Genomic DNA, 72,089 nt, shown 5'->3' with positions numbered 1-72,089 from the left:
GGTGGCATTTTCTCTAGGAACAAGAAAGCTCATTTACAGCATGGGCTGAAGGAAACAGCTGGACGTTTTGCTTCAGGACTAACTTCTGTGTTCATTTTCGATCATCTTGTTGGCTATTTTAAAATTAACCTTGCACAATTTCAAAGAAGAAGGAGGGAAAAAAGGTTTAATTGCATGACTAATGAACACTAGGGATACAGGCAGGATCTGCACACCTGCTGTGTTACATACCATTTCTGGAGTTTAGTATAATTATTATATTATTGCTATCATTTGTATTATGTTAAGATACAGGAGTTCTCCTCATGTACCAAAATCCTGCTGTGCCAGGCAAGATACTAATGTACAACAGAAAGATCATCTGCAATCCGAAAGGCAGAGTGGCTTTCCTGTACCTACATTTGCTTGCTTGAAAACTGAGCACCTAATCTCCTCTAGGAAACCTGGCTCTCTCTATTGCCAGGGGAGACAGAGAGGATCTTCTAGAGGGTGACTGATCCTGCCTAAATTGGACAAGAATCTTGGAATCAAGGAGGTTCCTCCTTCCCTATTCCTTCATTACCAAATAGGGAAGCTTGAATGAGCAGGTTAGATCAGGTGACTAACATTTAAACAGCTAAGTTAGGGAAGATAAGTTTCTCTCTCCCTTTACAGTCTAAGGAATGTTACGGTCACTGTTAGAGCACCTAATTTGTATCTTTGACATGTGTATATACCATATTCAAGCAACAAGATGGACAAAATGATGGAGAAAGAAAGCATTCCTAGCTAGGTAAGGAGCCAAAATACAGGCATCTGCAGTCAGTCGAGATAGAGAAACGTTTCTAGAGGGTGATTCAGATAAGGTGATTGGCAGGCTCAACTGATCTCCAGAGCTGTCCGTCAGTTAAATGCCTAAAGCTTCATTGGATCAATGTCCATCTGGTGAACCTGTTCCTGGAGTTAGGTGGAATTCGTAAGACTTAAAGTAGATACAGTTGATCTAACCATTGTAGTATCTCTCTGGGTAAGCGTACCCCAGTGTAGATGGGGACAGTAGAATCAAGGACGTGGTTCATCTTGTTCTAAAGTCTATGTCTGAAAGAGGTCAGATGAATCTCTTCCTCTAAGTGCTCATTTCTTTCCACTGTCTGTAAATGGACCCCAAGGTGGCTAGATATTTACACTGTTCATATCTGATGTCAGGTGAGGTGACTCCTTGCCACTCAAGATGCTAAATCCAAAATTAGTTTCTCAAAACTCTTCTCCAACTCTTTCCTAAATTCCCACAGCACCAAAACCTCCATCAGTAAGGTTCTCCAGAGGCCCGCATTCATGGTGTTGGCATGCATACAACTGGAAAACCCAAATAGCATCAAACCTCCTGAGGTCCTCCCCCAGCGCCAAAAAAGTAGGCATTCCTTCTGCCTGTAAGGTTTACCGAATATCTGATTTTTCCCTACAGATTGTCTAATAAGGTTAGGTGTAAGGTACAAACAGTAGAGGGGCACGTAACCCCAGGACCACGTACACAGTCTGTGGCAGGAAACAGACTCCTCATGAGTTCAAGGGCAAAGGGAATGCTGGAATCTGCAATGAGAAATATTCCAGTCATTTTGCAATGCATTCCAAGGGCACTCGGGGAGCACACACCTGTGCTGGAGTTAGAGCGTCCCAGCACGTTAAAAAAGTTGAACATTTAAGAATGAGAAGATGGGATGCACCTGCTGTTGACTTTTCCAGCTATGTCCCAGCTACATCTGCTACCCTGGTAAATGTCGCAGCAATTTGGTAACAGCCAATTGATTCAAGCATTTTACAGAGTCAAGGGAGATGCATGGAGACAAGATGCAACTTTGCTGACTTTATTCATCACTTCTAATTGCTAAGTGAACAATGAGTGAAAAAATATCCTCAACTATTTGTTCTCTCCTGTGAGCAATGACTTACTAAAGTTACAGATTTAGGAGGGGCAGGAAGGAGGAATGACCCAAATTTAGGGAACCATTAAGGCTGGAACATTTTTATAGCCTGCTGTCAATGCTGAAAAGGTATCACTAAAGCTCATATAGTCAAGCCAGAGCTAGTTTTGGACTAGTCATGTCAGCTTTCAATAACAGCATAGCAAGGGTTCTCCAGAGTGAACCCAATTTTTTCTAATTACCAGAAAGTCTCCACATTTTGCAGCTTGTACTAAAATCTGGATTAGTATAATTACGTTGTCATTAATTTTCAGTGCTTGCATGCTCAGATACCTGATAGATTTTTTGATTAGAGACATTGCACCACGTTGCTAGAGTTGCAGAGTTTTATCCTACACCCTGGTTATCCCACTTGATCATATTTTGAGGCAAAGCCTGCTATATCATTCTCTGGTGTGTCTTTACCATGCAACTCAAATTAGCTGTGAGGGCTTGGACTAGGTCTTTAACTAGACCAGACTGAGAACAAGGCAGACGCCTATTGCTATGTTAAGTAAACAAGCACAGAAAAGAAAACCTCACTCATATTAAAAGCACATAAAAAGAAGCATTACAGAAGATCCTTCCTGAGTTACTAGCAAAGGTCTGGAGCTTTGAGCATCAGGGTTATTGCAGGAACCAAAAAAAAAAGTGCTGTCATTAGCAAAAAGGCATAGAAAGCTTTCCTCTGTGTATGCACCTGCTGCGTGAAGAGGAGAAAGACCTACGGTACTTGACCACATGTTTTCCCCAGAAATTAAGTGGAATATTTAGAAGCCATCAAAATATGTACAGCTGGCTCTTTCCATCACACAGCAGGTTTGGATGGGGGCTTTCTAGCATGCTTGATTTCACCCCGGTGCCTGAGGAAGCTGATCATCCCTGCAAGCCCACTATCAGGTACAAGCCCACCAGTCTCCAAAACCAAAGCGTGAGTGCAGTTTGATGTTGAAAGCAAGTCACGCTTTAATTAACCATTTCTAATTATATTACAAATTGTTCTAAAATTGCAAGTAATAATTTAAAAAAACAAAACAACTATATGCTTTCAGTTGCTGAATTTTTGAGCATCTGGTGCCTTTTGAAAGATGATTAACGGTACCATTTTCTCCTGATCACCTCCTTATTACATATAGGGCCTTTCAAGCCTGTACTTGTTAATATTTATAGTGGAGTTTTGTGTTAACTGAGTAAGAAAAAGATGAATGAAATTAGTCTTGTAAGATAGAAAATGATTCTGAATGCTTCTACTGAGGGTATCTTCTACATGGCTGCATCCACTAAATGCTATATAATATTTTTTAGCAATTCATCCTAGGAAACAGTAAGTCCACCGACTTTGCAAATACCTCCTGAATTCACCTGAAAACCTGCCTAGATTTTTTATATCTACTCTGCAATATTCATTCTGGTACAACTGCGGGTAATTCAATGGTAATTTCCTTTCCTTTCCATGCCTCTCAGAAGTAACAGCTCATGGATTTTCCTTGCATTCCTGTTGCAAGATTAAGTACATACGAACAACAGAGGAGGCTTCAGATGTATCTGACTTCATGGCACGATATTGCATTGAAATAACAGATGAAAAGGGAGCAGGAAGAAGGATATAGCCGAGATCTGACTAAGCTAAGACTTTTGGTACCTGATCTCTACTCCTTAGCTTCTCATTGTCCTGTTACACAATCTGGGGCAAACCTGCATGTCTCTCTCCCCTTAAACTCTTCATTTACTGGTGTGTGATTGCTCAGGGATGAAGTCTATCTTATGTTGTGGGTAGAGCAGGCGATCAGCTTTCCATTAACTAAAAAAATGCTTTTTTCCATAAATTGGTCAGGGTGGGAAATTACAGCCCAACGGAAGTTCTCGAGGATTTACCTTGCAGGAAATCTAAGATAAGCAGCAGGTTATGAGAGATCAGATTGTAGGACAGTTGTGTGCAGAGAGGCATGGCCGAAAGGGCAGAACATATAGCAAACTGGACACAAGACACCTTAACAGAGCCTCAGAGAGCCTCAGCAAGGGCTTAATCAGCCCCATCCCAAATATCTGGTACGTCTGGGAGAGGGTTCAGCCAACACCGTGCAGGGAAGCAGCTCATCTGGTCACCACCCCTCAGTTACTCATTCCCAGCTGAGTTCAGTTGTGGGGTGGCTTTTGGCAGATGCCCAGATCATGGCTTAACTGTCCACCTCTAGTTACTGCAAAACCCTGTAGCCACTGCCTCCCCTCATCCCGCTATCAGTGTGCATGTGTGAGTGTGTACATCTGCACACGTGTACACATGAACCATCCCCAATAATGAGACAAACTCTCTTTGCAGCACCCTGGCAGCCAGCCACAGAGGGTCCTTCTCCAAGGCTGCCCAGTGGCAGTGTGCGGATGTCATATTTCACGACAACACCTGGCTTTGCTTCTCAGTCTCTTGGTGAATTCTGCAGATGTGCCACTCTCCTCTGCAGAGTGGGCAGCACTAGAGCCTTTCTCTGGGTCTCACCGAGAGCCTCAAACGATACAGATCAGCAGGGCAAGTGTGATGAAGAGCAATGGGTCAGCTACTTCGACCCGGGGAAGGAGGAAGGACGCTGCCCTTGATACATCCATCTGTTCCTTCACTGAGAAGGAGGCGGGGAGGAAATACTAGCTTGAAAGATTTTGTTGATTTTACTATTTTTTGGGTGACCTTTGGAAAGTGCGCTATTCGCTTCATATTTTTACAGAGCAATTAAATGGGAGGAAACATGAGTCTTTCACAGCTCACTGACCTCAGGAACCATTTCCTATCTGAGTTGTCAGGAGACACATCGTTCTCACTGCCCTATTCTGCTGTGTTTAAGAGAAGATATTTAATAGCATTTTTACATTTCATATGGAGCAGTCTCTTCAGAGCTGGTTGCTGTTTTGGTTGCCAGATTGCATTGGCCACATCCCTTCCGTAACTACATGCACCTCTGAGATTTTTATTCAGATTATTTAAACTTGAGACAGGTAGCAAACCGTATAATGCTCAGAAGGGGTGGGTTATTTTATGATCCTGAGAAAAATACATTTTCCTGTAGTACTAGAGCCCTACCCTTCTGCTGCTGTGTTTGAGTGGAAGTGCCTTCACCCTACAGGTAATCAGGTTTCAGTGTTAACTTGTCATTAGGATAAATGGGGATGTTCACACCTCTCCGAACTATTTTTCAAGCTGTCCACCCAGCCAGGCACAACTCTGCCTATGACATAGGGATCAGGTTGTAAACATCCCCTTTGCAACCAGGAAAAATAGGAAAATCTATAAATTTATAATGAAAAATGACTTGATCTCGTATTTTTATAGAAGCAGTTTTAGGCATAAGCCTAATTTGCCAGGGAATACTGCCAGTCTTTCACACTTTTTTTTTTTTTTTTTGAGGCACACTGCTTCTGGGTCTCATCTGATATTGAGCTGATTGAAGGATGAAGCCTCATCATCCCAACTATATAATATTGCACAGTTAAGGACACCCCTCCTTTTCCCTAAGATCTCCACTGTACATTAAATTCATAGAAAAAATAAATCCATTCACTGAAAATAGAAAGTCACTGGCCTATTCCTAATTGGCCAAAGCCGAACTAAAGACAAATCACTGCTCATTTGACCCTCATATTCATAAACAGTGGTAAAGAGAGAAGGTGCTTTCAACCTTAGAAATTAGATTGAAGAGGAGAGTTTTACCCTCTCACAGTTCTGTGAAATATTCACTGCTAGATCAGCAAACCTTGCAAGAAGAAGCTTTTGCATCTCTTATTAGATTTTGCACAGAAAGTACTGTGAGGTTTCTCACATTTTCTTTGGCTAAAGGAGGATTCTTTTCAAGCCAGCTCTCTCAAGTCCAGCTAAAATATCCTACTCATTTAAGTCCGCTGAAGTGAGTCCTTCATCTCCCATGTGATTTCTGCCATTCTGGGATCTAACTGTACCGTCAGAGAAAACATCCCATATCACAGTACTTCAACTATTTCCAGGACTTAGACCTGAAACTCCCACTGGAACTGAAAGCTCTGTAAAGTGGCATAAGCTTTTCATAAAGTCCCTCTGCTCTCCTCCCATCAAATTGCATCTTCTGAGGTGGACATCTCTGAACATAAAGGGCAGGAGGAACAGCTCCTTACCGCTAGCAAGTACATGTAAGGCACTGAGTTCTTCAGGTGAAACCTGCTCCTCTCTTGACTCTTTCTTCGTCACTCAGTTTTCGTTGTCGCCACCAAAATATGTCAAATCCCCTGACAACAATCTAATCTTATTCCCGGAAGCATCAACTCAAGTAGTCTCTCTTCTGCAGAAGAATGTTTCTTCCCAGAAAAAGTAATTTCATTTCTGCTGCTGTATCAAGCCCCTGCCTCTGATATTAGTACTGAACTTCTCAGGAACTTTCTCAGCTAGAATATTTCCGTTCTGGCAGATCATATCAGAGAAGTAGGAAAATGTGATACCTATGTCTTGGTTAACATGAATGAAGACAGAGATATGGAGAAAAAGAAACGGAGAACACAAGATAGAGGTATAAACAAATAGAATATATAGCAATGTGCTACGGTTTCTGGGAAAGCGCCAGATACAGAAGAGATGTCTCTCTACTCCACAGAGGCCAGGGCAGTCCACTATTCCCCTTTCTTTTCTTTTTCCCTTGAGTGAGTGATACATTTTCGAGTCAGCCAGGGACGTGTCTGCTTTATGGTGAATAAGACGATTCAGGAGAGTAAATGGTAAATTGTAAAGAGACGGGGGAAGAGACTGAGCAAAATGCAGAAGGGAGTCGAAAACCTAAGGGGAGGGAAGCCAGTGACAGAAATTCTTGCCTGTTAAACATAATCAATGACCTGTTGGTATCAATCACTGCTGAGCTCTGTGTGCTGACTGCTGATTCCTTCCTGTCTATAGCAAAGATAAATGGGAACAAGCGGCGAAAGACTTGGCTACCACACAGGAGCCAAAGCAGGCTCCTCAAGGCGGGGAGAATCAAAGCACAACTGCTCTGAGATGTCTCATGAGGTTGAGACATCTTTTATTAGACACTTTCTTAATTAATTTTCTGAAAATAAACAGATTATTGCTGGAAAAAAGCTGATTTGTCAAAAACATCCCTCTTTTGCGGGAACATACCTATTTCAGGGAAAGCTCCACGCTGAACACTTGCTTAGATTTGGGAAGGATTTTGATTGATCCAACACCTGATGCCAGGTTCCCTAATAGCCCTGTGACAGCATTTTCCCCAGGAGTAACAGTGGTCCAGGTGGAAAACCTTCTGTTATTTCTCATGAAGACTCCCTCAGCAAGGATATGGGGTGTATCCTGGGACAAGTTATCTAAACGCTATGTATCGGAAGTGTGTCATTTTGTATTGAAAAATACATTTTCATCAGTATGTGTTTGAATCCAAAGCTATAGAGCAAGTAAACACTCTTGCTTGATCACTTAAAAAAAAAAAACCAAAACCATGAACAACCTTCTCACATCCAAAAATGAAAAAAAAAAGAAAATTCTTACTTTCTGTTTTTTTGTTCTCTCTGATTTATCTGAGCTTATGATGACAGATGGGTACCTATGCATCGAATGAATCAGAACCTGATGTAAAGGATAGTTTTCTTGCTCTTAGTTTGTTGTGGGATCCTGGTTCATGTCCTATTTCTTCCAGGTCAGATAAATTCCTAATGACTAGAGCCACAGGGACTTCTCAGCAAATCCTGCCTCTAGGATTTAGGGTCTCACTTAGCACAAGTAGGAGCTAATTTCTCTCCCTCAGACTGAAATCCCTCAATGTTTTCTTGAAGGTGAATTTCTAACCTTCTCTAAGACATTCTTTCCTGAAGACAAACAGCCATGATAGGATGGGGGCGCCTGTTAAAGAGGGTTTAGTATGAGTAGAGTTGGGTTTTGAAGGACAAAAAAATTTAGACTTTGGTGTCCATACGCCTTTGTCACTGTAATGTCTCTTTGTGGCTCTAACTCAGTCTCTTGGAGCCCTACTTCCATCTCAGGGCTAACAGCTCCCTGAAAGATTTGAAGGATAAATTCCTAGTAATAGACAACGAGAAGGATGTCTGTGAGGTGACCAAACAGAAGAACGATTGAGGTTAGATAAGAATTTAGATTCCACCATGATGTAATATCCAGAGCTCAAATAAATGGCTGGGAAGAAAAGAGAAATCCAAAGGTCTGCAATGAATAAGACAAACAAATCTAGTATAATTTGGCCTAATCACTTCAGAGTGAGCAGGTCTGACTGCAAAAGCTTCTCCACTAAAATGCCAAGGCTGGCTGGCCCTGGCTGCTGACAGCCCATCAACACGGCCGCTTCTGAACTGGTGGGAATGGCCAGTTGGATTGGGAAGGCTGGGGGAATGGATGTATGGAAGAGGAAACCAGAGAGGAAACACTGTCCCACAGCTCCCTTCTGTGGCACAGAACAGTAAAGGAAGCAGCACTGAGTCAACTGAAACCACAGTTTTCCCCCCACAAATCCACTATTTGCTAAATAAATTTTGCCGTGCTCCTAAGTGGAGTCACAGAAGAGATAACAGCATCTATATTGATGGAGAGAGGCATCAGGCTGGAAAAGCCCCAACGGAAATCCTGTTCCTTCAGCTCAGCCATACAGCAGCTTGCTGAAGAGATGTCCTTGCCGACTACCTCACCTCTGAGCCTCATATCCCGTGTGCCCAGCAAGTGAAACTCCCTTTGATTTTCTCTTTGTCCTGCTGCTTCTACAACACTGTCTAGCCACCACCTCTCCCATGGGGGTCACACTGCTTTATGAATTAACAACTGCGATCGTAGTCCATTACCCTGCTGAAACATTCCTAGACCTTCAGAAACTGTCACTTCTGTGGACTCCACCTGAGGATGACTGACATTTAACAATTTTCTCTCAGAGGAAAATTGCCCGTTCTTCCCCAGAATGAACCTGCAATATTTTCAAAGCTGAGGCCACATAGTTCAGATGCTTCGATTCAGAAGTGAGGACAAAATTGTTTACTCTGCACTGAAGAAGTAGAGCATAGCAGAAGATGCTCTGATGACAGGCTGTCCCTTTTGCAATAGAGGTTATAACTTGTTTTTAATCAGTTCTTGCCCTATGTTCTTCTTCTTTTCTTGTACCATTTCTAGCTGCTCAGGGCAAAAGCTAAAGTCAATTTACTGTACATATAGATTACCTGCTGTTTTAGTGCTGCACAGGATAACCTGATAGGAAAGGTCTCAGGTGGTGATGAAAGGAGATGGCAAGGGGGATCACCAGTAAGAGCGACTTGCACCAGGTCACAGAGCAGACATGGGAGCTTCCCTGTAAGAGCTGGAGTGCTGGGTATCAGAAAGTCTATCATTTGAAAGGCACATGGTAAACGTTGCACAAGGTTTTTCATTCCCCACAAATTCTGGGACTCAATCAAGACACTTCACATGTGTGATGGGACACTAGGGTGAGCACCTGGGCAGGGACTCACCTGACTCTCTCAATCAAGACCTCTGCCAAATTGCTGGAAATGTTCTCATGTGTTTTCAGCGATAAAAGCTTGGGAATCTCCCATAGCTCGTAGGTCAACAGAAGGCAGGATCTCGTTTTGTGGAGCCAATCTGGGTATACCCCCAAATTTCTCTGCTTGTTCAACATCCTTCCAGGGAACTCCTCTGTCCTTCACCGGACATCTGGACATACTGCAGCAGGTCAATGCTGTGACCACAATTATGGACGTTCAACCAAACTCCAACTGATTATGCTTATACCACAGGAAGGCAACTGTAACAATGATCCCCAGCAACACACACAAATACTAGAGCAACAAGAACCCGATTAATCTGATCCTGTACCCAATTTGTGGCTGGCCAGAAGGATTGCATTTAGTAGCAAACTGATCTTTTCTGTGTCCTTTAAAGCAATTAGACATCACATTCTCTTGCGTTCCCCTCTCCACATGGGTTGTAATGGGGCAGGCCCTTTCCCTTGGCTGCAGGGCAAAAGTGCAATCCCTTCAGAGGAGCCACATGAGAGTTGCTGAGATGCCTGCATGCTATGATACTGCACACTACGGCACTGCTGCTGGGTTTGCTGTAGGCAGTCCGCTGTTCCCAGCAAAGTTTGACTTGCCAGAGAAAGGCTTCTACAGGTCTGGAGAAACAAAGGGGCTCTGAAATCCCTGTGAGCTGCTTTTGTTCAAAAGCTTTCAGAGCAAAAAAGAACAAACACGAACTCAGTGTCTCCTTTGTTGAATGCACCCACCTCTGCTACGGTTTTCAGCCTTTCGCAAATTGCAGCTTACTGAATGCTTTCCAGCAGAAGTGCTGGGTGCTGGATTTTAGCCTCCAAGCCTGCCTTTCCTATGCTTAGAAATGGCCCTGGGAACCCTAAGGACCCGCTGACTCCTTCTCCCGTGGCACTCCTGTATGATACACGAGCTCTCTGCAAAGCTGCACTAGGTACGCAGGGTCTGAAGCTGCGGGCTGCTCCCCATGGCACTGCAGTGCGGATGAGCTCTCCTAGACTGAGACACTCCAGATGATAAATAGGGACGCACAGACGGATGGTGGGGGCAGAAGGTCCTTGGAACAGACTGCGGCAAGTCCACCCAGGCTGATTTTTAACAGAAATTAATAGGGAGCCGGTGGAATAGCGTGAGAGGGAGAGCAACGTGCCTGTGCTGCTTCTTTAGTGCTGCAAGAAGCCAGCGAGCAGGCTCCTGCCCATCTTGCTGCCTGGAGAATGGGCCCCATGGGAGACTAGGGAGCAGCTATTTGTAACAGACCAGGTGGGAGGAGATCGAGGTTTTTCAGAGCAGCGTGTGCAAACAACAGCAACAGCTTCTCTCTTCCTTCCTCATTTCTCCTAGATTTATCCAGGATCCTGTGAGACACTCCTGTCCCCTTGCTACCCCTGCCCCTGCATACCTGCAAAGGAGCTAAACAGCACAAAGCCCGCTCCCCAGCGCCCAGACAGGAACCTGAGCTAATCAGCCACTCGGTCCACCCATGTTCTCCTTTCCCTTTCATTTTTAAACATTTCTTTGCATTTTTTCTCCTTTTTGACTGCTGTTATAGTTTTATCACTTAAATCACCTCAGCCAATGGTATTTTCCTTTTTCTCTTTCTCACCGCCACCGTCCTTGTCATTTAAGTAAGTTCTTAGTGCTGGAGCCTCAGCTGGCACCAAATCACTGAAGTCAGTGGAACAGAGCCAGTTTGCACCTGTGATGATGACAGGCACTTCAGCACCCCATCCACAGCAAAGCATCAAGGGGACGAGTCGGGGATGAACGAGTCCCTCAGCTGAATTTGCAAACACCCTACTTTCGCCCTCCTTGATGACATGTATCTGACAAATTTTGCACATCTGTCCAAGCACCCCACTCTGGCTCCCTGATTGCTCCCTAGCTTTTGCGTTTCTCTCTCTGTTGTCAGTTCAACTGTCATTCCCCATAGTCATTAGGGCTGGAAGGAGCTGGTGGGAGATGCTAATACTGGTGCTTCAGCTTGCAAGATGCTGCAGTGCCATCTTCAGACAGGAGGGCAGCAACCGCAATTTCCAATTATTTTTTTAAGTACAATTAGCAAGGGAAAAACAAATAACAATCAAAACCCACCCAAATCTAAAACTTTATAGGGAGAACTTGCATCCTGGGGCTAGGAAAACATCTGCAGTTGGAATCACGGAAATCAAACAGGAGAGCTTGTCATGTATTCCTGCCATCTACAGATCTCAAAGCACGAGGCAAAGAATAACTGATTAACCTTTATGCATCCCTAGGAAGACTGAAACTCTTTACTCTGCAGTAAAGCTTGGAGATTATGGGATTCAACTGTATTAAACAACTAAGAGGTTTTATAAAAAGGGAAAACAGATTTTCTCTCCCCTTTATGAATCTGCATGCCAGGGTGGAATACTGTCATGTACATGCTAATGCCTTCTTCCCCTACCTCCCTTCCAGCAAACGGAATAACATGTTTTATCTTAATGCCTTATTTCAATTATCATGGGCCTTTTCAGATAGTTTTTAGTAATTTTAGTAATTTTGGCCACTGCTGACATAAGCCTCCTCTGAATCTAAGAGGGAGCAGCCCAGCCTGCACCGCAAAGCTTTAGAGAAATAAAAGCAAATCAACCTCAGGATTTCACTAGGATGCTAAGATTTATCCCACCTGGCTTCCACCGAGGAATCTATCCATCAAAGCCTCTGAGTAAAACTGCACACTACAAAACGCAGCTGAAGACAGAGGATTTAGTGAGCTAAGGAAGGGATTTCTGCAACAGCTGTGAAAAGCGGAGTGGTTTTCCAACAGCAAAGCCACAAATGCTAGATCCTCCTGGAAAGGCATTCACCTTTGCCAAATTTGGGTGTTTTAAAGTTTAATTTTTAGGACTGAACTAACTCCCCTTACCTCTCTCTGTCCTTAACGTAGAGAAATACGAACGGCTAGAGAGCTTGACCTGTCATTAACACTTGTCTTAGCATGAGAGCAATAGCCCTCCGGAGAGGCCTGTCTTTCTCCATTGAGCATGAAGAGAGCCTAGGATGACTACTTTAAGCTCGGAAGTCTAACTTTTCAACAGATCTCATGCTGGATTGATGGCAGTCTGCTCTCTGAGCACATTGCCCTGCTGTATCCACTGTGCACAGACCAGGCTGCAGCTCCCCGCAGCCCACCCCAGCCTGGCTGCCCTCCTCGCTTCAAGCTGTTTCAGCTCACTAAGCCAGCAAAAACCATCCGTCCATTTGCCAGGCTAATTTCCTGATAATTCAGTGAGCTGAAATTGCTTGGGACAAAAATTTTGTGTCAAGAGGAAACGTGTCAACAGGGCCAGGGTGGGATGACAGCAGGCAGAAGTTAGATTAGCTTAGACTCGCGTGGAGACACAGCCTCAGGAATTACTGACTGGCAGGCTGGGAAACTTGTCCAGGACCAGCTAGACAATCAATTGCAGGTCTAAGGCTTGACCCTGTTTTGCCCAATTACCCTGACTGCAAAGCCAGACTGTCTCGTAACGCAGAGAAAAACTCAAGAGGAGCTTACAAGTCAGTACTGAAGCCAATTTGCTGAATTCCCAGTTTGGTGGGGAAGGCATTACACAACAAGAAATTGGATCTTTGAGTTACATATAATCAAATGTCCAGAATTAGCCAGAACCATCTCAAATATCAGGTTAGCCCTACATCCATCACCCCCTGAGCAAGGTTAAACACCTAAAACTATTCCTTCAGAAGATCCTTGGTGAATAATTTTGTCTCTTTTTCCTTGCCTTGAAGACAGTTTGGATAGAAGCTGGAAATAAAATAACACAAAAATAAATAAATAATAGATAGACAGATAAATGGAAAAGCCAGGTTGCAGTTCTATGCTCATCTATGCTGCTTCAGGGTGAGTACACAAGAAGCAGTGTGAGTACATCCATCTCGAGGGCCTGTCTCACCAATGTCCGCAGCCTCAAGAAGCACTATAAAGCCATGCATATACATACGAGTGGCTCACCGTTTTGTTGCAATGGATATAAAACTGTCCCAGCTCTTGCAAATGACAGTAGCAAAAAAGCAATCCCAGGTATTAGACTGCAAAAACAACTCATTTTCCCAAACTAACTTTATTCTGCCACCATGGCAATTTTTAACAGCCTTAATTGCTTCCTATTTTAACACCTGGGAAAGAAAACCTTTGTGATCTCCTCAGCTTCTCTCACTTTGTTTTTATTAACACTCATTAAGACAAAAATAAAATGCCAACAAGCACAATTTTATGCGTGTGTATTTTTCCAGCTTGCGTTTGATTTGTAATTCCTGCATATAGATCTCTGCTACTCTTCCAGCAACTGTCAGAAGGCTGTAAGAAATACATGCACGTTTGCTTGCTCATGGCTCTACCCTTTCTAGGAGCTCTCATTATAGGTCAAACTGGAATAAACGGCTCTCTAGATCGCATGCAAGGCAGCAAGGAACAGCTGACACTGTCCTCTGAAGTTTCTCTCTCTCGGCACAGAGATTAGCATGCAAGATTGGAAATTGGACTGTAGAGGATTGTTCAAACATCCACATGCACACCCACACGAGTGTTAACGCACACTGGGTACCACGGTACACAGTTTGTCCCTGATTCAGTCATGCCCATCATGGTGCTGTTGCCAACAGGCGGTGGCAAAATCCTTCCCGTTTACAATGGCAGTTGGGATCTAGAGGACCAAACTGGTGCGGTCTTCACAAGAGGTCATGCCCAGTGAGAAAGGCTGGTCTTATTTTGCCCCGTCTGACACACAACCTGGAGATGTTGTGCTTCACAGTGATGGCAACCGAGGGGTGCAACCTGCACGAAACTTGCTGAGACACTCAGTGGAGTGGGTTGAGGTTATCATCATCAGGACAGCTCAGGTGGGAAATCAGTGGGGCTGCACAAGGAGCAAAATAGGCCCAAGGTGTTCTGAAGGTCAAGTTAATCCTCATGGCACCTCCCCTGCAACAAAACAATGAACCTCCAGGCTGGAGCAGACCTGCCTCCTTTCCTCCTTTTCCTTGACAGCAGCTCATTTCTGAATCTTGGCAACTTACTTTTCTCTTCCCCGGGAACATAGAGCAATAAAAACAGTGACCTCCTTGCTGCAAAACTCTCATTTGCATGAATAACAATAAAAATATACAATATTTTACAATCTGTTCCCTATTCATTAGGACTTGCTGAATCTAATAAAGCTGCCACTGGACCAGCAACTCTTGCAGCTCTCAACTCATGCTGAAAAATATAATTATATTGCAACTATGTTTGTAAACAGCCCCAGCCTTGTTTATTACAAGCCTCTCTCTTTAAAATCCAATCAGATTAATTTTACATGCGACCTAAACTGCTGCTGCTGCTGCTGCTAATTTTAGGTAATGTGCTTGAAACATATTTTTTCTGTGCCTGCATGAAATAAATGTAGAAAGGCAAAATTCAGGATGGGGCTGGTGTCTGAGCCTCTGAACACACTGACCCCCCTGTTTGAAGGCTTAGAGGGAGAGGGTGAAAGGCAAATGATCAGGGCTCCGTTCCCCATATCACTACTGGCTGTGAACCAGAGCCTGTCACCTAAGGATGCAGCCCGTTCCCTAGTGAGCCTCGTGTAAGTGCAGTGCTCCTTACGAGTTACATCTTCAGCTGCTGTGCAAAGACCTGGGATGCCCCGTTCCAAGCCCAGCTTAACGCCTAGGGGTTGCTGCCTTGAGGCTGGCGATCCAGAGAGCGAAGCAGCAAGGCAGCACGAGGGAAGGGTCATGTGCACCTAAGGCGTGTAGACAGAGCTGCAAAATCAATTTATCTAAGATCATATCAGAAGAAATCACACGTTTCTCAAACCTCGGGGCTTCGCCTTAACTGCAAAACTTTGCTTTATTGTCCCCCAGAGTCTCAAGTCCTCTGCTGCTCTCTTTGGTTTCCAGAAAGGATGGCACTGCACACAGATAAGACTCCATTCAATTGGAAACTCTGTTCAAGTTTCACCCTGCCATAAGTTTGCTGCTGATTTTGCTGTGGTGAGTGGGAGTCTTCAGTCTGATTCAACCCTGTTATTTTTGCACCTGTAGTTGATATCTGACCCTGCCCCTGCCTCTTAAATCAGACCCAATTCAGGATCACAGGATGCAAAAGCGATTGCAATAAGCAACAGGAAGGCGGATGCTGAATACATAAATGAATTTATATTTTTTCCTAAACATAAGACTTATTTTTTTAAAAAGCAAGGGGGAAAAAAAGGAAGATTAAGTGAATTTAGCAAGGAGCTGGTCAATCCTTTAATACCAGAAGGTCAGAGCCATCCCACATGGATAATCAGTTTGCTTTCAATTTCTCCTTGGTGGGTTGCTGCTTTGAAAATCTCATTTCAAGACACAAAGAGTCAGGTCAGGGAAGTCACAGCTCCTAATTATGTGAAATGAAGTGGGACATAGCAGATTCAAAGCAATCTTGGCTGCAAGCATCTGTGAGAAAGTTTACCAAAGCTGCCTCTTAAGTGGGGATTGGACTGTAGATAACCTAAGGGGGCTCAAGGCTGGCTGCAAGATGAAACAGCTCTCAAAGAGGAACCCTCTTCCACCCCAGGGCAAAACCTGCTCCAGCCTTTATACATCTGTCTTAGGGAAGCAGTAATTCAAGGACCCCGTTTTGTAGCATGACATAGCTCTCAGCTGTATGCCAGATTCCCATGGGCCAGCATTTCCCAGATTTTTGGAAAGAAAGATTTCCTTCTGGTCTAATCTGCCTTCATATAATTCCCTAAGTCTGCAGCAGTTTGCTTCCTCAGGGGGAGAAGGGCGAGAACAGGCAACCTGTAACCACTGGCTGCCATGTAAAATTGCATTTCTCCACCACTACCAGCGCAGACAATCTCTCCCAGGACTCAGGAGAAACCGTGCTTACTACTATTGCTTTTCTAACTCTAGTTGTGACCATGGTGCAAGCCATACTTGTGGGTGCCAGAGCCAGGCTTGTGGTGATTGCAGATCTGCTTTTTCAGGACTCGTTGGACCTTTGCTGGGTGGAGAACATGGATCAGGTGTGTGGGATACAGATAGACCCTAGCACTGATGCATGTGGCATTTCCAGAGCTCCCTGGCCCTGAAGGGCTGCCCTGATGGTGCCCCCCGTGCCCTGAGATTCAGGCAGAGCCACGATACAGTGGTGCTCACCTAAAATTTGACTGCATGGTCTACTTCTAGGGATGGAAGACCTCACAGCATCTCAGCTGCAACACCTATGGCTTCAGTTGCACCTTCAGCTCCCTGATGTGCAAGGATCTGGATGCCTCAGCTCAGATTGTGGCCAAACTCCAGTAATAGTGAATCTAGTGGGCAGAAATGGCAGAGTTTCCCTGGAGAACCTGGCAGTAGGTGGATTTCTTCCCTCATCTTCCTGAATCACCCTTATAAATCAGCTACTCATCCACCCCAGGTCACATCTTTGGTCACAACTGATAGCTCGGACACTGCCCTTCCCGTTAAACTCATTTAACAAAGTGGTGCCATGCATGTAATACTTGGAAATTGTGATCTACCTCAGAAGGCCCTTCCCACCTCCAAACGTGAAGATCTTTTGGCGTCTCCACTTGCTGCTGGGGAGCACCATGAAAATAGCCTTCCCAACAGCTTCATGTCACGTCAGATGTGCAGTCATGGATAGGACAAACTGAAGGCCTTGAACTGGCAATCTGCTTTAATGAAAACCATGCATTACTCCAGCTTCTGTGGTTGCTAACAGAAACTCTGGCACTCATCAAACCCTCTGTCTGAAGGAAGCTACAGATCACACAAAAGATGACATTAACTTCTTAATGACTCTGCCCTAGCAGAACAATGCTAATACAAGGAAGGTGCTTAGGCAGGAAGAATCCCACTGTCAGAAGGATATGAAGCAGCTGAATATCCCCAGAACTGAAGGAAGGAACCAGGTATTAGAATCAGTTTTAAAAACACACTCAAGTGGAGAGGGGAGGGAAAGGGGCAGTTTGATGGAGCAGCTGAAAAACCTTTATTATGGGTGCAACTATCAGAAACCACAGGCACTGCACTGCTGAAATTGCAGGGACAGAAGAGAAGGCTGTCCTGGAGTAGCCTGATCGCACAAAAGCACAGGATCAGAATCACCCAAATTGCTGAAGAGTCCTGAGGAAATTGGGACAGATATTGTGATGCAGAAGGTTTTCACTTTGGCCAAAACTTGTATTGTTCTTCAGTTCCCTAAAGTCAAGAGCAATTGCACTTGAAACTCCATGCAAGCCCTACTCCTAGGGCCAAGGCAGGCAGGCTGGGAAGTCCCTTATCCTGGAGGAGGAAGAGTGCCGTAACTTTGAAGTGCATCTACAGCTCTAAAGCTCACAGGACCAACTGAACAAAAGCAGAACTGAGTTCAGACTCAGCAGAGTAGTAAAGACCTAGATAAGAGAGGCTGTAGGTGAGAAAGAGCTGGAAAAGAAGTATTTCTCAGTCTTCAGAAAGATTCTGTTCAGCTTTGCAGCATGCTAGTCTAGGACCAGGGAAAAGGAGAATGATTTTCTAGAGATGCTCTTTTGCTTAATTCTCTGGGTCACTGCTTGAAATGAAGATTATACCCCTTCTCAAGAGACTTCCTAGAGAAGCAGCTGGGGAAGGAGGCAGCGAGTCAACTGGTCAAAAGAAAAAAAGAGGGCTTTAAGGAGAGACAGAGGAAGGGCTTTTAGAAAAATTTTAGTCTTCTTTCCCCTCACATTTAGCATTTGGCTTTAGAACAAGTGTCCTTGTTTCTGCAGTAAATTAGAATACGGCATTTTTAAATAGAACAGCCCCTCCAGAAAGAGAACATTGGAAAAGAGAGATCATCAGCTGGTCCTGGCAGACAGATCTGCTAGAAAATGGAAAGAAAAGGGAGAGCTTTCAGCTCTGGAGAAGAGACTGATTTTGGATCTGAACAGTTTGCCAGGGCAAAGGAAATAGAAAAGAAAGTCTTACCTGCCTGGACAGCTTGAGCAAAACAGCAGAAAACAACTTCTGTGCTTGGGCTCTGCAATTTATAGCTGTTGTTTTCAAAGGTGCCCAGGTGCACCTCCTTTGAGGTGCTCAGCCCAGGATATTGCTGCCTTGTGTGGCTTTGCCAGGGTTTCCTTGCTAATAGGATGTTTTTCTCCATCAGCAGCGAGACACAATAGTTTGAGGGGGAAGAATACATGGGAGAACTCACAGTTACTGAGAGAAAGGTGTCCATGCTTGCTGTATATCTTGATACCTAAGAAACTACAGCCCAGCAGCTTGCTAATGGTCTACATAAGTAGCTTTTCCTTATTCGAATATGCAGGCTGAGATTCCATATGCTGGTAAATGGTTGTCTTTTAAATGCAACGAACTTTTTTAGATGTTTCATAGCTAGAACTTAGGTGCAGATGCAGGTGGAATAGTGTTAGGACATGGGAAATTACAGCCTTTGTATTTTGTTTGGGAGTGGAAGTAGGAGCTGTAGCATGTCGCATTGCCAGAAGTTCCCCTGAGTTATCTCCAAAGAGATATCACCCAGTCTGGGATGATCCTTGGTTTTTGGTGGATGTTGCCCACTGAGCAGAATCCGGCCATATCACTGATTAGGTGGGAAGCTTCTGTGGACAAAGAGAAGGCTGTGAAAAGTTTATGAAGAGTTAAAAATGGAGATTTTCCTAGCCCTTTAGGTGCATGGAAATATCAGAAGCTTCAGCTTTATGAGCGAGGAAAAAAGCACAATATAGTGACCTCTGTGCGTTCAGAAAACATGGTAATGTCCTTTGCACTCAACAAATTAAGTCAGATTACAATATTTAAAAAAAGGAGGGATCCTTTTCATGTGCCTTCTGCTTTTAGAGCCTTTACAGCACATTCTTATGTGTTTGTGTGCATGTGTGTGTGTATATATATATATGCATACACCCTAAATATAAAGAGATTTAAAATAAAACTGACCAGATAAATAGATTTAAAACAACCAACATTTATCCAACCTTTCCTATCCAACCTGTATCCTACCTTTTCTCCATCAGATAAGGCATTCCAGATGAGGAAAGTATTCATAAGCGATGTGCAGACAGGCTTTTAAGCACCTTAAAAATTAATATGAATTTAAGGTGAGAATTTAAAGTGGTTACTCAAACTGCATTAAGCCCTCGCATAGGCACTTTCCTGTTCAGAATGAGAACAGCACTAATTTGATTTAGTTTAATTCATGCTGGATGCAAAGTAAGATGCATTGAATTAGACCACTCTGAAGAGGACAGTGCCTATACTGGGATTTAATGCAATCTGACCTGATTCCAAAGCAGGTAATTCAGGCCATGCCTAATGGGCTTGCCTTGAGCCATGGAGCTGGGATGCCAAAACCTGAAGGTAGCTTCATCTGAAGAGTGTCATGCAAACAAACGCTCCTGTGAACCTAAACTCCTCAGATAAATGCAGCTGAAAATGTTACCCTCGGTCAGCCTTGCTGTTTGAGCAGGCTCAAGCTCGCTGACAAATTTAATCTGATGTTCACCAAGATCTCACACATCTCTGGCATTTCTGTATTTCTTACTCTTCTGCCAGCGTTTCAGTTGCAATTCTCTTCTGTGCTTCCCAGCTGCCAAAGCCTTCTTTAGCTCACGTCAAATGCACCGTCCTGCTGCTTTCTGAGCAAGCCTCGCTTAAAATGAGCAGTTTGCAGTAAAATTGCTCAGCAGTTCCTAGCAAGGAATGAGTAGATTAGCTCTGTTGTTGCAGAGTATGGCCATGGGCAGATCTTGCATGAGACAACACCATTCTATACCCAAGTTCATCCTGCACCTGATTACAGCATTTGTCTTCCCTTCTGGAGGGCAGGAAAAAGGTCTCTGTGTATAGTGTGCTGAAAGAAGGGCAGGGTTGTAGAGCAGCGCCAGCTATTTTTAATCTTAATAAGAAACATCATGAAAACGCCAAAGGTTTTTCCTTACGAGGTTTACGGTAGATGTTTTGAGGACAGGAGGGTTGCACTCACTTTCAAAGCTGGGCCACACCAGAGGATGAAAATGCGGTATCTTCTTTCCCCTTTAGCCACAACAACACAATGTTGGGTCAAAGATACCAGTATAAGTTAGGTGTAAGATCCTAATTGACAAAACATTGATGTTAAAAGATCAAAGGTAATTACCAAGTTCCAGCAGCAAGAAAAAAGCCAAGTGAAATTTCTTTTAACACTACTATGGAGACACCTCCCACTTGCCTCAGCCCTTGGTGCTCGTCTCTGCCCACCTGGCGGAAGGCAGCTGGTTGCAACTCCTCATTCCAACTCCAGTGAACTACAGAAGAGCACAGAGGTTATCCCTGTATAAAGACATTCTCATCCCAAATGCTACAGAGCCTTTACCAACATGCTGCCCCAAAAAGTTTAATCAGTCAAAAGAGGCAGTTTGGGGAGTAGTTCTCTTTGCATTAGGTAAAGCCACGGAAGAGAGGAAATCCAAGCCCTTTGGCAAGACCATGCTGGGAGCTGCATTTAGACAGCATAACAAATTATAGTTCAGACACGAGAAGAGCAGTTACCAGCTAGTATGAAAAACAACCAAGCTAACTAAAAGCTTCATTTTTTTTTTTTTTTTTTTTTTAAACTTTGCTTGCTACAGCAGCAAAGCATCATAAAGTTGCATTTAAATTATAACAATTCTCCAGCCTGGGGAACAAAGGCACAACAGAGCCATCCATTTCCAAGAGAAAGGGGGCAGAAAATCCAACTAAGATTTATACAGTTATTCCTTTGTAATTATCCAAAGGAGAGAGAGAGCCCATGGGTCAGTGGTATCGCATTCATTATCACACACAGCTAGCTTTCTAGTTTTTAATTTTGTTTTATATTTTTGCAATCCTTTGCCTATGTCCAGATTAACAGTGATGTGCTGGGAAAATTAAAGCCTGTTGCTGATAATCGGGTGAAATACAGCCCTCCACGGTCCCCCTATCACCCATGTGGCAACAACGAGGACAGGTGCTGAAGCATGATTGTCATTTGCTGATAGATGACCACGCTGCAATCTGATGTAAGGAAATTAAGAATGAAATGAAAAGTAATTCAAGAGGGGAAAAAATAAGGAGCCCTTGGAGCTCTAATACATTTCATTTGCCTTTTTTAAAAAAAAAAAAAAAATTGCTTTAGTCCTTCTTTTATTTTGCTCCTCTGAAAAGCTTCCTGGCCCATCAGTGCTACTTTTATTCCTGGTAGAAAAAAAGACAGAGGAGACGCAGCTTGCTCAAGGCCCTGCTGTTGGTAGCTGTCAGCCATCTAGGTAAAGGGATAAGGCCAGGGCAGCCCCCCGATTTCAGCAGAACGAAGCCGATTTAATCGCCCGATCGTGGCGTCCCGCACCCAGTGAGGATATGCCCTGTTTAGCTTCCAGGGGGATTCATCCCCCTGCCTGGGAACGAACAGCAAAGGATGCCAGAGGGTGGCAAAACAGGGCGAGAGGAGCGCGAGACCTGCCGAATCTCGGTCCCATGTCCCTGGCGGCCTTGGATGATAAAAGCTTTGAGGTATCCACTCCAGGCTGAATTTGATGGAGAACTGAAAGAAAATTAAACGGGGGGAAGTCTGTGGAGAAAAGACACTGCTTTGAGGTGGAGGAGAACAATATATTTGATTAATTACTACCAAAGTGCTCCTGAGAGGAGCAAAGGAACAGCTGCAGAGATTCATGCCTGGCAGGGACCATTGCCTACAACTGTCCCTCAAGCACTAGAGGTGTTTTGGCCTTGAACCTGCTGTTAATGTTCCCACCAGGGGCCTGAGCTGGGGCTTAGAGAGAAGCCGTTGCTGCTCTCTTCATCTGAAATAACGCTGGGAGGTTTCCCGACACTATGAAAGCGCTGCAAAACTTGGAGGTACTATTATGAACGAGGTAATAACTGATTTCCCATGCCCAGGGTAGATATAAGAATAATGTGCTGACACTGCAGGAAGAAAATCAGCTTAGACATTGGAAACAGCTTTCTAAAGGCCAGGGACAGCGAGGTGCTGAAATCCATTTCCTGGAGTCAGGAGCAGGTTTTCAGGACTGGGGGTCTGAAAGAGCTGGGGGTGCAGAGCCTGCTGGGGTAGGAGACTAGGTGACCCCCAAACCCCCCCCCCCCACCACCACCTTACTGCATTTCTGAGAAGAAAAGCTTTTTTACAATCATCTTTAAAGGCCTTTAAAAGGTCTAATGGAATAGGCTTTTAAAATTTGTTTTTGTGACTCAGACTTTCTAGGATACCCTCAGCTGTGCAGCTGAACCTCAGGTAAAACAGGTACATATAGGAATAGAGTTTTACAGTCATGATTTTCTGCTTAAAGATCCTCCTCTTGAATTACTGCAACTCAATCTGGGTGCACAGGACTTCAGCTTGCACCAGCTGAGGACACAGCCATAAGCAGATCTAAAAAGTGACACTAATTTAGGGCCTAGGTAACTTTTTTCCTTGGAAGAAAAAAAGTCGGAGCTGACATCCTTGTGCCTGCAGCTGGGTTTCTACAGACACTGACTGACAGCTCCCATATGTGCAAATAGGACTTTCATTATATTGTTTTTAAAATCCCCAAACATTGCAAGGAACTGCTATTTTTCCCTGAAGTGCTATAGGGAAACAAATCACAGCAGAGGTGCCAAGCCTCATGGACTGAGGGACCACACTGACAGCAAAGTTGGCTCAAACAGCCCAGCAGTCCAGTTGGAATGAAGTTCACACAAGAATCCACTATAGATTATTATTTTTAATATTCTTTAAGCTTAATCTCCAGATGGAAAACTTGTTCCTAGAGTCATTAATCATACTATAAAATAAAAATAAAGCAGCTCTATGTTCTGAATTTTGAAGAGGTAATTCTAAGCCCTTTAATGGAAGCCAGTGAAACATCTTTGGAGTCATTTCACAGGGATCTACAGTTCTCACTTCATAAAGACACTGGAATGGTTCAGAAGAGTTTTTGTTATAACTGAGATGTGACTGTACTGCACCACACTGGCTGTTCTCTAGTGGGAAACATTTAAGCAGAGAACTCTGGATGTTAAAGATTATGGATTATGTTGTATGAACAGTATTCTATTTAAAGTTAATCCATACAGGCCCCCTCCCCCAAAAAAGGGCTTTGACTCTAGTTCTTGTTTAGGACAAGACTATTTTACACTAAGTATGCAGGTAGTTCATGATCATGTCAGGACTGCTTCACATTCCCAGTGTAGTGTGCAGTAGTGTTATTATAAACTAAAACACCTGAGTTGCTGGATTTTGGTACAACAGTTCACTTGCAAAGAACGAGGCTTAGAAGGCTTCAAAAATTAACTTTCTCTGTTTCTTAATGACAGATTCAGATCTCAAATTTAAATTAGAAGTTACACATTTAATATGGAACTTGGAGGTAGGGAAAGAGACATTGTAGGAGCATACAGAGAGGTAGACGGAATTCCAGCCAGATCTTATGTTCATTAAGAGTTAACTAGACCTAGATTTCTTAAAATTATTTAACTAACCAATATTTAGCTTCCCCCCCCCCCAAAAAAAAAGCATTTCAGAACACTTTAAACATTTCTGCAATAACAGTGCAAATTTTCACTGCAGGCATTCAAGCCCATGAGATTTTTATAGAACAGTGACAAAACTTAATAGTCCTTCTAATGTTAGAGTTGAAAAAGTAGCAGGAGGAAAGAGGTGAGTATTGTCCTCTTTAGAGGATCTAACAACTTGCAGGCATTCTCTGTAGGTCAGGTAGGTGAACACACAGGGACCAGAATGAAAAGGCTCATTCATTATACATATTTTCTTAGGGTTGATTGAATATTGGCATCTAGGAAGGTGTGAACTTCAGTTCAGATTTTTCCCTGTAGTTGGAGATATAGATGGAATTCACGCAGAGCTTCAGGTGTGTGAGTGAGCTTACAACAAACCCTTTTCTTAGCTAGAAAAGTAGTAAGATCTCTCTTCTCAGTTGTCTACTGCCATGGAGCTTATAGGAATCTCATTACCATGGGAAATAAGATGCACAGTTCAAGAGTTCCTGGGTGGGACAGAGACATGATACGATTTCTGAAGCTGAGAAGTCAGATCACACACAGCAAAAACTCCTAATATCAGCATGTGTTTTGCAGGCCCTCAGAGAGAAGAGCTTGAAAGTGTGATCCCTTGATATGAGGGCAGATTGAGAAACGCTGACCATTCAGATCAACGTAGTTGTAGGTACTTGGACTTCTCATAGAAAACATCAGCAGCACTAGTAATAAATTTGGCTGATGTGCAGAGGGACCAAGCCCCTGACCCTGCAATCTCTGCCTCTCTGCTGCCACCTTTGCACTTGACCTCTCTGTATAACTACTATTTCTGCAAAGCACTCTTTGGCATCAGAACCCATTTCTAGGATTTTAAGTGACTTAAGTGCCAGGTCCTCCAATTTAGCAAAGGACAGGTGGGTTTCAATTTCCTGGGGAACATTCAATTTCCTCCACAGTCACTGTTTCAGTAGGGTCATAAGGCACAGGTGTGACTCACATGCAACAAGAGGTAACCCCTTGCTCAGAAGGCTGTGATGAACAGTTTGCTATTCTTGTGTTGGTAAAGACCATCCTGGAAATAAAACCACTATGCATTAGAGATAGTATTCATTCCTGTTCAGAGGCAGTGTCATCACTTTAATGTCCAAAGTTCATCCTGAATTAGAGGCATGGACTAGCTCTGTCCTGCGTGGAGATGAACAGCAAATGTATTAGATCTTGCTTTGGGTAAGTGGTAGGACCTTGTAAGTGCTGGCAGTCTGGACTGGTAGCTGCAGCTCCCACCACCTGGTGCAGCAGGGAATAGTGACCACATTCCCACTCAGAGCTTCTCACTACTTCAAGATGAAGACTGAGAGGACATTATTTGGGCACAGTTCTTATCTTATCCATCCTGTCAAGATGAGTGCCAAAGAGGAAGGAGACAATGCAAACTGTCTTCTGTGATGCAGACATACAGCCACCAAGAAAAGGCCCCAAACATGATATGAGGAGTAGACATCATGGGACCATTTTTATTCACCATCAACCTGAACAGGATTCCAGTTTGATAAGGAAATTGGAGTTTAGGCGCTTATTTACCATCCACGAAACTATTTGGCTCCACTTGACTTCATCCTTAACAAGGAGGTCTAAAGACATGAATCCCTTTGCAGAGACCATCAAAAAGCCCATGCATCATTATCTACCTTGCCAAGGAGGAGAAATTTCTTCAGTGGAGAGATGCTAGAAACAAAGTTACTGAACTGTTTGTGTCCTTTTCTCACAGTCAATCTCCCTCATGGGAGACAATATAAGATGCACAACTTAGTGGAAAAGTTAAAAGCAGACAAAGGAGTATTGTTACTGTTGAACTTAGTTCTATTGATTCCTGGAATGTCTCATCTCACTGACAGCATGGAGCAAGTGTCCTGATTAAATAATAATAAACCTTGCTGCATTTAATCATTGAGTTTTATAGTTAATAAGGTTAAAACCTCCAGGCTGTCACTTATAAAAAGAGGACAGAAGATGTGAAATAGTAATATGCTTCATCTGAGGAATATCATTCCTTTCTCCAGAGGACCAAACAAGCTCAAAGTGATCAAGGACTGTCAAGGACAACACAAATTGAGGACAAGAGCAAAGCTCATTTTATTTCTATCTGAAAAAAGACTGCTGAGTCCAGGAATACAGCCATGGCCTCCCAAGGCACAGAAGGTTGAATCCTCCAAAGGCATTGGATCCTCAAGTGGGAATTTAGGCTTCCTCAACCCACTTGGACACCTTGGGAACACTGGGTAAGAAACAGACCTAAAGAAACACCTAAAGTAATAAAGAATCCTTTCTACTAAGGTGTCCATGACACTAAACACTTTAGATCCAAAACTGTAGTCTTTCCCACACAAAGAATGTTCTCAGGGCTTTTACCTAAATCTAAATGAGGGCTTATGAAATAAATTTTCTGCTTTGTTTTGTTGTTTAATATTTTCCAGTTCCCCCCATGTTTTCTGGCTTATGTATTTCTATACAATTGTGCTTTTTATCTCGATCTGAAATCCCCTTCCAGCACTCAGACTAAAACTTTACACCTTTAAAAATAAAAAATTAAAAATTGGAGCAGGCAGAAATAATCTTTATGAATGGCCAAATAAAGAGGTGCCCAATTTACTTGCCTTGCAACTTGGAAGTATAGGGGGTTAAAAGGACCTTCTGTGCTACAGAATGGTCAAAAATTAAGCTTGACATTCAACTTTTCATATCAAGTTGGTATTTCAGAGCCTCCAGCAGATATTGTCCTGCTGTGACACACAGCAAATGGATCCCTAAGTGTCCCAAACGCCAATTTACCATTCATCCCAGTTTGAAAAGACAAATGTTTCAAATTGCACCACATGAAAGAGGTGATCTGTATTTTGCCATCTGTTGAGAGAAAAGGTCATAGTGTACAAAATATTTCTCAGGAAAATACAAACTCTATTATTGACTCATGCAAAGCTACATCTGTAATCAGGCTTCTCTACAGGAACTTGCAGTAGTTTAGTAACTGAAGTAAAGCCTGAAGTTTTTCTTCTTTCCTCTTGAAAGAGAGGAAAAGCTTTTAAATCCACTACAAAAGGCACTGCTTGGATGCCATTTGCCTGAACTGGGTTTAGTTCAAGTTGACTGAGAGTTAACTTACAACACAACTTTCCTATGTCCAAGGCTGGGCAAGAAAAATGCTGTAAGGGTGCTATTTAGTCACAGAATCCAGAACACCCAAGGCTGGAAGGGACCTCAGGAGATCTAGTTTAATCCCCCTGCTCAAGCAGGGTCATCTAGAGCATGTTGCACAGGATCACATCCAGGTCAGTTTTGAATATCCCCAGGGAAAGAGACTCCATGACCTCTGGGCAACCTGCTCCAGTGCTCCGTCACCCTCACAGGAAAGAAGTTTTTCCCCATGTTCAGATAGAACTTCCTATATTTCAGTTTGTGACCCCGGACAAAAGTAGAGTCCGGAGTCAGATGCCAGGTTTTAGCTTCAGCCTATTTCAGCTTCTCTATAAAGGCTTAAAAAAGGTTGGATGTTAGATATCACATGGGCCCAAGGGAAGAATTTCAGAATCCAAATCCCGACGTGTTATTTCTAATTATCTCCACCCAAATGAAGCTACATCCTAGATACAGTCACGCCTCAGCAAACAGCAGCTTTCTGACACATCTTAAGTAACTTCACAAGAGAGGTTGATGACCATATGCTCAGAAAACATTGTCTTGAGGAGTACAATAGGCAGATGCAAGCAGTTAGACCAAACTGTTTAAGTATCATAAAAAAACTCAATCAACAAATGCCCTCACCAGCCTGCTTCTCACCAGGGTTTTACTCTATCCAGGTTAAAAAAGTTGAAGAGCAGTGGTGTCTGTATGTGTGCAATGGCTATTCTCAGAAAGACACAAACTCTAGCTTTAGTTGTTTTCTCATCCCTTTCTAAAAAAATAGGAATATAAATATCTCCAAGCTTGGTCAGTCCAAATGGTACCTAATTTGGATAGCAGTAGCAATAGACATGTCAAGAATGAGACTGAAAAGACGGTAGAGCTGTACCTCTCCTTGGCCATCTCCCAGCTTTTGTTGGTCTGCCATTGAGGCATTCTTGAGCTGAAGGATGCAGCTGGACCATCTCAAGGAATAATTCACAAGGAATTTTCCTCCAGAATTCTATATCTGATATTTAATTGCTGCACTTGTATTTATTTTACTGGGTTTGTAAACACATTTATACATTTGACCTCAGTCCTATGGCAATAAGAGCCAAAGTTTAATTCTGAACTCTATGGAAAAAATATTTTTGTTTTAAACTTGGAGCCTCAGTTACATCTGTTGTTATGAGAAACAGTAAGCAACTATTCCCTGCTCACCTTCTCCAGGAGAGTGTTTTTTTATATTATCATCATCTACCCCCAAGTCTTTTTTCCTCCCCCCCCCCCCCCCCCCCCCAGTGATGAGTCCTAATCTGCTTAGAAGTAAAATAATGGGGGAGGAAGAAAGCAACTCTGAACACTGAAATTCATTTGATATTTTCTCCTATCATTCAGTATCAGGAAATCTTCCATGATTCTCAGTTTGAGTTTTGACCAACTTGTGAATAATTTTTGAGCATTCCTTCCAACTATTTTCTCTCCCATAACTTTGAGGGGCATGGTTGTACCTCCACTTCTAAAACCATCCACTACTCTGCTACTTAACCGCACTGCCATTTTCTCTCTAAAGGATTTTAGCTATGGCTTTGATAAGCAGTAAAGCCTTTTCTCCAAAACACTCAATGTCTCTAAACAGTCTCCAAGCCTCCTGCAAACCTTTTACCCTTTAGCCCCTCCTTCTCATTGCCTTTTAACAAGCTTTCTTAACTTCAAAAAGGAAAACAGCCTAGAGAGTGTTACCTTAATGGATTTTTTGGCTGTTTCACTACTGCAAAATATTGCATTTGAGTACATTCGGTCTCTATAACTGAATGGCTGTTTGATGGTTACTTCTTGAGCTAGGCCCTGCATGCCGCTTACAGCTAGCAGAGTTACATGTCCCTTGTGGGTTTTCTGCCTGGCTGCTCAAAGGAGCTGTCAATCCTGGAGCCTAAACACATTTAACAAACTGTCATGACATTTAATCAGTCTACATGGAGTGAACCGAAATCTCCTGTTATTTCTGAGAGCAATTTCAAGGTAAAAGCTTGATGAATCCATAGCCATGACCTCCTCTCCCAGCCAGCTCTCCATCAGGCCTCCCCCAGCTAAGGGCCTTCTCTCCTATTAAAGATGGACTCATACTTCCACTTGCTTCTCTTGCCATGTTACTGTAAGTAAGCAAAACATCTGGAGAGAGAACCCCCAGTTCTTTCTCTTCCTCCTTTCTACCTCCATGTGACAGGAATGCTTTCCAATTACAGCAGGCCTACTGCACTGCTCTTAAAGTACAGCAAGAGAAGACATGTTTGTTAACAGGCCCCTACAAACTTCCTGCTCACATCTTCCTAGCTGTTTTCTGATCTAATTAGTGGTGCAGAGAATTAAACCTCAGCCTTCAAGACCAACAACTCCCCAGGAGAGCGATCCAGCTATAATACTATTTAAATATGAAACAGCTCCTGTCCTTAGCTAGAGTTGAGGCAGCATAAACCAGAGAAAGTTGTAATTACTAGCAGTGATTAAGAATTGCAAGTTATTGTCAGCAATACAGAGCTGCTTTCTGTAATCCTCAGGAGACAGAAAGCACATCTCCACTGTTAAAGTGGGGAGCTGGTTCTGGAAAATGTCATTCAGCAGCCTAACAAAGCTGTGCACCAAGGGTCCCATGACAGGCGTGGGAACAACCTAAGAGCCCATAGGGCACCTCTGGGTTAGACAGAGCAGATCCCAGCCTTGTCAAAATCAAATTCATGCATGATCCATACTGCAGCCCTCAAGTCAAGGCTGAGGTATGAACTCTGGGCTACAGATCCAAACCTCTCTGGGCTAAGTGGATCCAAAAGGGATCTCCTTCCAAGTATTTGCCCAGTTGCCCTTTAGCCTGGGTACAGTTTTTGCGTGTACAATACCTTTTGACAAGGAGCTACACAGGTCTTGGCTGAGCAAGGAACCCTCTAACCTCGTCTGTTTTGAACTTGGCTCCTACTCACTTCATTTGATGGCCTCTAGTTCTTGTGATGGAGGAGAACAGCTGATTTCCATCCAACATCTCAAGACCTCTCTTGGCTCTGTAGACCATTACCACAGACCTCTACAGAAATGAATCCCTCCCCCCATCTCTTTTCCAAGCTGACTCCAAGCTCAGTCAGTTGTTCCTTGTAAAAAGGAAACCATAGTCATCCTTATCTTTTCCAATATCCCCATTTAGACGCAGTGAAATAGCAACTTCAGTGTTCAAGGTGTGAGCAAATTCCACATTTGTACAGTGGCAAAAAATCTTCTCTCCTTTACTCATTTTCCAACACTTAACATTTGATTGCTATTCTATTTTCCTGAACGCTGAGCTGATATTACACATATAATCCCAAATCTCACTACAGGGTGGTAACAGTCAGTTCAGGACTCATTTTATATGTGAACTTGGAAGCGTTTTTCTCCAAGCACACCACTCTACATTTACTTTCATTGAATTTCAGCTGTCATTTTACTGCCCTGTCGTTCTTTCAAGTCTTTCTGCAATTCTTTACCCTCATAAGGCTGAGGGCAGACTACAGAACATTGTATAATCAGTGAATTTTGTCACCTAGGTGCTCCCCGACCCTTTCAGATCTCTTCCAAATACGCTCAGCAGCACAGGTCACAAAACAGACCCCATCAAACCTTGAGTACCCTTATGCCATGCTAGGAAATAACAGGCTGAGGGCTCCCTTCTCATAGTAACACAACAGCTCCTGCACGGGGCAGTACACTGAATTGATTTCATGGGAGGAGCCCCTCCCTCATTGCTTCTCCTATAGCATCTCACCTTACAGCAAGAGATTTACATGGGAGTACAGTATGCAATGTCACTACAGAGCAGGGCCCAGCACATTCCTTCCTGAAATTCTCACTGATCCATTGCTTCTCTGAACCCTTCTTCCTTTCTCTTTTCCAGTGTTTGAACTCAACCTCTTTCTCATATCCCTCTCCTTTCTGTACTCTGACATGCATGTTGGGTCTCTGTCTCCATTAGTCCCTTTCCTATCCCTACTTCTCCTACTACATAGACTTTTTCCTTAGGGTCAGATCTTTTCCTAACTTCTCTTGAACCTTCTCTAACACAAAGAATCAAAATACTTTCAGGTCCCTGTGTTGTAAAGTGGACAACTCGCTATCTAAAAGGGGTTGAGCATCTGGCTTGTTCTTGCCTCTTATTAATTAGAATTATTCCTTGCCCTCAGAGAAGCTAGGTTATAGCCATGAAAAATGTAGCAACCACATAAATCAAACATCAGTCCAAACGCTTTGAAGTGTAAGGCTCAGGTCTTCCTGGATTAGAAGATAAACAATCATTTGATGAAGACAATGGAACTGGACTTGCATCTCCAGTCCCCAACTTTGCTTCTGCCTCTGGCTTTATGACTGTGTCAACACTCATGCACATGTAGTTCCAGGTAGTCTGGGAACTGCTGGATGGTGTAAAACAGAGCTGCAGGTGAGCTAGCTATTCTTCAAGCTATTCTGCAGCTCATGCTGAATTTCTTCCTGGCATAGCTCCATTGCTAGCAGTGCAGAACTACGTGAGCAAGTATTCACCTAACAATCCTGAAGCTGCAGAACAACCTCAGGCAAGCTGCTGGCTTGCTTTGTCCCAGATTTCCACCTGCAAATCAAGGTTAATTCCCCCAGATTTAGTTAGATTACAGCCTCCTGAGGCTGAACAATTGCTTACAACACATACAGAGACTACTACCACAGGTTTTCCCTGCAGGTGTTGCAATAAAGTAAAAGACAATCCCCAGCAAAGATGGGAGCCTGAACTGAATTTCTAGTCTGGGTCTGAACTGGATCTAAACCCCAGAAACTGCTGTGGATTTGTGTGCATTCAAGGAACTGTAAAAAGAAAGTGACAATTCTGGATGCTTTTTCATATCTTAAGTCAGAAGAGATTTGTAAGAGCCAGGAAAGAAAGAACATGTTTGTATCACACTCCCCTCCCCTACTCCCCCCACTGAGAGCCAACAGAATACATGTGGATTCTGAAGGATTTGCATCTTTTAGGTGACTCAGCCAGTAAACGCAATTTAATGCAGACAAGTGTAAAATGCTTAGTCCAGAGGGACAAATACTAGACCAGAAAGCACAGCTTAAATTGAGCAGTCATGCAGCATGGTAGGGGCCAGGGAAGGGATTTATGGTTCAGCATAGAAAAATGCCTGCAGTTGACACCCTCTCCTCATTATAGTTAGAATGGTAGTGGAGAAGTAAAGCATGAACAGAGCAAGGCAGCTACCCCTCCACTCCTGCAGAGCTATACAGAGCTGTTTACAGCTCCTCCAGAAAGTGATTTTTCCCTCATGGAAACTTCTTCTCAATGAAGTTTAACACTCCACTAGACAGACTACAAACCAGCAAGGGAAATTGGGTTTGTTTGTAACCTGGGAAGTGAACCGCCTACAGTCACCCACAGTCCCTAAAATATAGCCACATGGGAAGGGGGAGATAAGCACTAGAGGGAGGAATTCTCAGAGCTAGTCATCAAGTTGAATTTTAGCCCCATCTGTCTGAAAACCCGATGCTGAGACCCAGCACAGGAAAACTCTCCTTTCCACAGCAAATTACAGTTCATCTGTCTGCCTCTATGTAGTTCAGGTATTTAGACCATATTTACTCCCTGATCATTTGAAAAGCCAACTCAAGTATCAGTGAGACCAGTGAGGCTGCATTTTAAGATGGAATCACTGGAATTACTGTTATAGCTAAATAGCTTTGAGTCCAATCAGTCTTATGCTTAGAAAGAGGATTGCAGGTATCAGGAGTATTTCTCCAGGCAGCCAGTGCAAATAAGCACACCAATGGGACAAGGATTGCTCAATGGACACAAAGAGGCCTTGCATATTCTACTGTCAGTACTCCCCACCGCATAGGCAGGGGTTAACACCTCTGTCTGGAGAGGAAAACAGTTTTATTGCCAACAATTTATCATCAGTTGACAGAGGAACTGTTTGTAAAGGGGGGGGGGGGGGGAAGGAGCACCTGCCCTTCAGATTTTGCCTCACAGCATTTGATATCCTCAGTGATTTCTAAAGACAGGTTTTAAGCCATGGCCTGGTCATAGGCCTTACCACAACATGTGATAGTAGTTTCCACTCAGCTGAAACATTGAAGAGTGGACTCTCTGGGAATTTCTCCCCCCACCTCCTGTGATCATGAATAAGGCTCCTCATGCATTCAGAGAAGAGCCACATCAACTGCTTTCCTGTCACTTCACCATCTGAAGCAGCACTTGAAACTTAAGCTTTAATAATGCATTCCCCTTAAAGGCCTTTTGACACGTGATATCTTGAGAAACCTTCAATTAATAAATTAACAACCCAACCACAATAAAGCTACTCTAGGCTAACTTTTTTACCTTTGCCTTAACAAAAAGGCCCAAGTTGCTCTAAAAAGCTTCTTTTCTCCACCTAACCAGGGTTTCACAGCTTTGACTCTGCAACACAAAACACCTTGAGACTTCCCAGTCTGAGTCACTTGAACATCTACCTTGCACAGAGTCAGGATGTCCTGAATCAGCAGTGCCACTTCTCTGTACATGATTCACATCTCTCCTTTCTGCTGCCAGGCTGGAAGGGTCCACCTGAGTCTCAACATACAAATCCTCCAAAGCAGGGACTCAGTGGTAGCTAGGGCAAGTTGTACCCTGCTCTGCATCACAAGAATGTAAAATAAGGGAAGGTGAGGGAACATCTTGTATATGGTGCTGGTGGGGTCCCAGTGGAATCATTACCCCTCCCCACGCTCCCCTGGGAGAGGTTCAGCAGCAGCCTGAGTCCCACAGCCTCGTGGCGGGTTCCCACTTTTCTGGGTCAAGGGAAGAGCTTGTGGACACTGTGTCAGCCCTGAGACACCCTAAAGCTCCAAATGGGAAAAATTTCTGTGTTAAAGGAATCCCTGCATCCTCCTGGATAATTATGCCCCAGAAAACATCTTACTCTTTGATATTAGAGAGAGAACAGGTGTAAGCAAGAGCCAGTCTTGTGCTCCCGAGCTACACAGGCTATCTGAAGAGCTTGCCTTGAGCAGATTGATACTACAGTAAAATAGGACAAAATACAGCTGCATACAGGCAATAGGGATTAAAAGCAGTATTATCCATTCAAAGCTTTTATATGGGATCAGTACTGTGCGAGCAAGGAATATCTTTCTAGTGACCTTTCCAGCTTGATCAAGGACAGTAATACCATTTTTCAGACCCTGTTCTCTAACTTTAGGAGCCAAAGTCGTTAATGTCAACAGCAGCTTCACTCATGCTGCTTTGCACCACTAACACATCAAGCAGTATCATGTAGAGCTGACTAGAAGATGCATCCTCTTGGCCTGCAGCGTGAACTGAAAGTCTTAAAAGTGCTTTCCAGGGAAATTAAGTGCAAACCCGGGGCTTAACAAGAGGAATTCAAACCTGTCACAGATACTACGCCCAAAGTTATTGCTACATCTGATACTCTGCTTTCTAGTTAGGAAGCCAACAGGTAGAGATAAACTTAAGTCTACCTTATCTGGACAGAAGTGCAAAGGGAAACGGAGTTGACAGCCCTGCACTGTACAAATCCAGCAATTTTTTCTCCTCCTTCTGCATAGAGGACAGTGACAGACAACAGTATGCCGTTCTCAGGCACAACTCCATAGGCTAAAAAGACTCCAAATCCTACAAAAGCATTCAAGTGTTTCTGCTTAGAGCAGGCCTCTTTTGTCAAATTGCCAGTTACCTTCATACAATAATGTTACCCACTGACTTGCTGTTTGCTATAGTAGCTGCAGGAAATACTACAAGTATTGTAGTAAGCAGGAGTGTTTCACTAAGGCTAAATTGGCATGGTTATTGCAGCACTGCAATCTGAAGCCAAAGGATGGCTTGATGTCCAAGCACTTTATTACAAGAATAGCGTTAGAGCTGCTAATTCCCAACTCTACACTTGCAGAGTATGCAGTGCACCATATGAATGCTATTATCACTTTCCCATAACCTACCTGTAGGTCTCCAAAACCATTCAAGTAATACAAAGATTCAGATATTACACTGAGTTACTGTAGCTTAACAAGTTACCATGTATCAACTGAGCTTAAAAAAGGCTTTCTGCATGCTAATAGCCCAGAATAAAAACAAGGTAAAACATATTCAGCAAAGAGAGCTTTATGCTAATGCATTTTTCCCATGTTTGCTGCAGGCTAAGTGCATTCATTGGCAGTGGGACCCCTCTGAAGCAAGGCTCCCCAGGAGTTCAGGATTTGCAAGATGATTTTTACTGGGGGCAGGTGACTTCACATTTCACACCACCAGAAAAACAGATGTCTCCATCACTACAGTACTCACAAAACCCAGAGGAGAGCTGTACAGCAACTGTGAAAATGCCAGGGGTACCCAAGGGGCAATGCCCCCAGATTTCAAAAGCCCATGAGATCCAGTTGAAGCCTTTTTGGACCTTTGCTCTCCACATATATACCATCTCCTTTTCCCTCAGGAAGGTTAAGTGGAAACCACATAAAAGGGAGGATTGCAAGGGGACACAGCAGCCCACACTACTGCATTCACCCAAGCACCACTACATGGATGGGGGGGCTACCTTTTGCTATTCCACTAGGAGCTGGTGCTTCCTGGAACTATCTTTCTCCCTTGAGAACACTTCTAGCTGGGAGACCAGAAGAAGTTTCAGATACAATACTGTATGCCAGGCTCAGTATTTATTTCTGCCCCCTCACCATCTGCTGCAGTTATTTTCAACTCTTAAGCAATTGTAACTGGAAGTGGCAAGCAACTGCCCCCTCCCAACTTCTCTAATCAAGCTTCCTCTGACACAGCTCCTTTATGAAGCTGTGCCAGAGCTATTGGCCTTCCTAACAGAACCAAGGCCCACCCAATACTACAATTTGTCCCAGCTACACACATCATCAAGAAGTTTCCTTAAAGCCTGAAGCCAAAGGACTAAACATCCAAGCCAAAGGCTCAGCACACACAGTGACAGGCTTGCAGCTCTGTCCTTACCTTGGATATCTGCAGCAGGTTTTGACTCCTTGCTTTGCAGGAGGGTTGCAATAAAATCAATCAGACTAAAACTCCTGGATTCCTTAAAGAGGAGTGTTGCAACATGCCGTTTCTAAGGAGCCCACCTCCAGAGCAGAGCCCTGAAGAAGAGAGGAGGAAGGGGGAAAGAAAAAAAAGAAAAAAAAAAAAAAAAAGAAAAAAAACCCCCACCCCCCTCCCCAACTCAGAACACTGAGATAACCTGGGTGGAGACACTTATATCCTCTGCTCTGAGAAATAGCACTCACTTGATTATTGGTAACAGCTGAAGCTGTCCCATTGTAATTCTCTGGTTATACCAGAGGCAAGAGAGAAAATTTCATTCACTAGCGCTTCCAGAAAAAGCTTCGGCTGCTTATTTCTTATTGTTCACCTGTCCTTATCCTCCATTTATTATTATGTGCAGCTCAGCTTTTCAAGGCAAGTTTAATTTACCTGCAGATCATATTACCTAGCACATATTTTTAGATTTATAGCTGAAATGGTTTCTTCTTGCATTGCATGATTATCTGAATGGAACATGCCGCTATGATGGACGGACCTCAAACTGTTTGGATAAGAGAATCACCAAAAAGGCACATGTTTTGTGACTTCTGTGCAATTGCCCAAACCCACAAAAGTCTACAGGCCCTGGCTAGAAACATCAGATACAAGAATGATTAACTCAAATACTCTTCAGTCAGCTCCTAGAAAAAAGTATTTTTCTCTTTGACTACAGATAGAGAAAGCCCAGCTTTCTACTCTAGGTGGTGTCAACAAGTCTCACAGCAGGGAACACAGCCATGATATTAAACTTCTTATATTGGCCTATTTCCTTCATTTTTGCAAGATTCAGAAGAGTGTGTCAGTCCGAATATTTTTTTTAAGAGAGCGGAAGGTGGAAATGCAAACTAATTCCTTATTTTATTGGTAGAGGATGTTATTTAAGTTATCCCAATCCCATTCGCTCAGCATGTCCCCGCACGACATTTATCCCGTAGCTCACACAAGACTCATACACTGCAGTCCCACTTATATTGTAAATGAATTCTGATGTTCTTTGCTCAAAGAGGAACTCTGTGTCTCTACCATGAACTGACGGGCTTCTTACGGTGTTAGTGAGCTTCAGGACAGGCCTGCCAAGGGCAGAGAGGTTATTTTACAGATTTTAGAGAGACAAATTCAAAATAGCACAGGCTTCAGACAGAATGAATTTCAGCTACAAATGCTCACGCCCTATTATGGTGTTGCTCATTAGCTCAGAGTTATCCCCAGAGAGATTTAATCTTCAAGATAAGATCTCCATTGAAGCAGGCGCTGGTGGGAAAGGAAGGCCAAAGCCAGCCCTGCCATCACCCTGCTGTGTGATCCAGAGACCATCACGTTACCTCCACTTTGCCTTTGCTCTGTCTTGCTAATCAAAGTCCAAGCTCCTGAAGGCAGTAGCTCCCTCCTACAGTAAGCGCACTCTATGCCCAGCACTCTAGGACCACTAATGTTAAGATAATATTGGTAAAATAATGCATTACATTTGGATGAATCCTGCCCCACTGCAATGGTGCGTAGAAGTTGATGCCGCCAGGCTGGACCACCAGTTTTACGTTCAAGAGGACTCCTCCAGCCTGTTGTATTGGCTGCAAAATCAGCTTCCAGTATTGCCCTGCAAAGCACTCATTTTCCCCTCTGCCTACCCGGGGCCTGGAAGTTGGACTCCATCCAAGCCATGCCCGAAGGGGAGCCTTTAAACAGGTATCTGGATGTGTGACCACTCTGTCCTTAGGTTCACTTTGGCCCTTTGCAAATTAGTGAATCTATGACCTCAAAGTATGATTCATCTATAGCTACAGCTGATAACACTCATTTTAGTGTTCATATAGCAGCCTAGGTCTTTAGAGTGTCTTCTCTTTAATTCATTTTCTCCAAGTATGACTGTCATGGTGAGAGAGGTATATATATACACACTTAAAAAAAGGACATTTTTATGCAGTTTCTGATAAACAGACATAATTAACAGAACAAAGACCCAGTTTTAAAATTTTGTGTAGCGTCTGTTAAGAAAGCCATCCAGTGCAGGTCTTGCATGCATTACTTGATTGGAGAGCTGTCTAGCTGTTCTTCTGCAGTTAAAGCTAAATGGTTTCTATGATTTTTTCTTACCTGGAGGAGGAAGATGAAATCAAATAGGAGATTATAGGCAGTATGACAAAATACTGAAAAGCACCCTGAAAATCAGAGTAATGGAGGCTCCACCATTACAAAATGCCTCTTTTTTGTTTCAAAAGAGCTATTATCTCACACTCTAGAGTCTTTATATACAAATCACACCAAGAACAGAAACGATACTGGGAAGAGGTTTAGAGAGACGATGACAGAAGTTCGAAGAATTTCCGTGCAGTGTTAACATTGAGATAAGTGTGTGTATAAGGGAAAATCAACTTAAAAATGAGTTTTGGGTTTTGTACTAGCCATACCCCCCAGATGAAGAATTTCTACACAAGCTAACCCTTGGAACAATTCTGTTAGAGATGTCAAAGTATTTTCGAAAAGGGTGACCAGGCACTAACAGAAACTTTTTATTCAGGTTATGGATGGGGAAGAAGATGAGGGAAGCTAGCAGGAGGGACAAAGGGCCCTTAGAGATTTCCCTAAGCAGGAGTTTGTATCATCTGCACTTCATAATTGGAAGTCCTTCTGGAAAGCCATGGTTTTCAGCTATTCTGTGATATTTCCAGAACTAGTTGGAGGGCTGGTTAGCTGGTATCTACTTATCTGTGCTAGACAGCTAGTCCCATGAAGCATCTGTGCTTCAACATTGCTGCAGCACCTTGGTAACAGCACTCTCAAACTACATCTTGAACTAATGATTTGTAGCAGTTTTTTTTTTTTTTTAAATCTATGATCCATATACCAGAAATTGAAGTTTTTGTGTTTTAATTTTCATTCTTCTTTACAGAAGGGACAAAACTGTAATGAAAAATGGAAAACTAACTGAAAAATATAGAAAGTGTTTTTAATAATTAAAAGAGGTTGTAAGAGTTAATAGAAACTGTTTCTATTGTACTTAATACATGGAAGAGCAGAATCTAGAACGAAGACTGCCTGATTTTCACATTGCTTCTATAATCTGGCTCAGCATGACTCAAAGAAGAGTAAAAATAAGGCTCCAAATAATATTTCTAATAGTTTCCTTCTAGCCAAATTGGTTGCTGGGGAGGGGGAGACAGGCCAGTTCTGATGCCTTCCCACAAGGTTGACCCTTCTGAAATGTGTTCCTTCTGGGATCTACAACCTTCACAATATCTAGCTTTAATGGCCCTCGGACCATTTTAAGACGTCATCTAGGATGAGATGGCAGGACTAACTGACAAGCTGGGAAGGTGTGGTTATTCAAAAAAAAAAAAAAAAGAAGAGCCTTTACAGCATCAGCTTCCAGAGTCCTGTGATTATATGCAAGTTTTAGCTCACCTGAGAAATTAAATTTCTAGTTCCTGTGGCTATAAAAGACATTGGAGGAAATCTGAATGCATCCTAAACACTCAAAAAAAAAGTCAATAATTATTTTGGAGGGTTTTTTTTCAGCTACTCTTATAATACTGCAGGGCATTGCCCAAGATTTCAGGGCATCTGGACTCACAGCATTTTTGACCACAGTCAGGCCCAAGATAATGAATAACACTCTGTGAGAGCAGGGCAAGTGAAGAAGGGCTGAGAAGAAATGGAAAGACAATGACAACCATTTAATTAGAAAGCAGTGGGTGTACTGCAGATGAGAAATAACAAGTGTATTTTGGAAGGTGTGACAGGGAAAGTTTCTGCTGTACCATCAGGAAACAAGTGAGCTTGCGGAAGTGTGTTTAGGAAAGGAATTTTCTACTGAGAAAGCACTCTTGTAGGGACAGAGTATTGGCTTTAATAAGATACTTTCCTTGTGGCATCCTCTGGGATACCATCCCTCGGTCTAATGAAGCTCTTAAATGCTAAAACTTTGCTTAAGGTTACAGCTTCTCAAGATAATTCTAATTTGAGAAAGGGAGGAAAAAAAGACATAAAAGAAATCACACTGCAGCTCTGGAGTCACTGGTCCATGGCTTGATGCAATACACTCCGGAAGAGGGATGTGCCTTATCTCCTGAGCTTACACAAAGCAAAAAGGTGGCTGAGGATCCTTCTACCCAATCCTTCCCATTTCCCTTGGTAACCTCCACAGTCCAGGTCTTTTTGCTGCAAGCTGGAGAGTGCTGATCAGGGTAGCCTGAGGTACTGCTTGGAGCACAGAGACGCCCACAGCCAGCGCTCCCCTGCTGCCAACTCATAGTCAACCTCTGACAGATCACATTAGGGTGAACATGTTTCTTGTCATTTATGCAGGTAAGTCTGCCTTCTGGCCTTGCACAGCCAGCCAGGTCTCTAGGGCTCAAGGCAGGTTATGCCCAGCTCACAGAGCAATCATAGCGCAGACAATGCTGGAGGGCATTGCTAATTCTGTTGACGGGTCATGAAGAGAACATAGGTTCTCTTTACAGAAGCTGCTTTCCCTGGGTAAGGAGAATAAATGACAGCAAGAAGTTGAATCAGTAAAGTCAGCAAGAAGGACTTAGAATGTATCAAAGTGCTGCATTCTTCCTTGGGCACAGAGGCAGAAAAGGACTTTAGCACTCATCAATTCCTTCAACCTCCTAGGAACTGTTTCAGGTTTAAAGAAGTTCTTACAGCTCTGCTGGCCCTCAGGAAATGGCTGGGCATGGAGAATTATTAAAAACATTCTTTATGAACAGTGTCTCAGGTTCCCCATCCTCCTCTGTGCTGTTACACGCTGGGGTCACCTCCACTTTGGCCTGAGGAAAACATAGCCTGCAACAAATCTACACTGCAGTCCTCATTCTGACTAAAGCTAACATGGACATACTCATCCAAGGTTCGACTTGCTTGATTTGGTAAGGTGAATAGCAAGGCTGTGATATCACAGAATTCAGCAAAAATTGCTGAATCGCCCCAAGAGTATGAAGGAATATGGGCTGATTAGACCATGTGAGTTTCATGCTGCTTCACCCACTCAGATTAAAATAAAAATTAAAAGTACTCAGATTAATTTATGCTAGCTGTAGTCATGGTCATGAATGAACAGCATATGGAAGTAGATAATATGAAGTGACCCGCCATGCTTGGTAGTTATTTAGCTATGGAGACAGGACCTGGGCAAAAGTACATCCCAAAGTCAGAAATGACAGCTAGAACGAAGACCTGGTGGGAGGAGGAACATTTTAAGTTTAGCGGAAGCCCCAAGGAAAAACAAAATCAGTATGAATTTCAAGGGAACATGGCTAGCAGGCTGTTTTTTCTTGAATCTGTCCTTGATTCAGTTTGATTGCACTGATACACCCTTCATTTAGTACCTCGTAGGCAGCAATGTGTTTGGAAAGGTTACCTCCTTCTCTACAATTGCTCATGGCTTTATGTCTCCCTGGAGACGTTGCAGATCTGGGAGAGGAAGGGCTTCTCTGAGCAAAGCTCTAGTGACTCCGTAACTGCAGGTGTCATTTTATAGCTTCTTCTCAGAATGAGATCATGCTATCAGGAAGACAATTCTGCTCACCTTGGTTATGCTTCACTGCTTGCAGAGCTGTGCTGCTTCTGAGTGCATCTTTATTTATTTGTTCTACATTTGCAAAGAACTTTCTCAATCCCCTGAAATCCTGACTGTCCCCTCTCATCCCAGGTAAGTGGATATTCAATAAAAGTTGTGCTGAGCAGACTTTTCACTGGAAACAACAATTTGTTAGTCTCTTCTTTGTGACTGAATAGTGGTGACCCCACAACATCCAGTATAATTACTAGCATTGCTTAGATTCAGAGTACATTTTCTGTTATTTGATACTTTTCTGTTTTATTATTTCAGTTATTTCATGTCAGGGTTACACTTTGTATTTCAGTGCATGCATTTTGATAAGCATTATAGAATTTGATACTGAAAATCCAACACACACAACACGAGAATCTGTGTTAAAAGGGGTAGTGCTGGGTAATGCTTTATCAAACAAGTTTTTTTTTTTTTTTTGATATCTGGCGTTTCTGAACTATTGCTCTTAGAATAGTTTTCCTTACTTTTTTTCCTATGTCTGTGGTTTGCTGTTTAACAGCTTCCAAACTGTATGAATGCAGAAAAGGAGAGAGAGCAAGCTTTGCTGATCAACCAGGGACAATAGGGAGGGAGAAAATATAGTCAGAGAGAAGATGTAGTGGAAAGAGGTCTGAATTTAAAGGACTTTGTACCATATGCCTTGAAATAGATCTATGAAACAAACAGCCCTACTCTTTTTATGGATGTCAAGCAAAGCTTCTGAAAGAGAGACTGTGCAGAGGTCAGACCACGCATCACCCAGCAGACCCCCCACTATCTGGAGGTCTGCAAGCCAGCGTGGCTGGCTACACAAATCCTCCAGATCTCTGTATCTATCACAAACACTTCACATTTGATAAATCTGAAGTCCAAAGTTTTCAAGCCTTGTGCCAGCTAAGGGACTGTTTGCATGGGAATTAGCTTGCAGCAGTATTAGCAGTGGCAGAGAAAGGTCCTTTAGAACTGTCTGCTGGATTTTAGCCCCCGTTGTTATCAGTAGAATATTTTGGACATATCTTTCCTGCTCTGTTGCTCAAAATCTTCCAGAATGCATGAATGTAGTAACAAAAGAGATAAAGGTTCATCGATTAATCATAAGGAATGGGGAAAAAGAAACCTAACCAAGATCTAGTGGAAAGAGATAACCAATACTGCTGATCTCGGGCATGCAGAAATGAAAGTCAGGCACAAAATATTCTGATCTGAGCAAAGAGAGTCTTCGCAGCAGGACAGATTTCCTTTCACTGTCATGCCAGACACGCTTTCAACCTGTCCTCCAAAGAGACACACAGCTATCAGAGATAACCTGGAGAAATCATTACTGATTACTAGCACCACAAAACCTAAGGATTTCCTCCCAACTCACTTGTTTCTTCTCTGACAGGAGCAAGAGATCAAAAATGAAAGAGGATGTTTCTTCCTAATAGTCTTCTTAAAAGTCAAGTAAGGCTATTAGAATATAGATATACAACCTGTTTTGCTAAGAAGCATGAAAGAAACTGCTATAATGGGAAGCAGAAGTGATATCCAGAGATATCCATCAAATGAGGGATGCGGAGCCAGACAAGAGTTATCTCAAACAACAGAGATCTCCAGCCTGAGGAAAAAACTCCATTTGTTGAGAAGAAAGTGATGTAGGATATTTGCCCCCACTATAACAGCTGCTTGTTTGGCAATCAATTTTAGTCATTGTGACAAGACCAGCAAGAGATGAAAACATGCCAGGAGCAAAGGATCATATTCACAGCAGTGCTTAGGCACCCATCTTTCTCAGCTGTTGTTTCTGAGAAGTGTTTCCTCTTCTTGATCCCAAAATGGCTTGTCCAATCCAGTGGCTGTGCAAAGATACTCATAGCCTGGTGTAAACCAAGGGCATTAGGAACTGTACAACAGCAGAGGAGTCCTCCGATTGGAACTGGTGAAGCAACACACAGGAGAGTCTTGGTGCCAGGAGAAATGAAGGCCGATATTTAGTCCTGCAAGAACAACAAAGGCCACTCCAGTCTTGGAGATGGCTGCAAAAAGGCAGTGGAGCAGAGCTACTGCTCTCCATGGGAGAGAAAGGGAGGGGAAAAATAAATAAAGGAAAGGTCTGTCCACCCAGCTTTATCGTTGCTAACTCTAGTAAGAGGATTAGCCCCAGAAAATAGCAGCATGAGCGTGATCTCCCAGCACACCGTGCTATATTGAATCACTGATCTTAAGCAGAAATTTTCTACGGGGAGACAAACAGGCTTTACAAAGCCAGATCTGAACTGTCTAGCAGGAAAATTCCCTCAGGTAAACCTGCCACTGTCCAGGTGTGGGCAGGTGTAAGGCTCTGCACCTTTATTCTGTCCCTTCGGGTTACAATCACGTTTGAAGTCCTCAATGCTACGGTGGGCCTAGGCCTATTTTCTAGAAATTGCTGACTAAGCAGTGACATAATAAAGGGAGTTTACTGTTATAAGGGCTATGAGGGCAGGCACCAGAGTGTGCAGCTTTTGCTACTGTTGTTGTTAATCAGAATACAAATAAATTATTTGTTCCATCTGTGACTCCAACAAATAAGATCTCCCTGCTGCCTTTTTCTCAACTGCTCCAGTCATCAAGTCTTTTTGTTTTGCATGTCACGCTGGCCATTTATGACAGACTAAAATGGATTTGCCTTCAGGCAGTAATTTTTTTTTTTTGTTTGATTTGGTTTTTAAATGCATTGAACATAAGAACTTTTGAAACTTCATGATGCCTGAACGCTTAGAGCAGTCATTAAACATTTAGTGCATGAATGGGAAAAAAACAAACAAACCAACAACCAAAACCCCAAATGAAGTACAAAACAGGGGAAACAGAGTTCAAGGCAAATTTTATCCAGGGGAAGATTCCCTCCTCTGCTTGGAGATGAAGGGAAGTTGGCTCTTCCATATTCAACGGTTGCTGGGACCTGGCAAGCTACAATACCTCTCAGGGCTGTTTTAAATGGCTACGCTGATACACAGGCATCCATAGCGAGCTGAAAGCACATGGAGTAACATGAATACAGAACATCCCCTGCACTCAAAGAGCCTCCATCTCCCTCTGGCATGCCATAGTCTCTCTACTTCAAGGTAAGACTGGTGTGCATCTCTCTTTGCTCAGTATTGGTGCAGGACTGGCTGCACAGTGTCCAGGCAAAGCTATAAGGACCACTTTGAATGGAAGAGCACAGCACCAAGTTTCCTGGTACCAGAATGCCTGGTGGACTGGGACAGTGGCAGATGGTTCACCAAGCCCTCAGCAGTTATTGATACATGTCTACTGCACTCAGAAAGGTCCAAATGAAGAACTAACACCTAGCAGGCAATTTATAGACAATGGGCTGATGAAATAGGAGAGGCAGAAGGGAATTATTTCTTTAGCTGATGTGTACAGAGTTTATAGGGAGTACCGACGAGCACAGTCTATGGGGAGTGAATTATTCCAGGGACTCTCCAGGAGTTCAGCCAAACCAAGCAATGCTGATGAAATCCTGATTTCTGTGATGTCCTTGACTTCAAGCCACCTGGACTTTGCCTACTGGGAAACCATGTAGTCTCTGGAAATAGCTGTAGCAGAGAAGATGAAGTATGAAACAAGTGGGGCAGTTCCCACTCTTTGTTAATGCACACTTCAAAGTTTAACTGCAGCACAGGTCACTGCAGCTGGAGGCTTCTCTGCACAGAGGTAGTTGTTGGCTACTCTGATTAGATCAAGAGCGACATTTGCTGAAGGAATATACCTTTTCAAATCATGGCCATGGATCTTTTCAACTGCCTCTTCTTTAATAAAGGAATCTGAAAGCACCAAACGGACAGGAAAATTCACAGGGCTATTGGCCTGTTGCAGACGGCAGCTCAGCACTGTACAGAACTGGACTGCTTCCACATCAGGACTCTTTCTGTTCTTCCCACAAAGAACTGAGCTTTTTCCCTGGGCCCAGCCGCAGTTTAGGATGCTGGGAACTCCCTGATGTTATCTGAAGCTCCTCAACTCTTCTGCACCCCTAGGAAGTCCTGATCTGTGAGAAGAATAACGAATTTGATGATCCCTGACAGCATTTACGGGAGAATTGGCAAAGGCAAAGCCAGCAGTCCATACTGAAGTGCCCAGTCCTGCAAATGGTTGCTACTTAATCACTACTGGACTCCTGAGTTCAGCAGAAGGGAGCTCAGGATCAAGGGATTGGAAAGCAGTTTTAAGTCACATCTGCACCTGACCCTTTTATTAGCAGAACATGGATGCAATTTCTTGCATAATTCAAATTAGCCTGAAGAAATTCACACCGATTCATAATGGCACCAATATAACCACTGAACACTGCAGGGAAAGTTACTCTAATCATATCGGCATACAATCTTTGCCCATGGAGGTCTGCAGGTAAAAAGCACAAAGGATGGGATTAACACCATGTAACTGTAGAGATCTACAAGGTCAGCATCCATACCCAAGTGAGCCACGTGGACCGTTCCTTTAGGCAGCAGACAGTCACGGCTCTGTCGAAGGCCTAATTGATCTGGCTGGGTGACTTGCACTCTAACATGCCCATTTTCCCCACCGACTATAAAGAGGACACCAGGGGAGCAGTGTAGACGTGTATCTGATCATAGGAATCTCAGTGGGTCATTTTCAGTGGATGCACTGGGTAGTGGGGAATCCTCCTGAAGTCCTGTATGCTAAGAAGGATAACTGAGATGCTATCCCCAAATCCTTACTATTATGGGCACTCTCAATTAAGCCTGGAGTGTGGATGTGCAAGATTAAACCCAGCATTCAAATTACCTGTTCAGCCTGAAGCTACTTCTGTGTATAAGAACAAAGTCGACACAGAACAAGGTCTTAAGGATGCAGTCTTCAGTGAGGGATGTAACCCAGTGATTTGGAATATAATTCCCTGCATTTGCAAGGGCTGAAATAATTTCACAGCATCTTGAATGGCAGGTTATGGGTCATCATCCATCAAAATCACGGGTGAGCAATGAACAAGGTCTAGGATGGGTGATTTAATAATAAACAAACAGATAAAGTACCCAGTTCTTATGGAGCATGAATATTATTTCATTTTCTATTTACTGTCAAGATCTCCATGATAAATAGTCCTTCATAACTTTCATTTTCACATGCTGGAGTTATAAAACTTAATTGTGTTTTCCTCATGTTTTATTAGGGCAGGGATGAATTTTCATGATTCATCCAGCATTCATAATTTTTATAATCTCATTGTTTTGCTCTTTGTCTCAGCAGCTACAATATTAACCTAGGTCAATAACTCTGTCAAGCAGTAATGATGATATTTAAAATAGGGAATTTAAAGCCTGGAAACTATATCTTAACTCAAAGATGCTTAGACAAAAATCTTTGGTAATCTTGGGTGACTGAGTTGAAAGAAGCCTGGGCCCCTTCAACAACGGAATATATTTGCCTGTTCTATACTTATGAAAGGTTTACATGCTACAAAGTCCTCTTGCATTAGCCTTTGCTTGGACGTGACTTGAAACTGTTAAGTCTTTTTTCCTCCCACTCCTGGTTCCTATCTAATAGAAGGTGCTGACTAAGAAAAGCTGTTTGGGAAATCAAGTGACTTTAAATATCATCACTTCTTGGAAGAATTTCAGGGCACATTTGCAGCCCAAAGAAAACTCAGATAACTCTGTTCTGAGATTGGTTGCTCGGATTCAGGCATCACTAAACCCAAATGCTTTGTCACAGCCCAACCCACAGGAAAATGGCTGAAGCGGGAGCTGACTGAAGGACTTAAGTATGTATTTATGATTTTCACACTGAAGAAGTACAAGTCAGCCCAGGGTTGGAATTGTATATGCTTTAGTGCTTTGCTAAACTGGAGCTTCATAGAAAAGTTGCTAATATGTAAGCCCCAAATTGTTTTTAATAGCCATTGTTAAGAAGTTCAAGAGAAATCCTGCTCCAGGTCAATGTGATCTTTGCTACCAGTTTTGGCAGAAATAGGAATAGCTTGCTCCAAGAGTTTCTTAGTGGGTCCTCAGACCCGTGAGTACAGACGCATGCATCTAACTGCACTGTCTAATTAGCACAACTGCACATGGAAATAGAACAAAGTTGAAAGGGAAAAGACCAGATTAGTATGTATAGAAAATTTTGACCTTTCAGCAACCACAGAGCTACCTCTTAAAAGTTGGCTGAAAATATTAAATCTTTTGGTTTGGAACTGCCAAGTTTTATATACTCATTTCTTTCTAGAGGTTGGGCTTCTTGGCAGGACAGTATTACCCCGGGCAATAGGGCAGCCCAGAAAAATCCAGCTAGGAAGCCGGAGGACCAGAGTCTCCGAGCAGATGAAATGGGGATATCAGCAAGCCTACAGCTCTCCCGCTGTGCTGTGAAGAGCTATAATGTATTCTAGGGAGACTGAATCCCCAGGTCTAGCATTACACAGAACTGTATAATGAATAAACCATTCACTTCCTATTGTATTACCAGGACTGTAATCTCTAGGAATCCAAAATTACCTGGAAAGGAATATAATATTCAACAGTAGCGTGACAGTGAACTATCCCGCAAAGCAAGGTGTTCAGTTTATAACATAGTTTCAAGCGCCCTTTTCTGTGGGGAAAAAAATTCCTTCTGTCCTCTAGCGATTTGTTAAATTGAGTCTTTTAAAATTCTGAAATCCCAAATCATGAGATAAGAATATGTACTGTCTTAAACATTTTGGGTCATATTACCAAGCTTCCCTCTGCAATCACAAGAAGTAGATATTGAAAAAACACATCCCTGAACATATGCACATATATTACTTGTCCCTCCTCCTTTTCTTCTCATTCCTCTCACCTTATTCTGTCTTTACAAACCCAGAGAGTAGTGCAATGCCATCTCTCATATCTGCCCAGATTTATCTCCAAGAAGCCCGGGCTGATTGTGCCCTCTTGGTGAACAGTGTCACACCCATCTTAAGGGGTGCAGGCTGTGGTGACACTGGCCTTTGCTGAGTTTGATACTATTTGGTCTGTGCTCCATCTGTCCCAACCATTACAGTGTTTTCAGTACAGTCAGCCTCATACCTCTATTCACATCCTGTTCTCTTTTTAATCTCTTTGGGCATCAGGGGAAAAAAAAAAATCAATCCACTTTATACATGCCATTTTCAGCAGAACTTTCATCTCCCCTGCCTCCAGCCTCTGATGTCTGTTCCTTTTAGTGCATCTGCCTCCAGTCTGTACTGTCAGTACATGAATTTGATATATTTTTACACTGATACCAGACAAGATTTTTTTTTTAAATTAAGTTTAATTGCATCAATCGACAAGAGCTGAGAAAAAAAAAGGTCTGTCAGAGCAGACTTACTCATCAAACGAGCACAGTTTAGACGCTGCAGTGTTTACAACCAGCTATGTGTAAAAGAGTAATGGAATAAGCATCACATCCAACTGCCTTCTCCTCCCCAACCTGAATGACCATGTACATCAATGCTGGTTGCAGGTGGCCTCTAACACATCCCAGAAAAACCCTTCAGCTCTCAAAGTTAGTATTTTTCCACAGTTGTGAACCCAAGGGCCTTCTCCAGGGCTGTGTAACTGCTGTAGACATGACCTGAACCATTTGATGGATGGGGTCTCTGAACTGCTAATCAGGCTCCTGATTCAACACCCAGCTAGCCACAACTTGAATTTTCCACTAACTATTCCCCAGGTAAACCTAAGAGTCACGTCTGAAAAAGCCTTTCCAGTTTGGATGACTTTTGTTGTAAAGGATACAAAGACTAGGGAGGCTCCAATGAGAAAAGCGTGAAGTGTGTCCAGCTCTGAAAAATCCTCAATATCAAACTGGCTCCCATATGGCTTCTCTTGTTGTCTGATGAGAGTTTTCACTTGTTCAGGAAGGGCAAACGAGGAAACAGACAGTTTGCTGCACCTCACAGACATGCTTCAGCTGGAATATTTCAACCACTGGATCCAGCCTGGAGACACAGCCCCTTTCAGAAAAAAATCTCTCGATGCATGAGAAACTACAGTCCCCTTTGCAGCTCGGCTTTCTGAATGACACCTGCTCCTCAGGCACAATGATGATAACGGCCAGCTAAATGCCATCCTCATTAATCTGCAGGAACGCCTGGTTTCTGACACATTGCTTTGGAGGTGGCTACTTTAGCCCCTGCTTCACCAGCCAGATCTTTCTTGATTACGTTTGCTTTAACTGGTGACAGAATGTGTAACCTCGCTTAAGGAGATGAGACACTGATTGCATTTCTTTTCCCATCTCTCTACAGGCTCATCATTTGTTCATTCAACACATTGCTGGGAATGATGATATGGAGCAGGCTTCTTAAAAGCTGAAGCTTGGGGATATTTGCTTTGCTCCCTCAGGAAAACACGGAGACTTGCAAAGCGTGTTTTTATCGAGACATCCTACCTTGAAAGAGGACATGATTAAAAAGGTAGAAAATGTGAATATCATTTACATTTAGGTAGCTATAAAGCCAAACTAATATGTCTCTTATCATTAAACCTATAGCTGGAGGTGGTTATTTATGTTCCATTTCTGGAAGCCACATGACCTGAAATTTTCTTTTTTCATGGAGAATAAACTATAACTAGGTTTCTGGATCTGCAGGGAAAAGAAGCTGGAACGCTGACTTAGAAGCATCCTTATGACTCCAGAGGTAAATGGAGAGATCTAAACATTTGTTTTTGGAATCCCATGATTTTTAAGTCCCTTAATGTTTGCAGCTAGGGCTAGTTCATGAATTCTGATTGCTTGGTACTGAAAATACTGCTACATGCCTCTCTAGTGGCTCAAGAAAACCTCACAGTGAGCATAAAAATAATTTATTCTTCCTTTAAAGCACCTTCAGAGTGGTAAAGCAGAGCGGTAAAAATAGCTTATATATAAATAAGAAGCTGATCAGCTGTACTTAAAATATACAAAGTAATTGTCGTCTTCTCTCTTCTCTCTTGAGGCTGTAAACTGAGGGCGTTTGCCTGCTCTTTCCTAACGTTCTTGAACTTTGAACAAAGAGACTCAGTAAGGCGGTTCACTTATTTTCTGCATTCTCTTAAATATATCTTTTCTAAATTATTTAATGCAAGTTGTCTTCATGGTTTTCAGTTCAATAGAGAAAAGATGATACCCCAGTGATACTGTTATAAATGACATGTAGGTTCTGATTTCAATTTCAAACTTCACATTAGTGCTGGCATCAGTAGGGGCATCTCCCGATTTTACATCAGCTTAAGTGAAACTAACATCAGACCCACAAATATTTGATATTTAAAATAGCCAAAGGGGAAGTAGTATTACTAAGAAACTAGCTAATTATTGACATTTATGATAAAATAGCTGGGATGCCAAATTTCTTTTCCACAGCTCTTTAAAGAAAATAAACTGTTTTAACTACTAGGAAGTAAGAAAGATATTGCCAAAAGCTCTGGATATAAAAATCACGACATGTAGTCTACAGAAAAAAATACGCAAACTATAAAGATAATTTAGACAAACCAGGTGACAATGGAAAGGATGGAAGAGAATTTTCTTTGCCACCTGTGTTTGAATGATATGGGCACCTTGGTCCAGGCTTAACTTGGACAGGGTCAGGTCTTACATTCCAGGACAAACATCAGCAAAGCAGCCTATTTGGATCCCTTGGCTAATTCAAGAGGATTATCAATTAGTTACACATTAAAGGTGATTACAGTGTGATTAGACTGTCCTTGGAAAACCAGCTCAGCAAGTTCCCAGCTCCTTTGTCTAATTTCTAGTTCCCAGGTCAGGATGCCACCGGTTTCTTCTGCAGTCTTGGACGTTACAATTTCCAGCAATAGGCTGGAAAATAAATCAGCCTTTGCAGCACCTCTTATCTGTGGGTTTTCCCTCCAACCCCCCATTGCTAAAGAGTCCCAGGAGCTTGAACAACAGGTTTCTCTAGCATGTGGCTACATGAAGATTTTAGTTAGATTATAGACAGATTACAGTCTGTCTATAGCTACAGGATTGATTCAATGTTAAATGCAGATTGGAAAAAAAAGGGTAGATCTGGGGAGAGCAAGAGATTTGTGTTTCTGTTTGACTAAGTCACAGTGAGAAAAAAAAAGTGACAGAGTAGAACTGATATTTAGTATGACTTTCTAAAGGTAAAATTTTTTTGTTGTTGCTTTAGTTCAGAGTACTGGTTTGTTCTGTTTAGAAATGTCGCTGTATTTTACCTACAAAAAATGAAAACAGTACTTAAACCTGTAAGAAACAGAGTAAAGAAAAAAAAATGAAAGTGCCTCTTTTTTCAGTATTTAAAACTGCTGAAGGATTCAAGAAATTATTCACCCAGTTTTAGTCAGTGGGCCTCTGGGGACCTGGATGCACAGCTGTCCCAGGCTCCTTGTTTCACCGTAGAAGCAGTACCAGCATCTTCTGAGTCTTCAAAGCAAAGGTCAAAATTGACTAGGCAGTGACTTAGGCAAAAGGAGACTAGTACAGAGATTAAAGCCAGGCTCTTCTAAAGATTCTTGGAATTGGAAGAGAGGATATAACAATTTTTTGAAAGTATCAGTTGAAAAAAAAAGACTGTTCTTATTTCCATGATACAAGACAATTGACTGTTAGTTTTAAGGAAATTTAATAGCTGGGGGGAGGGGCTGTTTGTTTTCTGGTATTCAGCGCTATTTTGGCTGGAAGCAAGAAAAAAGGCAGTTCTCACCTTTTAGTAAATGTTGAGCAATCTGAAAAAAAATAAAGCCCACTGTGGACGGACCTCCTGTTGCTATCACCTTACCACAAAACAGCTCTACTGGATCAGAGCAGACTCATCTCATCTAATACCCTGTCCCTACCGCTGCTGCTGGTGATGCTTCAGGAAGAGCGTAGGCGTGCATGGACTGAGCCTCCTTCCTGGCCGTGCCACTCACGGCTTCTAGCAGTCAACAGCTGATGCTTCCAGGCAGAGGTTTCATCGCTTCGATGTGAAGTCAATACTGGCCATAACGTTATGCAGCCCTTTTACCCATCTAACTGCAAACTTTGACTCCAGATGGCCATGAATTATCCAGGCTAGCTCTCCACAGAGGGAAGACAAATGGCTTTTTTATTAGTTCGAAATTTACTGGCTGTTAATTTCACGGGGAAACAGGACAGAGTACGATGCCAGGAGGCTTCGGTTTCTGTCACAGTCTTCGCAGTCGTAAACAACACCTCCTTTGTAGTTCTTTCTCATTTGCTTACTCCTCTCATGGTCCATCTCTGTCCACACCTTGTCCTGTAAGGGAAGAGGCTGAGCACTCCTGTCTTTCAGTGAGCTTGAAAATATTCTATCAATCAAAACTCTTTTTTAAATTGAATTTTCTCTTGATGAAATGGATTTTTTCACCAAATCTGTCTGCTTTCTATCCCCCCCTCCAGGAAAATCAAGTTTCTTTCAAAATGCCGAATGTAAGTACAAGAAATATTTATACTTTTCCAACACAGCAAGATATTTTGAGCTTCAACTTTTGGCTGAAATTGAAAATAGGAGGGGGTCCGCTAATCTGCTTCACTACTTGCTGTATCTAGATTAAGCTGCTTAGAAAGGGGATTGTCCTTCCCCACAGCGCAATGTCCACTACAAGGGAGGGATGATATGAATCGGGTTTACTACATATTACTGATATTCAATCATCAAAAAGATTGTGGAGAGCAGATAGAAATCTCGGCTTGCAAGGAAGTCTCAATCTCTCATACTATTACAGTGATGGCATCCCAAGATGCCAGCACTGAGGTAAAGGCCGTTCTGGAGTAAAGGACACTTAAAGGCATATTTGAGCACTGCAGGGACTGCAAACAGGAGCCAGATCCATGACACATCTCCTCCAGGGCCCTTGGAGAGTATTTTGGACAGGAGCACCATCAGCAGCGTCAGAAGGGGGAGAGATCCCCAGGACAGCGACTCAGAGTGAGCGACCTGGGAGAATCTCTTCCGATTTCCCATCAGGCACTCTTTAATCTATAGCCCTATAGCATTTACTTATGTCTTTCAGAACTATAAATATACCGACTATCCAACCAAATACTTGGTCTTGTAAATTACTTATTTTTGTCCATATTCCAGTAGCAGCTAGGAACCCCAAATTTAACCAGTGTAGCAGGTGCCCTACAAACCCATAGAGAGAGGCATTTTTCACCTCCAAAGGTCTCCAGCATGAACAGACATATGAAGGGAGATGAAGTAACCAAACTACAGGGAAGTGGAACCCCCATCTACTGACCTCAGCTTTTGTGAAGTGCTTCCTCAAACGTCACGTCATGGCAAGTCCCACAGCTTAATGACGCTTCGCAGTGGCTGTTGTAAACAAGAATTCTTTATCTCACTTTCAAGCTTGCAAACTCAAACTGCTGGCATCTCAGCTGGGTTCTTCTCTGTTTACTTCTTATCCTTTTACCTCTGTCCAGCCAGGATACAGACAATAAACCTGCAGAAACCATGGTGTAACAGATGGAGCTAGCACCAGGAGCCCTAATGAGCTATATGAACCAGATTTTATTAGCAACCTCCATTTGCTGGCTGGGGATCCCAGCTATACACGCCAACCATTTCTGCCCATCTTTGTCCATTCCTTTCCTTTCGTTTTATTAAATAAACGGCAGGATTGGCTCACAGCCTTTGCCTCCTGCCTTTGCCAGCCTGTGATCCCAGCAGTTCCTAGAGCAGCCTAAGAATCAAGCAGCCATCGACATTTGTAGACACCTGCTCAGTGATGAGTAAGTTTGAGCTGGGAAAGCAGAGCACAGCTCATAGATGAGGTTAGTATGCATGGGTATAGAGTTCAGCCTGTAGTTTAATTTCTATTTATTCAGTCCAAACTAATGACCCATGGATTAGCCTTTGCTAACAGGTGATCTGTTCTTCCATGAAGCACTTTATTTCAGCTCAGCGGTTGGGCACCAATTAAAAAGGGTTCATGTCACATTACAAAAATACTTAATAAAAACAAATGAACTGCCCAGCTGAGGATGAGTAATCTGTCGGTAGGAGACTTCAGTGAAGTGGAGCTGGGCAGAAAAGTTCTCCTGGAAAAAGTGAAGCAAAGAGTAAATAAGAACGAAGGATCCTTGAGGCAGTATGTGGACGGATGAGGGAAAGCTGAGGGCCAAACAGTTTCACTGTTCACTAAATATGAGGATGGGAACCACAGAGAGGTGACGCTAAGCCTGTACTGTGGGTGTGTGGAGCACAGGCAGTGCTCCTCCGCCACGTCCCCTGCAGAAAGGGGCAGCCTGGGCTCCCCTTCGCCAGGGCCGTGGGTCTCCATCCTGTCCCCGTCTCTGCTCTGTCCCTTGAGACCTGACACAATCAGTCTCCCTTCTCCCAGCACAGGAGTTAGTCAGTATTTGCCAGGGCCCTCCTCCACAACTCACAGGTAGGAGAAGTTATCCCGTTAACCCAGCCCGATTTTGTTACCTCATCTTCCCTCCTCATCCTGTTTGCCCTTATGGATGTGTGAGCACCTCTGCTGGCTCCTGAAGCTGCCCCACAAAGAAAAGCCTCCTGCCCAACGACCAGGCTCCAGAGCTTTCAGGAACAACAGCTAGGAATGGGTCTCTGCTCTGCTGCAGCCTCCCACAAGAGATGGAGCTGGCTAATGCCTCCCCCTGAAATGTTGGTTCTGAATTGGACGGATCCTTTTTCCAGGAGAGCAGATTAATTCTCAGTGCCAGTGTCCTGACCGATTTTGATCTTGCAGTGGCAGGCAGGACTGGCCTCTCTAGAAGCCAGTCTGTGGCCACTGTGGTTACTTTGGTATTAGGAGTGTAAGATAACAAGGCTCAAGCTGAGAGCAGGAGTGTCCGTACTAGCACTTTGCTGGTGGAAAGTCAGAAAGCAGGCAGAAAGCTGTGTTTATTCAAATCTGTGTTATTTTTATCTTGGGTTTCCAACCAAATGAGGCGTATGTGATATTCTGGGTGTGCGGGCATGTGTGGTTGAATCCATCGGTCACTACCCTGTCACATCTGGCAGGGGGTGAAGGTCTGAAAGACAGCTCGGTTCCTGCGGACTCCTTGGGAAGTTGTGAAAAGGCAGGTGGGGGGATCATACATGTGGTCTGTGTATGTTCATCCTGGGAGAGAGAAAGGATCAGACCTGCCTCACTGACAGGTTAAGAGTTTCTTATATGGATGGACAAATACTATAAGATTTAAAGGTCCTTTCTGAACAAACTGAGAATTTTTAACATATTTGCAAAACCAAATATACACCCTATTTCATATTCTAGAGATTTCTTTTTCCCTTTGTTTAGTTTTACCAATACATCTAAATAATAATATAATGACTTTGCGTTTTCCCCCTTTCTTCTTTCCTTTTTCCTTAAATAAATAACTTTCCCCCTCAAACACACTATCTAGAATGCCAAAACATCCCTACACTTTGGCAAAAGGACAGAAATTCAGGAAACAAAATGGATTTCTGCAACAGTGACACATTTTCCAAGTTACAGCCAAGTTGCAAAGCCTCATTTTCTCTCTGGCTGGTCTTAATTATAAAAACAAAACGCAAAAAACTTGACATATTTGACATAAGAAAATAGTGTGAAAATCTTCAAGTAATAATAATAATAAGCTCCATACGAAGACAACAGCAAAGCAAACCGTCAAATGTTTCTAAACATTTTTAAAAGAGAACCTTCAGTCAAATCCACCTGCTGCTTTTTTTTTTTTTTTTTTATCATCACTAAGAAACCAAGTCATCTCAGCTCATAAAAGGTATCATATCGCCATATCTGATATCCGAAGGCTGGCCCAGACAACTCTTGCAAGGAAACCTCTTCTCCTCGTAATTTCTACTAGTTGTCCCCCAGAGACAGACTGTTTGCTCAGCAAATCTTTGTTAGAGGGCAGCCTTTTGACCAACCTTCTTTCCAGCCCTGGTTTTCGCAACGAATTTTGGGTTCAGACCGGAATAAGGAAGGACCTGGCTGGAGGACGTTGCCCTTTACTTCCCAAGGTCAAGAGGGGCAGAAGTGCCCTTTATAAGGCTCTTACGCATTGCCCAGATAGAAGCTCTCAGAAGGCTTGAGGCTGCTCTGGACATTGCTTTCATTGCAACCACAACAGCAGTGAGAAAAGTTGAGTCCGTAGGAATCACCCTTTCCACCTTCAAACAGCAGCAACTTGGAATAGCCAGCTGCAATTGTCCCGAGTAACCCTGCATTTCCTCTTTAAGGACGGTACAGTCTTTTACAGATGCTCACCCCAAAAAAACATGCCTGTGAAATAACTTCAGTGCATCAACTGCATGAAACTGGCTCAGCTGAAGGGAACCCACTTCCAGAAGATAACTGAGTATGGCTGCTTGCCCAGTTTCAACAAAAGATGGATTTTGTAAAGCCAACTAAAACTATGCCATCCATTAGGGGAACTACAAAGCAGAACATTTTTAAGTTAATTGGTTTTGCAATTCAAAGATACACAGAACATGCGATGCAATTAATTTTACATAAACTTGGTCAGGAATTAAATGTAAAAACACTTGGTTACTTCCCTAAATGAAGCATATGTTTACTTCCATCACAACCAGCTTCTTTGCATACCAAAATGGGAGGCACTGAAATGTTCACACAACCCCAGCCAGAACAATTCTGCACTGTTGTATTTTTTCAAAGGCCATGCTATTTTGGAGATTATTTGATTTGAAGCCTGAAGGCCAGTTTGGAAAGCAGACAGAACTGCATGTGGAGAAGGAGCAGTTTCCTGCCTCATCACATTGGGAAGCCTAAATCAACAAGGTTTAATAGTTAATCCAGCGACGTATGGTTTTCAGTTGATAAGTACACATGGCCATTTAGTTCTTAGCAGCCAATTAACTTTTTCAAAAGTTCAGCTGTTGAAAAAGTACCAAGTCTGAATTTTCCATGTACAAGCTGGTTCTTATCAAGATAGCAGGCAGTGGGATTTTCTGGCTAAGGCATCCTTGCTTATATGACATCAAGAAAGCTTTTGCATGTTGGATAACTTGATGGTCTGGTAAAATTTTGTACGCCAGCCTGTTCTTACTAAATATCACCTCTGTTCCAGTGTCCAGCGTAGTGGAAGCAGGTCTGACTCTGCTCTACCCTAGACCTGTTGCATGACTTCATTTAAGCCACTGTGTTTTTGTTTGTTGTTACTGACACGTAGAATATGCACTATGGGGTAGGAACGGTCTGTTCGCACTTCTACAGCACTATGCACAGTTTGGACCTCATTTTGACTGGGGCTTCTTACAAAGAAGAAAGCCATTAAAGCCAGCACGAGTAAAGTTTTAACAGGGCAGGGCTCTAACTGCATTAAACCTGAGCTACTTGGACCAAGGAGCACTGGCTTGGAGGTGTGGTGAGACCCAGCTCCCTTAAATCAGCCTCACTGGGCTAGAAATCCTACCTGCCCTGGCAGCAGGCAACGTCGGTGCCTCTTCCGCGAAGGACTTGGGACCATTTACACACTGACCCTCCACTGCCTTCCACCAGCTCAGGGTTTGGCTAAGCAGGGTTGCATCTGATGTTACATCGGTACCTGCAAGAGGAGAATTAGACTTCAGGGGCTGACTTTACAATACTTTGCAAAAACTCCAGCCCTGGGAATGGGTCTGCAAGCATTCCTGCAACAGTGATGTCTGCACCTGTGGGCAAGAGGTATGAGTAGCAGTCACCACACTGTTTAAACAGCCCTGTGGCTCTGTGAAATTCAGCAGTTCAGCTTTGCGGAGGTTGTATGAACATTTCCTCCTGTTTTGATTAGAGCCCAGCAGTTACCAGACAGGCTGGGAACGGCAACACATGCCCAGGCTGGTGGTAACAGCTCATTAATCAATCAAATTCAAAATCTTGATTCTGTAGGGCACTGCAGTTCATTTCTAAATTCCTGCAGCTACTTTTGTCTTTGTCCTTTATTCACCGGTGCAACAGCAGAAGCAGGCCCAGTATTATGGCGACAGTCTAGACAAATCACTTTTTCATGAGTTGGTACCAGTGACAGAATAACTGTCATGCATAAAGAGAGAATTTCAGGGAATACTTTCAGATCTATATGGGAGTAATTGAAAGGGAAACATTAGCACATGCACATTTTTGAGGCTGTATTTCTGTGTGAAGTGCTGGAGAATGCAAATATTGGAAAACACCTTTTATTTAAAAGAAGTTAAATAGGAGCAAAGCCAGATAAACGACTTTCAGCAAACAGAAAACTACCTGAAACCCGGTGTTTCAGGAGGATTGCAATCGTTCGCACGTATGGATTACTTTTCTGGAAAAGTCTAGGCATTTCAGGTTTCAAAAAAGGGTGTTTTTCTTCACTAATTCCCTTTGAAAAATATTATTTTTGTGTTAAGCCTAAGGGAGGCTGCTCTGAAAATCTGTTCTTCCATATGAAGGAAGCAGGATGAATCCGGGCTGCAGAGAGCACATGGCCCGGAGGGGGTGAGAGGGCAGTAGATGTCTGAGCGAACGGCTATAATAGGAGCATATCGCTGGAGGCGCAGACAGCAGAAGCCTTCGGATTGCCAGGATTGTAACGCTACCATCAGATTGCCTGAGAGCACTAAGAAGCGCTCTGAAAAGACTGTTCATTTCACAAAAGCTACCTTCCAATAGGCCGGTCTTCCAAATAGGCCGGTCTCGCATCAGCCTCATTAAGGAGGAATCTGCATAAATTAACTGCAGCTCCCTGTGACATTAAGCTCACGTTTTTGCAGGCTGGCTTGCAGGGCACTGAAGCCAGGAGCGAGGAATACTCATCCTTTTCACTCCCTTCAAGATGTTTTTCTCTGCCAAGGGGGCTTCAATGGCAGCTGATAGGGAGACTTTTCGCTCTTTTGTATTTGTACCACCAGTCTATATCACCTGTCTTTTGAGGCAAAGCCAACTCACTCCTCCCACCCTGAAGCTAGCTCTTTTCATTCTGAGCAGACCTGATTAGGTAAGGAAGAAGAGTCAGAGAAAAATAGCCACAAGAAATGACCAGGCTTGGATAGCAAGTGGGGCCAGCATCAGCGCTGGTGGAAGGGTCTGACGCTCGCAAGCAACGCAATCGCAGTAGTTTAAGAAACGGCAACACATCGAGCTGCTCTGTTGACGCTTCTTGCAGAGAAAGGGTAATTCCTTTAAGTATTCTGCCACGACCGTCCGCAACGCCCTGACCACACTCCTGTGTTGATAGGCTCCACCAACTGCACATGAAGAACTCACTGACTACTTATCTCTTCTCATCATGTATGTCCCACACGTGGCCGTTTTGGATACGGGCAGTGGTATGTTTTAACGGATATAAATTTGGAATTCACAGGCTGGAGAATATTTAGCAGGTTCTCCTGGAACACAGCTTTATACTTAGCGAATCTACTGAGGATCTAAAAGACTCGATAGAACAATAGTCTGCAGCCTTCAGGAAACAAGTGAAAGATAAGAATTAACATAGAAATAGAATTTTTTTTCCCAGTGAGAGTAACTAAGTACTGGAACAATTTATCATGAATGTGCTACATTTTCCATCACTTGTAGCTTTTAAATCAAGGCTGAATAACACAGTGTTCAAGTCCTTAGGAATTAAAACATCATTTTGGACTGATTGCCTCTCCCCGCCCCATGCCAAAGCTGTAGCAAAAAGTTGGGGGAGGGAAAAAGAACATACTAGCTGAAAGAAATATTTTGTTTCCTCACTTTTTAAGGCTTATCAAAGGAAAATTAGAAAGGAAATTTGAAAGCAATATGTCATTATGAACTGAAGATGTTTCATTTTAAAATGTCAAAAAAACTCTTTCCATGTATTATGGAGAAAGAGATGGTTCTAAATGAATAGTTTAACACAACCAACAAACTTTCAGAAAACACGATGTTGCAAATGTGCATTGCCCTCCTTTCTCCCCTCCCCCCCCCAAAAAAGTGGACACGAAAATATTAAAAATAATCCTGTAAACAAGACTGTATGTTTTTAAGGTATCAGTCTCTTACAGAGGCACCACGGAGTGATGCAGAAGTGAGCGGGTGAGGCTCCTGGGACCATGCTGTGCAAGAGGACGTTCCATCCGATCACAGTTCTCTTTTGCCTTAAAAAGGTGCATAACCAGTGCATGGAGGTTGTGCAGAAGGATCTCACGGATGTACGCAAGGCTTAAGAACTTGATTTCAAGTCTCTAGTGAAGTAACCTTCTCCCAGGTCCCCAAGAATTGTTCCTACCTAATAACGCTGCCCCATTTCTCAGCTGACGCTAGAACTGATCTGAATAACAAGAACTGAATGTCCCTTCTCCAGCCAGCTCCCTCCTCAGTTTCTGTATCATTGATTTCCAAACACTGCAGCCTTTGGGATCCCAGATGCCTTCTGAAACTTTAGAGTGACAACTTTACATGATGAGTCTAGCTGTTAGGTAATCTTTGTTCAGTACCTGATCTAAGATGGGGCAATGCTGACCACAGAGCTTGCCTCAAAAGGCCGAAGAACACAGCACAAAGTTATCTAACATTATATCTAGATGGCAACATACCCATCCTGCATATACAAGGAACGCAAGGAGTGACACTGCTGACATGGTCCTTGACGTAGATTGAAGTGGAAATGAGGCCAGGTGCCTTGGGCTTTTGCATGCGCTGCTAAGCAAGGTAGGGCTGGACACCTCCAGTCAGGAGGGGAGCGCTCCATAACACAGCAGGCACCCACAAAAAGCTGCCAGCTGCGCAGCAGGACTACACAGGCTGGGATGTGCACATCTCCCAGGATCCTGGTACAGTTCCTACTTCTGTTAAGTCACAGCTGACTTTGGCCTCTAGAGTCATATACAATTCACATCTAGGGCACCTCAAGGCACCAAGCGATGTCTAGAAGGTAAGCGTAGATATCATCGTGGTCAAACACGTCCATCTGAATAGGTTGTTCCAAGCATTCCCCTACAGCAGACTGCCATCACAAAGTAAGGGACAGGCTGTGGCTGCGTGCCTGAGCTTGTGCTTTTCTCACCCTGTCGACGCTTGCTGTAGATTTGCTTCAACGGCTTGGACAAGCACTCTCAGAGTAATTAATGAAGAACAACATGTCTGCGCTCCAAACAAAAAGAAAAGAGGCAGCAGACCGAAACGAAACCCAAGCACTTCATTCTCAAAATCTTAAGACACAGACATTTCTCCAGACTCCGTGCGGGTTCTGGCCTGCTACTTTATATGGCCGCTCTCTTCCGCAATAGATAGCTTTCATGCATCCTAATATTTTCTCTACTGTATCCCTAACACAGGGGTGTTTACTTTGAACTATCCCACGTTGCTGCTGCTCCGGATGGGTGGAAGGGCTGTGGCAAAGTGATACAGTGTTTTTTTTTTTTCTTTCAAATAACTGATTGCTACATAATTAGCTCTTTTGTTCCGGATACACAAACTCAGCTAGTTAATTACAGGCCACCTTGCCAATGGTTTTTCAGTTCTCTCTGGGTCTTGTTGCTGGGAGGCACATTAAGCAGCAGGGAGGAAAGGAAAGCTAGAAAGCTGATAAGAACAAAATTAAAAAAAAAAACCTCACAGTTGTCTGTGAAAGCTTTTATTTTATGAGTAGCCACAACAACCGGTGCTTCCATTATGCCTCTCAGATTTCTCATTCTATAGGCATAAAGATCAGGAATGCTGCAATCCGAATGACTCTTTTCATGAGCTTTGAACACATAACAAAGATGGAGTTAGGAAAAAAAAAAATTAGAGCAAGCAACGCTATCCAGCTGTGGTCTATGAAAGCGCTTTCAGTTATTGACCTGTGCTGTATTTATCTCTTAGACCTAGTGGGTTATTTCTTTTTTTCTTTTTTTGCCTTTCCCTCCAAGCAAATGGAAGAATTTTTTTCTTCCTTAGATGCCTCTGCATTCAGTGGGGTGCCAAGAAAAGCTTCACAAAGAGCACATGATGCAAAAATACACAATTTCAGGCCAAGGAAGCAAGGTAACAAGGAGGGGAGACAAATCTAAAGGTTTTAAATCATGCCAACACCACACCCCTTGCCCCATCTTCCTTAGTTAGCAGTGACGTGCCGGGGTGTTAGTCTCTGCAGGCATCAGTGTCCAGTTCCTTTCCTTCTGCCTCAGGAGTCCAGAAGTGTTACAGGATCTGCGATTAAGCTTTCGTGCCGGGGCTTTGGAAAATGATCATCTTGCTCTGCCCCAGATACCCTCTGCAAACTGAAGCAAATCCTTGTAAGACAGGGAAAACTCTCCAAAGCAAAGAGCGTTGAGGTATGCATATGTGGACCTCAGCCCTGAAGGAGTTTGTTGCCTCATTAACTCTCCGGGCTGTGACTGAACTACAGAGTAGAAACAAGGGGTAAGGCCGACAGTAAAGGGATCAAGAGGTAAGTGCTAGTACAAGAGGACGTTATGTCTCTGTGGAATTTGGGGTGAAACCTGGATTTCCTGTTACCCTAACAGTGGGGTGCCCTCCATGGATCTGTAGGTGCTAAAGGGACTGGGTGACGAGACATACTCCAGAGATGGTGTCACATGTACAGAGGGCCCTTCAACACGAGACCGACTTTGCTCTCAACCCATTCCAGCTACACACAAATACTTACAGGGCCAAAGAAACTTCTACGTTTTAACTGGAGTTGGTCCAAGTTACAGAGTTTCTCTCCCAATCAAACTGTTCTTAGATCAGAAGTTGGCTTTGATTAGCCTTCTGCCTGAAAGTTGCTTTACAGGCTTTGGAAAAAGCTGGGTTCTTTCTTGGATAAAATTCACGGTCGTTGTTTGGAGAAATCACTTTTCTCCGACTGTTTTATAGAAGAAAAGTTATTCCTTCACCTGAACTTTTTAAATGTTGCAATGTAGGGCAAATTCCCAAATTTGAAAATGTTTGATACCTTTTTTTTTTTAAATGAAAACGAAAACCATTTTCAGAGGAAAACTGGGTTTTTTTCGTTTGTTTTTACACAGCGAAAACACATATTTTCCACTGAAGAGTGATTTGGGTAGAAAGTTATTGCTTTGCACAAATGTCAGTGTCTCCAGTTTCAGGGGGGAGCAGCATACTTCACAGTGACAGCATCTTCTCAACTGCTTCAGAAATCTCCTTCGTTCAAAAAGAAAGCTCCATAAATTTTCTTCAATAAAAAAAGTCTCAAAAAGAAAGAGAGGAAAAAAAGAGAAAAAAAAATCCATCCACAGCCAAGGGCACCAACTGAAAAAGGTTTCGTTATAGCTTTGCTGAAAACATCTTTACTTCTAGGTCTCAGAACAAGACTGCTTTAACTTCAACGCACTCTCTTTAGACCAAGTGCCAACTGTATACATATATAGCCACTGGAAAATGAGATTATTAAAAGATTCATGCATTCAGAAAAGCATTACATGAAGAGAAAATGAACTTTTGGGAGAGTGGCAAAACTACTTAGATGCATCTGATTTTAAATGAAGTTCTTAATGAAGAATTCTTGCCTTCGGTTGTACTACAGCTCCAGGCAGTTTTCACCTTCTCCTTCTCTCCCTCCTTCCTGCTCTCCATTTTTTCCTCCCCTTCTTCTTTTATTTAAAAGACCTCCCTTGAAGGAATATAAAACTGTCATTTCTCCTTCATCTAAATTCATAAGACAGAGAAAAATTAATTCCTCAGCCATTGTCTCTTTGACTCGACCTTTAATTTTCCTTCAACAACAAAACTGTCTGATAACATTCCTCGACTGTGTTGTTTCTATCTGTTTCGTAAGAGCTTTCCTTTACTCTTTACTTTGGGTGAAAGGGGAGATTCTGGATGGATGAAGTCTTTTGAAGTCTTCCAGGCTTCTGCCATGGGCTCCCATGGGACTGGGTGCGTGACAAGCGCTTGAGTCACCAAGTCAAGTGTCGTTTGACTGTTCTCCTGCCCACCAGATTCTGCAGTTTCAACAGAAATGACTTAGCATTTGAAGTGCTCCCGTGCAGTTGCTGAGATTTGAAAGCTTCAGCTCTTGCAGTGATATGATTATGTGAGAATTTCCTTTCATCTTCAAAAAAGAAAAAAAAAATAGTATACTATAGCCCAGAGTGCATGGAGACTAGTGCAACCTCAGTATATTTTTGTCTCAACACTTCCAGACATAGAAGGATTAGGAAGTTAGAGGAAAAAATAGGTTTAATTACAAAAAACCAATATTTTGTAACTTAAATATAATCAAAAAAGATCGTAACTCTAGCTGATATAGAGAATAGTTTGCTTCTTGCTTATCTATGCAATGTTATACCAGATTAGAATTAAATATATGTAGGGGGGAAATTCCACAAACGTTCACTTGCTTTTGAAAGCAGTTTTCTTTTTTGGCTCTTTCCTGCTTTCTCACCACAAATATTCAAACAATCCAGTCCAATCAAGTGAACGAAAGCAAATACCTTAAAGCAAGTTTTTTATTCAAGCGGTCAAGCCTTTACCAAAAATGCATCTCTTGTTGACCTCAGGGAAGGTTGCAGTGGCTGTTAACTCAATCTTAATTGCAAAAGGCACTAGTACTTGTGATTCCAAATCACATAGCCAGCCCCGATATTTGCTGTCTGCATGAGGCACAGACCACTAACTCTTGAGAGAAGAAAGTCTGATAGTCCAGTGAATGTATGAATTTCACAATCTGTTTGCAGACCATCAGCAAGCAGAAAAGAGGGCAGAATTATCAAGGGCAAAATCAAAGGAATTATTTTTTTCTGTAATGATTTGCTCTATACTGTATACCTCATGCTGCCACCAGTTGAGTCGAGGCTTCTGTTGGCTAAGGGTAGGTCTGACACCGAATGGAGCCTCTAGTCCCCAGAATTTAAATTCAAAGCCTCAGTTCCTGAGATCAGCTAAAACACAGGCAAGTTCAGTGGGTTAATAAAGACTCCAGCCAGTCTTTACTATGGATTTCCTTCCTTTTATAGGTTACTTTTCCTCAGAATATGAACGCTATCTGAATGCAGCTTTCTGCAGTTTTGAAAATGCAAATTTATTCTGCATTTCCAGTGTGGTGCGCTCCTCTTATCTGTATGTTACAGTTATCAGAATAAATATTAGACGACAAGTCCTTGGAGAGATCCTGTATGTACATGAGCTAAGTACTCCAGCCAGTAGCTAATCCAAGCAAGGAAGTTCAAAACATGGATGATTCTTGTACTAATTGCAAGTAACCGGGGCCTAGTAAGCACAGAGAGGGGCAGGAAGAACCTCCTCCTGTGTGTCTGGGATTTTCCTGAATGAGGGACTTTCTCCTGTGAAGATGCAACGTGATCAGCAGCACCACAGACCTAGGAAGAGCCTTCCTTGAGGGTCAAGAGAAGGAAGAGACCTTCAGCATCACAGAGCTTGAAGTGAAGGAGAACAAACAGATTTAAAACAGGATTTGCATGTAATTTGGAACACGCTGGGCCACGCTAGCCAGACCACCGGTGCTGTCACTGGCGATTCTGAGCGAGTGTTGACTGCTTGAATGGTTGGCAGAGAAGACCAACTGTATGAAAGCTCCTTAGGCAAGATGTGTTTCTGTATTTAGGCCATAGTCTGGAAGGCCCTTACCCATACTCAGGATAGGCACATATCTGTGTTTATATACGTACACACATGTATATAAACACATATATATGTGTATGTATTATGTATGTCTTTATATTTGTCTGCATGTGTTTCTATAGTACTGGCTTGCTCTGCTGGAGTCTTAGTCCCTGTATCACATTTGACCTTGCACACAGTCTGGTAGGACTGCAATTGCTGGCTTCCAGGACCATCCTGACTAACAGGAGGAGACGGCAAATAACAAAACCATCAGGTTTTGTCCTATCAGTTTTACTTTCCAATCGCTGTGCAACAGAGAAAGGATTGGGAGCACTTTGCGCAAAATGAGCATTCTCTTTACATTTCATCAGCCTGTTAGGTTAATTAAATATGAATTGATTGTAAAGGACATTAATTGAGATGTAAAAGAGATACATTTAGGCGCCCATGTAATTAACTCTAAATAACAGTGGCAATAAATGTGAAAGCTTATTAATACAATAACCTTGCAAGGATCGTTTGGCATATTTCCCTCCCTCTTCCGACACATTTGCGTAGCACTGGCTATCACAAGTTACATATCAATTAAAATACATTTAGAAGATGATACATACTTTCAATTAGCTGGTGTCACACTTGCTGGCTCTCTCCGACAGTGGCTCTACCTATAAGCAAAGTCTCTTCCTCCTTGGTACCCCATATAGCCCAGCTCTTGTAATCTCCTGCCACTCCTTACTTCTTCCATATTTGTTGTGCTCTTTTGATCTGCATAATTTGCGAGGCAGAGTTCAGTTGCTGAGCTCTTGCATAAATGCAACAGAGAGAAGAGCATCAGGTTGGGAACAGGCAGAGTCGAGTTTGATTATCAGATCCAGACCGGGTGCTGAAACAAATCATTTCCTTCTTTCTTTGCCTTTCTGTAGACAATAAATTATTCAAGGCACTTTGGTCTGAATCAATTTTTTTCTCTTTTGCTGAATGGTCCCCAAATGGGCAGAATTGCAGAAGGGAAGTCTGCATGCAACAGGAAACACACAAATGTAGCACTTAGAGACTTCTTTTTGAAGCAAAAGGCCTTTTTTGTTTGTTTTTTTTTTTATCAATATATTTTTCCAGCATAAAAGTGTCCCTCTGAAATAAAATTGTACATGTGGCCCTTTGTGGCTAATTATAAGATGCTCAGCTGGATGCTCTCCTTAACGGAGGCTGAAAAAGGAAAAAAAAAAAAAGCGAAGTCAAGTCAGTATATTAACTCTTTCCAAAATATATACCTCATTTATCTACCGGAGAGACAAAGGTCTGAAGTCTTGTTAATGAACACTAGCATTCTGCCTTCATATTAAGGACTACTGCTGTCATAGGAGTCAGATGAAATTATTGCTGATTGTGAAAATGGGTTTCCTTATCTCAAAAAAGCTTAAAAAATTTCCAAGATATTTTTACTTTGAAGAGGAGAAACAAGTCAAAAATCTATATATTGCTATGACTTGATCCTCCAAAATCAAGCAATAAATGTTTATCTTGGCTGAGAGAGAACACGTGAGCACTCCCTAACTATGTCATTGTAACATAGGTTAATATAAATATTTGAAAAAGTGAATTGAACCACTACAAAATAGCCACATTTTCACTACTGAACACAAAGACGATGTTCTGATTTCAAATAAGTAACACAACCGCCCCCCACCCGCCGACTATTTCATGTGCTTAACCAACTCTAATTACGCACCGCTACTGCTTGAGAAGTAATGAAACGATGCACATCCTAACCGTGGAGAGGGGAAGTGGTGAGGGAGCGCTCCCATCAGCAGCACGGCTCGGGGAGCAGGCAGGACCAGCCCGCTCAGTACACGCACGGCGAGCTCTTCTGCGACTCCAGCTGTTTGGAAACCTGTGTCTATCTACAAATGATACCTGCAAAGCCAATTATCACATCTCGTTTTACAGATGGGACACATTCTCATCCCTGCAACATCCTTTTCTGGTTAGCAACGTTTGTGCCAGGACCGTGAGCCGTTTTCTCCTCCCTCTCCAAGTCCTTCCTTGCGGTATAACTTCAATAAAGTCTACCGGTACGTGTCAGCTCTGCAAGGATATATTCATTTAAACTAAGAGAGCTGAAATCTCCTGGGCAATATGCTCTAGGTGACCCTGCTTGAGCAGGGAGGTTGGACTAGATGATCTCCAGAGGTCCCTTCCAACCTAAACGATTCTGTGATTCTGTGATTCTGTGAAATGAAAAACAACTAAATAAGTAAAAAGCAAACAAAAACTGCAGACCCACTGAGATACATGGATTTTTTTCCCCCTAAAACCTTTATTGCCTTAAATTGAGTTCAGTTTAAAAAAAAACGAAAAAAACCCCACCAAGATGCTGTTATGAACAGTCAAAGCAAAATGTTGACATTTCCAAAAATGTTTCCGTCACATTTTTACGCCTACTCAGTAGCACGTAGGCTAATTATGCCAGTACCTGCGGTTTTTCCGAAAGCTAAGTTTGAGATGAATTTGCTGTTTGCTGGGATTTGTGGGAGAAGGATTCTGTCTTGCCGCCTCCTTGGGATAACAGACATCCTGCTGCTCCCCCAGAGGGTGGGTTTTTCCCTGTGCCCTGCCTGTACAGTGTAAGTCACAGCCTTTTAACTCTGTAGTATTAAAAGACCTGCCTTCGGCAGCAGCGTCCTCCACGCTTGTTTTTCTGTTGATTTTATCATGTTGTACTTCGCCTTGAGCTCCTGCACGGCGGCACGTCCTCCGCTCAGGAGCGATCAGCCAGGCAGCTGCTGGCCCCAGGAATCAAACAGCCGCAGCTCTACGCCTGGCACCAGCCTCAATCCCGGGTAGTCTTGGGTATCATTCGCCCGGCCCCACTACATTCCAGGCAGTAGTGTCATTTTGGGCCAGGAACTGCAGATCACGGCAAAGAAAGCACCTCTCCTTACACCATCTGCCCCGGGCAGCTTTTGCTGGAGGCATTTGTCACCGCACACCATCGCCCGTGCAAGAGGGGCGACGAAGCTGCTAACGGTTCCTCGTTCAATTTGCAGTTGCATGCTCTTTTCTTCCCCCGCCTTCCATGTATTTGGCACCAATGCTGCTTGGCATAAAAGGTGCATTTTTACTTCGTGTGAAGCTTTGGCCTGACACCCACTCCATCTGGCCTGACTTATTAGGGAAGATGCACCTGCCTTGCTCCCCTGAATCGTAGGACGTCCTTGGCTGGCCCAGGAACTCATCAATCCAGCTGGAACGAGAAATGCCAGCACTAGCTGGGTGCAGTGGTTAAGAGACTAGGAAAGCCGGGGAATGTTTTGGATGGAATTGCGAGACGGAGAAATTCATAGTACCTGTTGTTTCTGCTTTCTATCTAGTGTTACACATTTTGGTGGCTTTTTTCCTTTGATATAAGACAAGTTAGGACTGGGCTGAACTTGGTTGATTAAATAAAGAGTATCACATTAAAAAAAAAAAAAGGCCACCCACCTATAAAAAGGGATGGTAGTTCAACAGGTAACAATCCCACTTCCACAGCAGGTGATGACAAGATCCTTATTGATCTGTAATGATGGTAAGCATTCTGCCACTGCCTCCCAAAATCTTTTAGTCCTCTTAAGTTCAGCCACACCATTGTTCCAGCTCCTCTCAAACAACTTGGGTATTTCTATTGAGCACAGCCTAATAAAAAGGAAAAACAGTGCAATGCTGATTTTCTAAACTAGGCGAAAATCTCCATTGTGCAGGGTAATACCTTCTTGCCTAACTTTAAAACCCTCAGTGGTCAATTCAAATCAGTAAGATTTTCTTTTCTAGCACTGTTTTCACACCTTCTCCAAAGTGAGAGTCTTCTCCATAGACCGAAGCAGCAAACCAGGGAAGATTCTCTTCAGTGCACTGCATTAGTACGAAACAGAGTTCTTGCTTTTCAGCACTGCTGCAGTTTCCTCCCCCCCCTCAAAAAAAAGCTTTATTCTTTATTAGAAAGTAAGACTCCTTAAAAGATAAAGGCAAGGAATTAACACCTACACCTCAGGAACTCACGTTCAGTGAGACGTGAGCTCAATCCGAGGCAAAGCGACCCAATAGATTTTGTGGAAGGTGTCTCTACTTTGAACCGTATATAGCTCTCTGCATCTGGGGAGCTTTCCTGACGAAAATGGTACAATAATTTAAAACAGTGTTGGTTTCAAAATATTTTGTGCTAAAAGTCTGGCAGATTTATTGGAAAATGCTTGACTGCCCTAGTATAGAATGGTCCACAGAAAACACACATCATTTTTTCAAAGCAATGGAGGGGAAAGAAGCAGAAATCATCATTCTCTATCACACGGCCTTTTCTGAGTGAGCTGGAGAGAAGGGAAATCAGTCAAATCTCCAGAAAGAAATGATTTGAAATCTGTGACTTGGATTTCCAGATTTATTTCCATCTCTACTCAACTGCATCCAGATTTGCTGGATTTGCATATCAGGAGAGATTATTTTTTTCTGCTTCCAGCCTCGGAAGTGCAGGCAGGTGTTGAGTAATCAAACGCTATTGAGCGTTAGACTTGGACGCAAAGGAAGTTTTTGCTGTTGGCCATGCAGCTTGATGCACTGTTTCCTCAGTCCCTTTGCTGGCTTCCTCACCACCCCCACCATGCACGTGTATTGATTTGTGTATAAAACTCTGCTACTGCGTTTAAGGCTTGTATGTCCAGCCTTGCAGCTGGGGAAAAGCGATCCTTCTCAGACAGTTCCTAGGTCTGATACGCTCGGAGATGACACCAAACCCTTGTCTCAACCTTATTACCCCTCTAGGCTGCAAGTCCAGTTCTGGAAGCTTTCAGGACTCATGGGAAAGGGTTTATTTGAGCAGGCTTTCAAATAACTGGGTACAGCATTATATTGGGCACAGAGCAATAGCAGGTAACAGTCTTTGTCTACCTGTGGGAGTTGACATCTTCAGCTAACATACCACGAAAATCATATGAGGAAAAGGCAGGGGCCATATTACTAGTAACAGTAAGTTACAGTTATTCCCAGTTTCCTTCTCCCTCCCAATATTTTCAAACTGTTGATACTAGATACTAACTAGGAAACCTGCACGTTTCATAACTGGTTGAAGAGAAGGACTAATAATATCTGCCGTTTTTCAAAACTTTCCTCCTGTTAGACACGCTCTTTCCAAAGAGGAAAAAAAAAGCTAAATAAAAAGAGCATTATGAGCCAGCAGCAATGGTAGGGTCCCAAGCCAATGCAGTGGAACCGCTGTAAATTCACGTACACCGATACAGATCCTCTGCAGAAGAACCCAGTTCTCATTTGTGCTGTTCATCTGTAGGTCCCCAAAGACACTACAGAGCATGTTGTGGTCCATCAGCAGACAGCGCAAAGCCAGGAAGGGAAGCCATTGCTCCTACGTCAATGCTCCTTCCTTTAGGCCACCTGGGACATAACGAGAAGCCACTGAATCAGACACCGGACACTTATTAGCTAATGATAGATGAGAAACAATTGAACAAAAGTTGTTTTTCCACAGCAAGATGTCTCCAAACTGTGCTGACAACAGCAAAGGCTGAGTTTTGCCAGTCCACTAGACAGATATTGATGACTCAGGAAGAAGATATAGCAGGATGAGATAAATGAACTAAGAGCCCAGAGTCCCATTCCTAACTCATAACACTACTTTAATAAGAACCCAGGCACAAGGAAACTCAGCCAGCCAGGCCTAGTTTCATGAGCTCTGCGGAGACTTCAAAGAAGAGATAAATGAAGCGTAAGTTTCAAGCTGGTGAGTTTCTGATGAATAGAAATGGTTTAATGTGTGCAAAGGATCTTACCAGAGAAACGGAAAACATTCCTCAAAGACTCTGGGAGAAAGTCAATTCCATTCTGAAAATGAGGCAGTTAAGGCCAGGGGAAGAGGGAGAGGATTAGCATATTATAACATACACACATCGGTTTTTTTGGCG

General features: G+C 43.0%; 1 long non-coding RNA gene across 1 annotated transcript; it reads left to right on the top strand.

Annotated features, from left to right (window-relative positions):
- Window positions 1–41,503: 41,503 nt before the first annotated feature.
- Window positions 41,504–63,665, top strand: LOC104140809 (uncharacterized). Its single transcript, XR_693398.2, has 5 exons — window positions 41,504–41,818; window positions 49,959–50,126; window positions 50,303–50,351; window positions 62,742–63,004; window positions 63,585–63,665. It is a non-coding gene; the product is annotated as an uncharacterized lncRNA (long non-coding RNA).
- Window positions 63,666–72,089: the final 8,424 nt, after the last annotated feature.

This window comes from Struthio camelus, chromosome 23, assembly GCF_040807025.1.
Source record: "Struthio camelus isolate bStrCam1 chromosome 23, bStrCam1.hap1, whole genome shotgun sequence".
NCBI classification, from domain to species: domain Eukaryota; kingdom Metazoa; phylum Chordata; class Aves; order Struthioniformes; family Struthionidae; genus Struthio; species Struthio camelus.
This window is presented reverse-complemented; position numbering and strand designations above follow the sequence as displayed.